Genomic DNA, 59552 nt, shown 5'->3' with positions numbered 1-59552 from the left:
CGTATGGCTTACAGTGAATTTTCATCGTGGGCCTGTATGTAGTGTTTTAATATTATAAACATATTTTAAAAGCTACGTTTATTGTGTTACTATATAACGTAAAAACAGGGGAAAAGCAACATTAGTTTAAAATATTGATTACCGAAATCCTGCGCAGCGTCCGCGTCGCAGAGGCACGTGTAGAGAAGGATTAGTATCACAGACTAACTAATTTGCGAATAAAATAACGTCAATGTAGCCCCGTCGTTATTTGAAGTCGCTCCTTGGTAAAATAATGCGTTATTCCTTATTTACTTGCTTTAGACTGATATCGTCGGTGGAAGAAATGCATTTTAGTCAACTAATTGCACGTGGCACCGGGAAACGGGACGCGTCGCACTCAAAGACCAGACTAATTTATATAAAGACTGATGACTCCCCCCCTTTTTTAAAGGCCGGAAGTGACGTTCACTCTGCGCTGAAAGTACTTAGCTCCCGGCTGGGCGCGACCGGAAGCCGAATCCACCCGCCGAAATTTTTATCATAAATTTTTAAGGTCAAGTGGTATTTGTATTAAAATTTGTTGTATGTAATATTATTGTATATTGTAAAATGTCATAATGTTATTGGAATTGGCCCGAGATCGTATCCAGTACGGATAAACCTACTATAGACAATTCTCATTCTTTATTTCTGTATCTTGATTATTCTACTTTTCTATCTTCATTTAAGCACTATTGTCTATTATCATTTTTAAAAGTTAAAGTTCCTTCTTTTTTGATGCTGGTATTGCAAAGCACGTTTCCGGTTTTTGACTGGTGTCGCCAGAGTAAAAAATTGTTTTTCAGGGAAGTTGCAGAAGACTCGTTTCGAAGACCATTTTCCTATCCAACAGAAGGTTAAAGGTTCTTGGAGGGCTTGTATTAACACGACACACAATTATTGTTTTTTTAATGTTTTTTTGCAGATACTTTGTGGTACATTTTATGAACTTTATAAAATAAAAGAACATTGTTTTCAAGCACTTTTTTATTAGTACATTTTTTCTCCAACCGGTTTCGACAAGAATTTTGTCATCATCAGGGTTACACATGTACTAATTCTAAAACATTGAAATATTCATAGTTGGGCGAGTGGGCGGGCTTAAGGAATGGGTAATAAAGTTAGGTTTGGAGTGAGAGGGTGGGAGTTTTTTTGCTGTTATTTCAAAGAATAGGAATAGGAAAAATATTAAACATTGTTTTTAATAGATTTATATTATCCACTGACACTTGGTGATGGAATTGCATTTTTAATATATTATTAGATTAAAACCAATATTTTTAGCTTTTCCACTTTTTTTATTTGACCAGCGACCGGGTTTCGTCGTTACCGACATCATCAGACTGGTGAGAGGCTATACAAATTGTTATGTTATATATAAAACAAGGCAGGAGTTGATAACCATGATTTGATATGATATAATTTTATTGAGAAATTAATTTAATAAAATAAAATTATACTCAATAAAATTATATCAAATCATGGTTATCAACTCCTGCCTTGTTTTATATATATAACATAACAATTTGTATAGCCTCCCACCAGTCTGATGATGTCGGTAACGACGAAACTCGGTCGCTGGTCAAATAAAAAAGTGGAAAAGCTAAAAATATTGGTTTTAATCTAATAATATATTAAACATTGTACTTACATAAATTTAAATTATAATATTCACATTTTGTTTTATCGCTTATTTAATTTCTGAAATCTCTAAATTACTACTACTACTACCATCACGCCGTTTCCCTGCAGGGGTAGACAGAAAGGATGGAACGCCACACAATTCTGTCCTGACATACACTCCTCGCCTCTAAATTTAAATAATAAAAAATAAATCCCTTACCGCACCCCAATGGTGCATAGGGCAATGCCTCATATAAACGCAGTGTTATCTCGATCGATTACACATGAAGGAAAGGTGATCAGCCCTCCGCTTCAGGTACCAGTCCAGTGTAATATTGAATAAATATTAGAGTGAAAAAATCACTTATATTTATTAAACTCCCCTGGGAATCGAACCCGGGACCTCCAGAACGGTAGGCGAGCATGCTGACCATTACACTACGGAGGCGGACAAAATTATACTCTTTTTATATCTAAATTATACTTTTTTTGTATTGAAATCTAATAATTCAAAGCCATTTGCAGAATTAAATGAATGATTATTATTGAGTATATCGTAGTCGTACAGGAGAAAGTGACTAACTAACGAAACGTAAAATTTTCAGGAGGGCCATTTAAGTCACTTTTAATTGGCAAGAAAATAAACAACAATGCAGTTACGTCATTTTTAACAATTAAATACATTATACTTCCAAGTTTAAAATCCTTTGGGATTTTTTTCAGGGCAATATTAAGCTAGTAAGATATCAAATAGTAAATGATCACGTTTTTAATAAAAATGCACTCGGTCACTTTCTCCTGTATGACTACGATATGTTCAGCAAATTCGGAGAAATGATTATTATGTAGGCATCTCATGCACTATTTAAAGCGTGGAGCGTCCGACTGAAGTCGGATGCTCCAGGGTGAAGGTTAGCAATCATCATGAGAATTTTCGCTTTGCCTGCAGCCACTCGGTGCTACATAAAAACCGCGCTCTTAAGCCAGGATATTTATTAGGCCTTTTTACCTTGGATTTTATTTTGTAATATAATTTTTTTCATATATCGAATGATTTAATCTTCTTTGTGGATGCTTGGGTGAAAATGATCCCAGTGTTTCCAGCTTTCGACGTCATATGGAAGAGCTGAAAATATGTAGCATTGTACAATTCTCAGTTCGAAGTTTCTATAACTAAGGAGGTCATGAATTTTGAAGGAGTTTCTCTTCATTCTTGCTTCTATCTCTTGGGCACGGTTCCACTGGTTACTATGCCAACAGCCCAGCTAATTGATAAGCTCATTTCTAATACATATGTTCACATTCTAAGGGGCACAACTGGCAATTGTTTGTATTAACTAACATACATTTGATAAATAATTTAATAAATGTGAAATTATCTATCTAAATACATAAATTAATATTATTTTGAGAAATAAAAAGACTTCGTTTTTTGATACATCAACATTTTTACTAACCAACTAGTTTCGGCAACAACCTGTTGCCCTCTTCAGGGTTTATTTTATGACATCTTTATTTCAATTACAAATTATACATAATTATATATCTATATTATATTTAAAATGTAAATTATAGGATCACAAAAATTTATAGTTTTTTTATCATTCTAATCTAGTCATAAAATAACCCCTGAAGAGGGCAACAGGTTGTTGCCGAAACAACAGGTAGTTAATAAAAATGTGAGTGGATCAAAAAGTCCTTTCATTTCTCAAAGTAATATATCACTATGATCCACAAAGTCAATGCTTTCAATATACAAAATAACATAAATTAGTATTCACACATACTTCTAAGTTCAGGGGTAAATTCCAATTATATTCACTATTCTCAATCTTAAGACAGGATGTCGAGTCTTCAAAAGGACATTCGGCCTGACCTTTTGATTGTTTCTACAACTTCTCCGTCTTCCGCTTCCGCTCTTGCCTTTTACCTTCCCCAATATTGTGCTTTGTTTAGTTCGTGTCATGAATGTGTTTGCTTGTCACCAATAAAGTTCGTTTGTTCAATCTCATTATAAATTTTCTGTCTTGTTGACTCATTTCATCCTTCTTAGCACCTCATTTCAAACCCTTTAAATGAATTGTTATTCATCATATTGTTTTCACTTATGTATGTTTCACAAATAATATGTTTATGCGACTCTGAATACGACGAGCACTTAAACAGACGCTCTAAAAAAGAATAGCTTAGTCTTTACAAATAAACTTTTACATGGATACAGTTGTTAACGTTTATATTTTCAATGCATTTATTGTTTTGAGTTTTCACCAGCGTGGATTAAGATGTGCTTTTTTAAATACGATTTGTGTGTGCTTCTGAATTTGCATTCGGCGCACGAAAATGGTTTAGGGCGAGCATGAGTAATGAAATGCCTTCTTAGTTGATTTCGAAGCGAACACGTGTAATCGCATTCTGAACATGAAAACGGCTTCTTATTAGAATGCGAGAACAGGTGTAACCTTAATTGATATTTTCGCGCACAAGTATATTCACAGAGTGAACAAGAAAAAGGTTTTTCACCAGAATGTTTTAACATGTGCGATTGTAACTCGACTTGTTTTAAACATTTATATGGACATTCTGAACACGAAAAAGGTTTATCGGTATGGATTAACATGTGCGCATTCAGTAGTTTCTTCTGCGAGTATTTGCAATTACATACGGTACATGAAAACTTTTTCTCTTGCAAACTATTTGAAGGTTTTTCATCGTGCCTTAACAAATGTCTGTCCAGAAACCATTTTCTTGAACATGTATACTCGCAGTCGGCGCACGAATAAGGTTTTGCTTCAGGATGAACTCGTTTCATGTGGGATTTCAATTGTCCTTTTTGTGAACATTTAAATTCACATTCTGAGCAAGTGAGTAGGCTCGCTCTATGTTTTAACATATGCCTGTTCAAATAAATTTTTAATGAGCAAGTATAATTACATTCTGCGCACAAAAAAGATTTTTCTCCAGTATGAACAAACATGTGTTGTTTTAAATGCGCTTTTCTAGCACATTTATAATCACACTGAGAGCATGCGAACGGCTTTTCTCCATGTATTAAAATATGCATTCTTAAAACACTTTTTTCATTACAAGCGAATTTGCATTCCGGGCAGGAATATTTTTTTTCGCTTTTGTGAATCAACATGTGGGAATTTAGCCGTCCGTTCGTGTAACATTTATAAGAACATACCAAGCATGAATACGGTTTTTGCACATCATGTTGGATCTTACGAACATGGCTAAGCATATGTGGTTTCAACATTCCTTTACGCGAGCATCTGTAGTCGCACTCCGGACATGAAAAGGGTTTTTCACCCGAATGCCTCATCATATGGTTATTCAACGTGTTCTTTTTAACACATTTGAAGTCGCACTCCGAACATGCGAATGGTTTTTCGCCGGTGTGTTTCATCATGTGGGTTTTTAGCATTATTTTTCGCGAACATTTATACTGGCACTCGTTGCATGAAAACGGTTTTTCGCCAGTATGCGTCATCATATGAAATTTTAAACCGTATTTGTCAAAACATTTAAAATCACATTCTGTACACGAAATTATTATTTTTTCAGTATGTGTTTTAATGTGTGCTTTGAAATGGCTTTTTACAGCACTTTTGAAGTCACACTTTGAACATGTGAAAGTATTTTCACTGGTGTGAGTTAAAATGTGCGACTCAAGCTGTGCTTTTTGTGAACATTTATATTTACAAACCGCGCATTCGTACGGTTTAACGTCCGTGTGAGATATCAAGCTGTCATTTGATATCTCTTGAGAAGTTTCTTGTTTGATGTCAGAGTACGAAATATCTATTTCAGATGTGAAAATTTGGTTACCAAATTCTTGTTTGATGGGTCGTGTTGCACTGGTCCCCGATAGAGATGCCACTTCATTCATGTATTCCCCAGTACGGGAAGTATCACCATATCCAGGAACAGTCCCTGGTTCATCCTTGATGACAGGATCAACTAGGTAGATGATCTCATTCTTTACAGCGGAGTATGATGCATCTTCGCCAGAGTCTAAAATAGTACTAATAGCGCCAGATTCCGGTTCACTTTTGATTACGACGGGACATGGCACCTCCATTGTGTCTCGAAATCGAATATCCTCGACGAGCGCATCGCAAGTCTCTGATTCAACCTTGACAAAAACCGAAACAGGATCCATCTCTGTTTCAGTTTTCAAGATAGTTGTATATAAACTGTTCATACGTATATTTCTCTTGCATGTCAAATACCTGCAAGATTATAAGCGTTATTATCTTTATAAAAAAAAATCAAAATATATGACATACATCAAATTGTTTAAAAACATATTTTTCTCAACTTATTCATCCATTTTTCGTGTTTTTAGGATGTTTAAATTTTTTACAGCGTTCATTTACGGATCTTAATGGTGAGGACTGACCGGAGCATTTCGTCGTAACGTAACGTCGTAACATTGCTCGCGGCGACAATGTTACGTTACGACGTTACGGCATCGCTGACTGACCGCCATCAGTGCTCGTTTAGAACACAACTGCTCGCTTGTGCTCAGTATTGCCATATGCCAAACCAAAAAATCTGAATTACAGTCTAGAAATCTGCATTAAATTTGTATAGAATAAATAACCCAAAATCTGTATGAATCTTTGCAACTTTGCATTCGTAGTTAAAATGTCGGACGACGAAGATGTGATTCTTGGTTGTGATTTTATTAAATTACAGCTTACTCCAGATGAAGAAAAAACAGATTCCTCGCAGTTTGGGGAATTTCTCACAGATTGGCAACCCTGGTAATAACCTAAAATTGCATCCGACTTCGGATGGATCATTCGGAACGAGCGGCGAGCAGTTCGGCTCGCTGTACTGACTATACAAATGCTTGCATCGTAACGTGTTACGTTAAGACGAAATGGCTCCGGCCGGTCCCTAACATTAATTACGTTACGACAAGGTGACTCCGGCCAGTCCCCACCATGATGCTACGTCATCGAAACTATTATTAACACACTATTAAGTGACAGAAATACCTTGTTTTTCCTTTATCATGAGCGAAAATCCTTTAGTTGGTACAATAATACTTGTTACACGGGATGAACACTCGATCTAAGTTAAAATACTGATTATATGACATGACTCACCCGTCGCCATTTCACGAGAAAAGCATAGACAATAATATTAACCATAGACATTACACTTCTTTGAGAGTAGGATCCCAAAAAAATTCTTAGGTAGGTACCTCAAATAACGATATATTTTTTTGAATATTAGGTAAAAAAACTTCTGAAAAATATTAAAAAAAAATTCCTTTGGGTGGACTCTAGTACTTCGAGTCATATTTTTGTACGCAATGCACGAATAATGGTTTATTTCGAAGAAGTACATACAATAATAATTATATATGTACTACTATGTAATAAAAACAATACCAGACCAGTCTAACTAGTCTAATGATGTCGATAACAATGTAACCTGGTCACTGGTCAAATAAAATAAATGTGAGAAAAAGTTCATCGTTATTGTTTAACTCATAAAATAAAGTCCATCAAGAAATGTCAGTACGAAACTTAAATCTAAAAATATTAGCGTGTGCATTTTTTTATTTTTTTTTTTAAATATGAAACGTTTTACTTCAACCCTTGAAAACTTGGACTCGTGATACATTAAGCACGTGGTGCACTTTTTATTTTCTCCTCTCGGTCCAAGGAAAGAAGGAAGAATTTTCTGCATCAGGACCCAGGTTACTTCATTGTTTGGTCTCCCTGTACTGTGGAAATTGTTTTTTGCTCGCTTACCCTCAACTGTTTGCTTCCCAAATATACCCAAAGTAAGAAGGAACCCCTTTTTTCATGTCATGAATAATTTTTCAGTTACTGACAATTCCCAAGATATGGAGTCTAAGTTAGTAATTTAAAATGGCTGTTTTTTTCAATAACCCTAAACGGGTGTCAATTTAACCCTCTTGAAATCACAGGGCGATATGTTAAAAATCACTATATTTATGTTTTTTTTATTATAAACTTCTACAGGTCAGTTCAGGGTGTTGTATATACGTATACATGAGTGATTATATTACAAGCATTTGAATTCATATTTGTGCATTTATTTGCACCTACATATAGTCCACCTCCATAGTGTAATGGTCAGCACGCTAGGCGACCATGCTGGAGGTCCCGGGTTCGATTCCCAAGAGGGTCAAAATAAATATTAGTGATTTTTCGGTCTAATATTTATTTAATATGACCCTGGACTGGTACCTGAAGCGGAAGGCTGATAACATTCCTTCGTGTATTTAACGATCAAGATAACACTGCTTTTATAAGCTGCAGTGCCCTATGCACCATTGGGTGCGGATAAGGGTTAGAAGAAGAAGACATTTAGTAAAAAAAAATTGAGAAGGACGGGAGGGAAGATCAATCTCTTAAACTCTCCAAAAAACCAGGAACACCACGATATTAATGTCATTTGTATGAGAAAGTCCAGGTACCTGCTTATTTACTTTTCGCATGGATAAAAAATAAAGCATATATTTTTTAATTAAAATATTTTTTTTGGATAATTTTAAAACGTATTTTATTTGCATCATTAAATCATTATTTAACAAACATCCTTATGAATTATATGAAAATAGAATTAGATCGAAGGAGTAAAGAATAATATCCGCGATTGAACTCTTGGCCCAGATCTGATGTATGGTTTTGAAGAATTAACTACTTGTGTCTGTAACCCGTACGTCGATTTTTCCTTCTTAAAAGTTACCCTAGTTATTATCCATCGACATGAGTTAACAAATGTCGTATTAAGGAACGTTTCACTGAACACTTATACTGACAGTCGGAGCATGAGAATGGTTTTTCATTGGTATGAATTAACTTGTGTTTTCTCAAGTCACTTTTATTTGAGGACTTATATTGACACTCGGAACACGGAAATGGTTTGTCGTCAGAATGAGTTAAAACGTGCCTTTTTAATTGGCATCTCTTTAAACACTTGTATGGACACTCTGTGCAAGAAAATGGTTTTTCGCCAGAATGAGTTTTCATGTGTAAATTTAAATCACCAATCCGCGAACATTTATAGGGACACTCTGAGCAAGAAAATGGTTTCAAGCCATTATGAGTAAACATGTGTGATCTTAAGTCCCCTTTCCTTGCACACTTATACTGACACTCTGAACATGAGATAGGCTTCTCGCTAGAATGAGTGAACATATGTGACTTTAAATCTCCTTTCTGTGAACACCTAAACTCACACTCTGTACATGAGTATGGTTTCTCGCCGGTATGAGTAAGCATGTGCCTGTTAAGTCTACTTTTCTTGGAAGTCGTATACTGGCACTGTGAGCAAGATAATAATTTCTCACCAGCTTCTTCGCCAATCTTACGACGCATATGAGTTTTCATATGCATTGTAAGATTACATTTCTGCGAGCACTTGATGTGACAGTAAGGGCAAGAGTATGGTTTCTCGCCAGTATGAGTAATCATATGTAACTTTAAATGGAGTTTCCGTGAAAATTTAAAGTGACACTCTGAGCAAGAAAACGGTTCTTTAATATTTTTCTGCGAATCTGAAAGGAAGAAGAAAATGATATGATAAATTACTTTTCTTTGACTTGCACATATTCAGAGAAACAGTGTATCGTCATCCACTCTACGAGTATACAATCACATTGGAAATTAGGCAGTTTAAAGTAAGAAATAAAAGGTTCGATTTTTTAAAAGTTTTTTTTGTGTTTTTATTATTTACACAAATATTTCAATTTCACACTATTTCTGTAAGCCTAAACGGCTCATTTTTAGAAATAGGTATCAAATTGTGGTAGAGTGGGTTCGAACCGAAAAACTCTGACTTGGAGTCCGCCACACTAACCACGGGACCACAACCCGACACTTGATTAAATTATCAATGTCTACATTCATAAATACAGCCTTAAAGCAGACTAAACGGTCGTATATATAAGTAAAATAAAATCAGTTAAATGATATGAAAAATATAGAATGCCATTTAGATAATAAATTTTAAAACGGATAAATAATTTTATTTTTTGACATCTCATAAAAGATGAAGAATGTGGAAGTCTGGGCATTTAAGGGGTTGACGACCGTAATAGGCTGGTGTAAGTGATCACACACGTGTAACAATCACCATTTCTATCCATTATTGACAATCACACTAATCAAAATGCCCAGACTTCCATATTCTTCTTCATCCTTGATGAGATGTCATAAAAATAATATGAAAAACAACCCTATAATTAGAGATAATCCAGATTTGTGAACAAGTATTTGGACACATTCAAAATGTTGGATAAATAATATAAAAAAGTTATACTCACTAGAAACAGCTTTAGTTTTTCTTGAGGATTTTTGTATATCTGGATATTGTGCATCTATATTCATGTACATCATATTGCTAGATACTCCCTCGTAGTGCGGTTCAGCACTTGACTTCACTTCGACTAATTCATTTTCAGTGTGAAGATTATATTCATTATGACTTACTGCTTCCGTCTTGATAAATGTAGTTTCAGGAAGAATAGAGGATAATTCTTCTTCGTGATAACCGGTTTCTGGCTTCTTCTCGAGGAACGATGCCTCGTCTTCAGTGTGGAGAGTCTCATCGTCACTGTCTGGTACTTCGATCTTGATAATAGGAACATCCGGGTAGATAATCTCCTTTTTTACAGCTGAATATGACATATCCATATTACAGTGTGGAATATTACTAATAACCCCATCGGGCTCTGGCTCACTCTTTAGTATCACAGGACATGGTGCGTCCATAGAATTCCCAGTTAGAATAATCCGTTCCATATCGCCAGTCTCCGGTTCAGCCTTTACACGAGCTAAAGAGCGGTCCATTTGATCATCAAATATTACCTGCAAATATTACTATTGTGGAGATCATACAAATATGACTAGAAAGTCACTGTATGTTTAACAACTATTTGATTTAGTCCCATATAACTACTCTTTATTATTGTATTACTATAGTTTTACGGAGGGCTTTTTTTTAACAAAAAAGGTTCCGCAACTCACTTCATGTCAAGCTTTTTACAAAAACAAATTATATTCAAATATCATTTAAATAAAAATTAAAGCAACTTCTATCATTTTGATGAATTATATAAATATACGAGTGTTTGATAATGTCTTAATAAGACGAAGCGCGTCACATATCATATTTGTAAATAAAAGTATAATTCAATCCAATAACCGTGTTTAATTTTGGATATACACCCAACAATTCAATATGGAATTCTACCAACTGTCTGCAGTTATAATAAATATAAATATGTATATATTTATATATATATATATATATATATATATATATATATATATATATATATATATATATATATATATATATATATATATATATATATATATATATATATATATATATATATATATATATATATATATATATATATATATATATATATATATATATATATATATATATATATATATATATATATATATATATATATATTATTATTATAATTATTATAATTATTGCATTATTTTACCGATTCAACTAATATAACGAGTAGTAGACATGATTCAAACTATTAGTTATTGTCAATTTTATTTTGTATTAAAATAGGGTAAGTGTTTTTTTTGTATTATTAAAAGCATCTTTAACTTTGCGGTACGGTAATGTAACACTTTCCTTATCATTCATATTCAGTATCGTTTTACTCTACCTGATGAATGATTATTTCGAACCAGTAGTCATGAAGTAGTGTTGTTAAGTGATATTACACAAAGTAAACCATGTATGATAAGGAGAGTGTTAGAGCTAACGTTACCTGCGTCAGTAAATACTACACACGCATGTCAAATAATGAGCACGTACCAAATATTTAATGAAGTTTCCTATTTATATACGTACAGATAGAATACGTGTCGACAGTCATTAATGTCAAAAGAGATCGCACAGTAAAGAACATAGACTATATGCGCGGAGAGTTCATTTGTCTTCGCATTTCTATAAACAAAATAGGTGTTTAGTACCTACTTATGTCCATAGAAAATAAATATATGAGTTCGGCTGTCCAAACTCAAAACACAGTAAAAGACATTTTTTTGCAGTACGTTTTTTTGCATTTTTGAACTAAGTAGAATCTACTTAGTTCAAAAATGCAAAAAAAATGTCCCTTACTGTGTTTTAAGTTTGACAGCCGAGTACCGTCGTTGAAATACGATTTTATTCATTAATTTATACTGTTTTAATTTTTTGAAACTACATAAACTTCTTTTAAACGTACAATACAATTAAAAAGATATTTTGGTGAGTTATTTTATTTTATATTATTTTTTTACATCTCATCAAAGATGAAGAAGAATATGGGAGTCTGGGCATTTACGGGGCTGACGACCGTCATAGGCTGGTGTTTAAGTGATCACTTTACACACGTGTCACATTCATCAATTCTACCCATTATTGAAAACCACACTACTCAAACTCTTGGAAGTTCCATATATATTGACCAATTTTGAAACTTTATTCTTGAATTACTTAAACTTCACTAGAGACATCTATTGGTGAGATGAAAAGAAGCTTTTTATCGAGCAGAAACTCTTTTATTAGTATGTGAGGTCCGAATTCTGGATTATAATCACACACATGAGAAACGCCAGAAAATATCATTTTCATTTTTATTATTTAAGCTTAGAATTTGACCAGATAATTTATTTATAACATTTTGAGTGTGTCCAAATACTTTTTCACAAAATCTGAATTATCTCCAATTACAGCAGTTATTTTAACACCCATATATGGCTAAATGGTGTAGGAATAAAATACTAAATGTGTTAAAACATAACGATCTTTATTTTGATAATGATATAGTAATATAACATAACAATAAAACAATAAATAGTGAAACAGAACAGTAATTAATCAAAACATTGGAAAATAATGTGAAAATAATAGTAAAAAATTTATCTGGCCCATAACAGTTCTAAGCGATTGTTTTTAAAACAGTAACATAAAATACAACCCTTTTTATGTCTTCGAGCTATCATCGTACCTTTAATTTTTATAATTTTTTGTATTACAAATTAAAAAAGTCAAATAAATATCTATCATTTGCGCGAATAACAAAATCAACTGTTAAACTGGCGTTTTTTGTGACAAACTAACATGATTTAAGCATATATATATATATATATATATATATATATATATGTATATATATATATATATATATATATATATATATATATATATATATAATATATATACATATATATATATATATATATATATATATATATATATATATATTATTTATATATATATATATATATATATATATATATATATATATATATATATATATATATATATATATATATATATATATATATATATATATATATATATATATTTATATATATATATATATATATATATATATATATATATATATATATATATATATATATATATATATATATATATATATATATATATATATATATATATATATATATATATATATATATAAATAATATATTTCCTTCTGAAACACCTATCGCGTTAAACGAGATTTAAAAAGCCTGTTTTTTAAACGTTTAAAATCAACATTAGAAAAGAACATCTAATTAATTAAATTTTAAATAAATATTATGTCTTATCATATAAAATTAATTGTAGAAAAGTAATGTCTTATAATAAATACAATTTGAGTTTATTCAACTTCTCGACATATCCAAGGAATAATGTGGTATAAGCATTCTTACTTTGGGAAAAATTGTTGAATAAGGCGCAGGTGACGAATGTGATGGAATTGATCACTTTATGGAAAATGAAGTACAGGAGGAGTGGGAAGAGAGGAAAATTGGCTTACTTGGGTACTCAAAGACAACAAAACACAGAAACAGACAAATGACATTGCTACAAGCAATGAGGTTTTTTGAATAGTGATACACAGTTGGTAGTGCTAAGGAACACCAGGATAAGAGAAATATGCGAGATGGAAGATGTCATTAGGTGGGGAAGGCAACGAAGAAGGCAATGGTATGCGCGTGTGAGGAGAATGGAACCATCCAGACTCCCCCACATTACACTGCACGGCCAACCCAAGGTAGAGATGGATTGACAGCTGGGAATCCACATCGCAGGAGGCTAATTCCTGTTAAAAACAGGTCACAAGGCCTTCACAAAGAAAAAGAATGAAAAGATAATGCTGGTGGATAATTTTAGTTATAGTTGATAATGTTAGTAAAGATCGATACCACATTATTTATTGGACGTGTCGATTCGAGATCAATATAATAATATAAATTAAAGTGTTTACAATAAGTGGTCAGTAAAAATGTGTACAGTAAATAAGTAATTTCAATTTTATGTGACCAGCGATTTTTTACATGTACATCAGAATAAATATCTGGGCTGGCGGTTTGACAATCAATGGGACTATTCACAAGATATCAGTCAAGATAGAAATGGTTACAAACTGATTCTTCAAATTGAAAGAGCTTCTTAGTAATAGTTATAGCGACTTCAATCTCAACCTGAGCATCAGAATTATGTCGTACATCTCTTCAGTGCTTCTCTATGGCGTCCATCACCACTTATGGACTCTCACCCAAGCTACCGCAAAGAATATTGAAGTGTTCTAACATGGTGCGAAGAATGCCCAAAATGTCATGGATTATGAGAGTTTAAAAAGAAATGTTTTATGATCCATGGGATAAAAAGAGATATAAGTTAGGGACACTATCAAAAAGAGTACTTCTACCATATTATGTGGAGAAAGAAATAGTGATTACAAGGTGGCGAGGAAGATAAACGCAGCATAGGAAGAAGGCGTATATCCAGGCTCGGCAACTCCGCGTATATCCTGGATCCGCTGCAGCACTGGGGCGCTGCTCAGAGCCGCTGCAGACTGACACGATGATTGCCAACCTTCAGCGTGGAGTACTCGGGCCGTTGTATGAGGGGAGAGAAATAGCGAGTAATAGGTATTATATTACAAGGCGGCGTGGAAGGTAAACGCAGCGTAGGAAGAAGGCGTATATCCTGGCTCCGCTGCAGCACTGGGGCGCTGCTCAGAGCCGCTGCAGACTGACACGATGATTGCCAACCTTCAGCGTGGAGTACTCGGGACGTTGTATGAGGGGAGAGAAATAGCGAGTAATAGGTATTATATTACAAGGCGGCGTGGAAGGTAAACACAGCATAGGAAGAAGGCGTATATCCTGGCTTGGCAACTCGAGAGAGTGGTTCCACTGTAGCAATGAGTCGCTGTGCGGTGTAAAACTTTTTGACAGTATTTTTGTTGTTGGGTTTTTTGAATTCTTAAGAATTTGATTGTCTTATGACATATGATGTCTTTTTCAGCATCGTATTTGGTTTATGACTTGAATCAATTAGATTAGATGTCGAAATATGCAAATGTCTTTATGTCATACTCTTCCTGTTGTAATAATTCTCTTTATCTTGTCACTCTACCTTAGATACCCTTTCTTGGTCTTTCCAATTATACCTGTCTCAACTACATACATATTTCTCTCATTTCTCCATTCCTAACCCTGGCATACAGTTCTAGCTTTTAGTCACACATGCTATATAGAATCATATTCTCCACATGTCCAAACCACTTAAGATACCCTTTTCTGATCTTTCCAATTATACCTGTCTCAACAGCATACATATTTCTCTAATTTCTCCATTTCTTACCCTGGCATACTTCTAGTCGTACATAGTTCACTCCTTTCAAGGACGTCATAAATCAAGAAACTTGATTTTTCAGGAGAATATTTTAAAGTTTAAAAATATAATGCAATGTATTAAAAATAAACATCAAGCCACTTACTGAACTTTTTACTGTGCAACAGATCTTTTTAAGTGAAACCTGAAGGTTTTTTTTCCATTTGAAAAATATTTAGCATATTTAAAAAATTATTAAACAATACCTTTTCTTCAAAATGTAAAAATAACACTTTCTGCCCTGTAGCGGGTAAATATTAAGTTAAAAATATGCAGCTTTTGATGGGATATAGTACATTTTCTGGGCATTCCGAAAACATGCACTGTTGAAAATTGAAAATGTTTGATTTTTGACGTTCTTGAAGGGATTGAGCGACATATTTGTCTAATTTCTCCATTCCCTACCTTGGCATACTTCTAGTCATACATGTTATGTACTCTCTCGGTTCTTCTCTCCCATTTATTCCCTCCACATTGACAAAATAAAACAAAAACCCTTTCTTATCCTACCTAGGTATTCTATTTCTCACATACACTTGCTTCCAATATTCTCAGAAATTAATTTCTACAGGTTTCATGAATTGATTTGGCTTTATGGTGTTTATCCAAATCTCTATGATGTTTTACGAAGTCAAACTTAAATTTGGATAAGCGTCTTATCGCCATATGAGCCTTCGGATCCAGGGTGAGGTGACGAGCACGCTGTGGTATATGCCGGGCTGGTGGTCCTCGCCGCAGCCGAACCCGGCGCTCGTGATGCCCACCAGGTAGTAGCGGCCATCCTGCGGCACCACCAGCGGCCCCCCCGAGTCGCCTGCAACGGGGAACATCAAAGTCAAGTTAAATTACATTTCAATCAAATTCTTGGAAGTTTTTTATTTTATTTATTTATTTATTTCATAGATACATAGATACATAGATACATTCATGGATACATAGATACATATTTATTTCATAGATACATTTACTATATGTATTACGGCTCTTTAGGCATGGCCCGTGTTGAGCCGAAATAAAAATTTAAGTGATCACTTTACACACGTGTAACATTTACTAATTGTACCCATGATTTATATCACGCTTGGTACTCAAATTCTTGGAAGTTCTATACACATATATATGAACCAATTTTATTCAATTATTAAGTACCTATTTAAAGAATGTAAGGCTGAGATAAGCATTATCGATAAAATTAAGAAAGGTGTGTTGAGATGGTTTGGACATGTGGAGCGTATGAGTGAAGAAAGAACGATTAAACAAATTTATGGAGCGAATGTAGTTGGAAAAAGAAGCAGAGGACGACCGAGGAAAACTTGGCACAATCAAGTATGTCAAATACTTGAAAGCGGCCGGGTCAGGAGTCGTAATAATCGTCGGGCATGTATGAGGAGATGCATGAATGTAGAAGAGGCAAAGAATGTTTGCAAAGACAGAGTGGTGTGGCGTTCGATTCTCTCTGCCTACCCCTGCGGGGAAGCGGCGTGATGGTTAGTTAGTTAGTTAGTTAGTATTTAATATTAAATTTGGTTATTTTTTTAAAATTAATTTTCTAGACTTTACAATCTTAAAATTAGTTATGTTTTCTTACAATGTTTTCTCGATCAGCTTCCAATTAATGATGTGTATTTTGCTAGCTAGCTTATACATTGTCGCGCAAAGCCAGACTGGGTATAAAAGTAGTTGAACGGAATACACCAGGGTGCAGAATTTGTTCCTCATTAAAATTTCAAGGCGCATTAAAATTTTGTGATTTCTTTTGAAATACGGTATTCTTCTTATTTGTGGGTTACAATCTTTGTGATGATTGGTTTGCTTTTTTCATGGTCAGTTTTCACCCGTCTCTATCTTCGTTTAAAAAAGTAAATTACGTTTCAATCAAATTCTTGGAAGTTTATGTGATCATTCACCAATTGTACCCAAGATTGACAACCACACTACTCAAATTCTTGGAACTTCTATATATATATATATATATATATATATATATATATATATATATATATATATATATATATATATATATATATATATATATATATGTAATAAAATAACTAGGTACCTACCTATACATTTTATTAAGTACTTACAAAAAGTACCTACATAAAACAGTTCTACCACCAGATGCCGCATGCGTCGCACAGAATTAAACAAAAGAGATCCGATAGGAAAAAATAACTGTCAGAATCAGATAGATAGATAGATAGATAGATATAAAAATTATTATAAAGATAAATTAAGAATAAACTTTAATTACAAAGCAACACATTGTTTATTTTATTATTATACACCCACTTTACATATTATTTACACTTAATTTTCAAAAGGAAAATATTACCACGTTATAAAACGACAATTTTGTTAATTGGAAATGGATTATGAAACATTAGATGTATTAAAACAATTACTACAATATGTTCGGAGTGAGAGAGAAAAATTAGAAGATGATCAAAGAAAACGATTAGAAGATAGTCAAAGAAGACGTGGAAATTTAAGAACTAGTGATAAAATTAAAAATAAAAATCATGTGAAAAAAATTTCTACAAAATATAAAATAAAATATACTCCAGAAAAGAAGAATTTCGAAGCAGATTGTGTGAGCAGGAATCCAGTATTAGAATCGAAGGAAAATGCAAATGAACAATTAAAAGTTGTAAATTTGGTTAAATTAGAAGATATTTTAAAAGATCAGAATAAAAATGAAGACTTAAAAATAACACAGAGACAATGCTTGAAAAATGAAAATAAAAATAAAGTAGAAAAAACTTCTATGAAAGATAAAATAAAATATACTACAGGAAAGAAGAATTTAGAAGTAGATTGTCTAAGCAGGAATCCAGTATTAAAATCGAATGAAAATGCAGATGAACAATTAAAAGTTGTTAATTTGGTTAAATTAGAAGATATTTTAAAAGATCAGAATAAAAATGAAGACATGCAAATAACACAGAAACAGTGCTTGAAGAATGAAAATAAAAATAAAGTAGAAAAAAATACTACAAAATATAAAACAAAATATACTCCAGGAAAGAAGAATTTAGAAGTTGATTGTCTAAGCAGGAATCCAGTTTTAGAATCGAATGAAAATGCAGATGAACAATTAAAAGTTGTACATTTGGTTATATTAGAAGATACTTTAAGAGATCTGAATAAAAATGAAGGAATTCAAAAGAAAAAAACAAATGGATTGAAAAAAACTGTGTCTACTTTAAAAGGGTCAAGAAAAAAAAATACAAAAAAAAGAAAGAAAGAAAAAAGAACGAAAAAAAAAAGAAAGAAAGAAAAAAAAACAAGAAAGAAAAAAAAGAAAGAAAGAAAAAAGAACGAAAAAAAAAAGAAAGAAAGAAAAAAAAACAAGAAAGAAAAAAAAAAAGAAAAAAAAGAAGGAAAAAAAAGAATGAAAAAAAAAAAAAAAAAAAAAAACTTTATTATTTCACTAAACTTATACCAGTCCCTTCACTACAAGAAGATGATCCGGAGGACGAGTGAAAATTTTACAATGAATTTTCATCCCCAAGGGGGGAGATGTAATAAAATAACTAGGTACCTACCTATACATTTTATTAAGTACTTACAAAAAGTACCTACATAAAACAGTTCTACCACCAGATGCCGCATGCGTCGCACAGAATTAAACAAAAGAGATCCGATAGGAAAAAATAACTGTCAGAATCAGATAGATAGATAGATAGATAGATATAAAAATTATTATAAAGATAAATTAAGAATAAACTTTAATTACAAAGCAACACATTGTTTATTTTATTATTATACACCCACTTTACATATTATTTACACTTAATTTTCAAAAGGAAAATATTACCACGTTATATATATATATATATATATATAAATACATATATATATATATATACATATATATATATATATATATATATATATATATATATATATATATATATATATATATATATATATATATATATATATATATATGATCCAATTTCAAAACATTGTGCTTAAATCACTAGAATTTCACCAGAGACATCTATTATTATATAGATATATAGAAATTCCAAGAATTCGAGTAGTGTAGTTGTTGATTATGGGTAGATTTGGTGAATGTTATACGTGTGTAAAGTGATCACTTATGACGGTTGTAGGCCCCGTAAATGCCCAGACTTCCATATTCTTCTTCATCTATGATGAGATGTCAAAAAATAATATGAAAAATAACTCCTATAATCGGAGATAATCCAGATTTATGAACAAGTATTTGAATATACTCAAAGTATTGTAGATTGAAAGATATAGAAAGGAGAGTGAATATGATTTCTTCCTTCGTGTTGACATATCAAAAAATGTTTTTGATGGACACGTACCTAGGCAGGCATCTTGGTGGCCATCAGAGTGACCTGCGCAAATCATTTCTGAGTGTATTTCAACGGAGATCTGCTTACTGCGATGCCATCTGATGCATTCCTCCGTACCTAGAAACCAATGATCTTTAATTTAGTTGAGGATCCCAATTACTTCATCTGTGCGTGTCATGTCAGCTTCCTTAGACCTTGTCTCAGACAGCTCTAAACAGTCTTGATCCAATCTTGTATATTCCGCAGCCACAGAAATGTTTTTCTATTGGTTTTATTAACGATTTTTTAAATAATAAAAAATAAATAAATCCCTTACCGCACCCCAATGGTGCATAGGGCACTGCTTCATATAAACGCAGTGTTATCTCGATCGATTACACATGAAGGAAAGGTGATCAGCCCTCCACTTCAGGTACCAGTCCAGTGTTATATTGAATAAATATTAGAGTGAAAAAATCACTTATATTTATTAAACCCCCCTGGGAATCGAACCCGGGACCTCCAGAACGGTAGGCGAGCATGCTGACCATTACACTACGGAGGCGGACATTATTTTTTAAGACAAGATTTTTTAGCAAATTATTTATTTCCTTCGCTGCATAATACTATGCTGTCATGTGAAATATAATTACAATATGAAGGAATACAAAAATTCTGCGCCCGCATATATTATACAGTGAAACCTCGGTATACGTCCTTAATCCGTTCTATCCTTCAAAATCACGTAAAATTCACAGTTAATGTAGGGTAGCAATTGCGATACTTACACGCAAATGCACTTTTAATGAACAAGTTCTTGCACCACGCAAGTCGTATTCCAAACCAAGTTCGTATACCAAGCTAAATGTTTTGCGTCCAAACATGATGTTAACCAAGTAGGACTTATTCCAAAGCAGGCATATACCGAGGTTCCACTGTGTTTTATATTGATATTCTCATTTTAACCTGTCCGGGAGTGAGTTTCTGCCGACAAAACTGTATCTGGGGAGTGAGTTTTTTTTTCATGTTTTTTTTTACTTTTTATAATTTTATATCATTGTCAATGCTATAAGCAACATATTTTCTTGAATAAAAATAATAAATTATACCAGTAAATATGATTTATATCAAAATTATCGATGTTTTATTTCATGGGTTGTCAACCATCGGTTTTACAAGCCCAAATAATATTTCTGAAAATAATAAAATAAACTTTACTTACCACCATCTGTGTTTTATGGTAAATGAAGATACAGGAATGTTTATTATTCAATTATATTCTACACTCAGGTCTTTTTTTAGCAAAATGTAATTTTTTTATATTTTAAGGGAAGAATGTTTATTTTGCACAATCTGATACACTTACCACTAACTATTGTTTACTATTCTACACAAAATAATAAAACGTTATTTACAGTTGTTTTTTCTATGCTTAAAAGACGAGTTGTAGCAAATATGTATCACCGGGAGGGGAAGGTTGATTTACTGTATAGGGACGAGGGCGGAACAGAGAAAGTGTGTTTCTTATTCTGTTTCCAATTCAAATCCTTCTTTCCCACTCATGGCATAAAAGTACGGGGCCAAGATCAGTCCCTTGCGGAGCACCGATGGAAGATAAGTACCAAGATGATTGCAGACTTACTGAGTATGGGGACGAGCGCGGAGCGGAGGTGGTGTGTTCCCCTCGGCGCCCCCCCCCTGCCCGTGCTTCCCCACCCCGCCACCAGAGCCGTCTGCCCGGCGAGATCATCTCTCCACTCCTGGAAATGCCATTTTACAATCTTCATAAAAAAAAATCATTAATCTATTTGACAATATTCTAACACAGGATTTTTGTTGAAGTCTTTATAATGTATGGGTGTACATCGCTCACTCCTTTCAAGAACGTCATAAATTAAAAAAACTTGATTTTTCAGGAGAACGTCTTTAAATTTTAAAAATATAATACAATGTATTAAAAATAAATATCAAGCCACTTATTGAACTTTTTATTGTGCAACAGATCTTTTTAGGTTAAACCTTAATGTTTTTTCTCCATTTGAAAAGTATTAAGTATATTTAAAAAAAAATAATTAAACAATACCTTTTCTTCAAAATGCAAAAACAACACTTTCTGCCCTGTATCGGGTAAATATTAAGTTAAAAATATGCTTTTGCTGGGATATGGTACATTTTTTGGGCATTCCGAAAAACATGCACAACTTGTGCCAACTCCTAACCATGCACAACTCCTTTCAAGAACATTCGTTCTTGAAAGGAGTGAGCGATATGTGCGTATGTGTATGTATGTGTCATCTATTGGTGAGATGAAATAAGCTTTTTATTGAGCAGAAACTCTTTCATTTGTACGTGAAGTCCGAATCTTGGATTATAATTGAACTTGTCAGCATTTTCTCATTGCTGGGAGGAAACGTTGCACTCCTCAGGAGAAGCCGGACTGCTGACTGTCAACAGGCCTTCCGTTCCACTAGAAGAGGGTTGGGTATTTTGTGTCCTAGCTTGGTTTATGGTACCAATGTCCCTTACTTATTTTATCATGTATGATACCATCTCTTGTGAAAGATCCTTATGAACTATCACAGATCCAATGTCGGAGAGGTATGGTATATAGTGAAACCTCTATCTATCGTTTTTAAAGGGACCTATTGAAATAAACTAATGCGGGAAAACAATGAATGCGGGATAAAGAAGTCAATACACAAGGAGATACGATCGAGTAAAAATACCGTCCCCCCAATCTGCATAACCATTGGAAGGTTGAAATTTTAAGAATACAAGTTTTAGGTGTAAATAAATGTATTAATTAAAAAAAAAATACAAATCTGAACAGGACCCAAAGATCTTCAGACTTCTTCTGCTGTATCCATCACACAAGCTTTTGATAGTCTGTATCCCACACATAGGAATATTGTCGTCAAATGTAACAAAATTGAGAAAATTTGAAAGAATGTAAAAAAAAACAGACAAATTAAATAAAATATCGCTCACTCCTTTCAAGAACGTCATAAATCAAAAATCGTCAATTTTCAGTTGTGCATGTTTTCAGAATGCCCAGAAAATGTACTATATCCCAGCAATAGAGGCATTTTTTTAACTTAATATTTACCCGCTACAGTGCACAAAGTGTTGTTTTTGCATTTTGAAGAAAATGTATTGTTTAATTTTCTTTTAAATAAACTAGTTATTTTTCAAATGGAGAAAAAAACCTTCAGGTTTAACCTAAAAAGATATGATGCACAGTAAAAAGTTCAATAAGTGGCTTGATATTTATTTTTAATAAATTGTATTATTTTTTTAAACTTTAAAAACGTTCTCCTGAAAAATCAAGTTTTTGGATTTATGACGCTCTTGAAAAGAGTGAGTGATATGTAGCGTAATTCAAACGATGAATGCGGTAAAAAGGTGGATAGAAACGATCGATGCGATCTATTTTTGTATGAAATTAATTTGGGGTAGAAGAAATAAACGATACATCCGGGAAAACGATTATTCGAGGAACGATAGATAGAGGTTTCACTGTATATGTTATTTATGTTAGATGGTACCTTTCCCAGTAGACCATCAGCAGGAGGAAGACAGACTGGCAGGATCTGAGGAGTCAGCTCCGCAGGACGAGACAGTCGAAGAAGGGCAAGGTCAAATCGGTCCGGCTGGGTCACCCGGTAGCGAAATAACGGGTGAACCAACTTTTGAGACACTCTGAAAACAAGTTTTGAATAATTTATTGTAACTACAGACAGTTGGTAGAATTTCATTTTAAATTGTTGAGTAATATATCCAAAATTAAACACGGTTATTGGATTGGATTCTACTTTTATTTAGATATATCGCTAACTCCTTTCAAGAACGTCATAAATCAAAAGTCGTACATGTTTTCGCAATGCCCAGAAAATGTACTAATATATCCCAGCAAAAGAGGCATATTTTTAACTTCATATTTACCCGCAACAGGGCAGAATGTGTTGTTTTTGCATTTTGAATAAAAGGTATTGTTTAATTATTTTTTTGAATAAACTTAATATTTTTCAAATGGAGAAAAAACCTTCAGGTTTTACCTAAAAAAATCTGTTGCACAGTAAAAAGTTCAATAAGTGGCTTGATATTTAATACATTGTATTATATTTTTAAACATTCTTGAAAGGAGTGAGCGATATATGATAGTATGTAAAGCAGTTCGTCTTAAAAAGACATAATGTCTTCAAATTTATTAAAAAAAAACAGATCTTAATTCCTTTTTATTTTAAACATATAACTCATCCAGTACATATTTGCTACTTTTTTTCATTTTCATCTTTTTGATTGTTTTGTTTTCAGTCAAAATCAAATATTTGAAGCACTTATTAGCACTTTTAATCTAATTTTATTTCTGATATCTGTTGTATTCTTGCCAGTGCCCTTTACTATAACCTAAAATGTAATGTATACCCAAACACAGGCCATGCCTTTGTGGGATCTTTTTTCATATTAATGTTATGTATTTTTATGTACTTGTAATTATTTTTGTAATTATTATTGAATTTACAATAAAGAAAAAAAAACACTTTAATTTTGAGAAAGATGAAAGGGAAAGGTGTTAGACAAGGATGCATACTGACCTATATAACATAACCAACTTACTCTAATAAAAATAAATATCTCCCCTGACCTGTTTAACATAACCAACTAACTAACTAACTAACTATCACACCGCTTCTCAGCAGGGGTAGGCAGAGAGAATAGAACGCCACAACACTCTGTCTTCGACTCTTCCACGTTCATGCATCTCCTCATACATACCCTGTTTAACATCTATGGGGAATACGAATGGAATAAAGGTATATATATCCATTGGTGGCGTAAACCTGTCCAATTTACGATATGCGAACGACACAACACTTTTGGCCAAATAAAATATTGTAATTATATTGTGAAATGCAGAAGAATTTCAAATAAAGAAAAAACATAAAATTATGAAAATTATTTTTTGACATCTCATCAAAGATGAAGAAGAATATGGAAGTCTGGGCATTTGATAATTCAAGAACAAATATTTTGGAGATAATCCAGATTTTGTGAACAAGTATTTGGACACACTCAAAATGTTGTAAATAAACTATCTGGTCAAATTATAAGCTTAATAATAAAAATGAGAATGGTATTTTCTGGCGTTTCTCATGTGTGTGAATATAATCCAGGATTCGGACCTCACATACTAATACAAGAGTTTCAGCTTAATAAAAAAGCTTCTTTACATCTCACCAATAGATGTCTCTAGTGAAGTTCTAGTGATTCAAGAACAAAGTTTCTGAATTGGTTCATACATGTAGAACTTCCAAGAATTTGAGAAGTGTGGTTGTCAATAATGGGTAGAATTGGTGAATGTTACACGTGTGTAAAGTGATCACTTAAACCAGCCTATGACGGTCGTCAGCCCCGTAAATGCCCAGACCTCCATATTCTTCTTCATCTTTGATGAGATGTCAAAAAATAATATGAAAATAACTCCTGTAATTGGAGATAATCCAGATTTTGTGAACAAGTATTTGGACACACTCAAAATGTTGTAAAATTATAAGTTTTTTATTGTTGTTTCTTGTAATGGTACTGGAACGCTTGTGATGAGGGAGACGGAAACACGCAAATGAAGACAATTATTTATTTATAAGAAATTACAAAGTGAAAAGAACAAAGCGATACCTATATGTCGAAAATTATAACACTTATTAGGGCGAGAAGAACAAAGCGACACCATTATAAAAAGAGCGAGCGCAAGGTATGCACGTATGAATTTTAATCTAATCTGAGCACAAAAATATTGGTCCTCCACCCCTTATATAGGATTTTAAATGAGTTGCATATGGTGGGGACAGTATTGTGAACATTTTAAACTTAATGAACTGCGTCTCTTTGTTCTTCTCGAATACATTTATGCCTACAATTTTAATAAACAATTTTTTTTTTTAAAAATACACAATTTTTGGCATAAACACTGGTATTTTATTTATTGTTTCGGCATTAACTTTGTGGTAAGACATGTTACAATGATTAAAGAAAACACTTCGTTTTGCTTTCATTGCTTTCCATTTTTCCTTTGTTTTCAAACTCCGTTCCTTGACTAACCCCTTCCCCTTACTTTCCTCTCCCCTTTTTTATAGAACAATTTTATATTTTATATTTTATATTTTAGTTATTATACAGACCTGAATGATGGAAGTTTAACTTCTGAAACATGTAGTCTATAATAAAACTCAAGTGGTAAAAAACAAAGTGTTTTCTTTAATCATAAACAATGGTGTTGTAAGATTTGAGTTACCTGTGTCTATCGGTCGGTGGGGGTCTAGCCCGGGTGTCCAGAGCTCCCAGCCACACGGCTATGTCCCTCGCGCGAGCTCTCTGGACGCAGTGCGCGGCTGTAGCCACGAACCAGCGGGACACTGCAGCGCAAACGGAGACATTTTGGGCACATATAATTGAAAAAATCCTCACAAAGATTAGTCACAACACTTTACGAAATATTCTAGGACTATCTAATTGAGAGAAATGAGAGAGAATCCTTTCAATAATTGATTCGGTAGTCACTTTGTGGTAAAATCTATGTATTTTTAATTAATATTTTACTCCGTAAATAACACTATTTCTTAAAATCTACTGCGTCACGTGTTTCGATACATACCGCATCATTTTTAAACACAGAATGGTGTTTGAAAATGATGTGAAATGCATTGAAACAAATGTCACAGAAGGTTTTAAGAAATAGTGGTATTTACTAAGTAAAACATTAATTAAAAATGAGAAAATCCTCACAAAGATCAGCCACAACACATTAGGAAACATTTTAGGATCATATCAATGAGGAAAACCTCATAACGATCAGCCACAATAATGTAGAAAACATTTTATGACCATGCAAATGAGGAAATCCTGGCAAAGATCAGCCACAACACATTGAGAAACATTTTAGGATCATATCAATGAGGAAAACCTCATAACGATCAGCCACAATAATGTAGAAAACATTTTATGACCATAAAAATAAGGAAATCCTCACAAAGATCAGCCACAGTTCTTTGAAAAATATTTGAGTTCCATGCAATTGAGAAAATACTAAGAAGTCTGTAAATACCCAGGGTGTTTAGAGTAAAAAATATCGAGAAACTCAGATTTGTGAACAAGTACTTCGACACAACCGAAATTTTGTGAATAAAATTTCTTAAGGTGGAGACTGACCGGAGCATTTCGTTGTAACATAACGTCTGAATGCTCGCATTGTAACATGCTACGTTACGACCAAATGTGGAGGTCAGTCTCCACCTTTACGAATCGATTGACTATGGAGATTATATGGTAAAAGTTTGCTGATCATTGGGCTAGGCCATGTGGAAACATGCCTCCCTAAGCAGCCATCAAGCTTGACTCTTCTGCAAGGCATCTGTGGCTTGGATGACCCAGGACTGTCGCCAGGAAGACCCGACATGGTAGGACAACGGAAGACCCTGAGGGCAGCTCATGGATCTGGTCCAGTGGTTGCTGAGTTATGTGAGGAAATTGATATATCACTCACTCCTTTCAAGAACGTCATAAATCAAAAAACTTGATTTTTCAAGAGAACGTTTTTAAAGTTTAAAAATATAATACAATGTATCAAAAAATAATTATCAAGCCACTTATTGAACTTTTTACTGTGCAACAGATCTTTTGAGGTAAAACCTGAATTTTTTTCCATTTGTAAAAATATTTAGTATATTTAAAAAAATTATTAAATAATACCTTTTCTTCAAAATGCAAAAACAACACATTCTGCCCTGTAGCGGTTAAATAGTAAGTTAAAAATATGCCGCTTTTGCTGGGATACAGTACATTTTCTGGGCGTTCCGAAAACATGCACAACTGAAAATTGACAATTTTTGATTTATGACGTTCTTGAAAGGAGTGAGCGATATGTACCTAGAACCCCCCCGCACTGGTAGTCTCCTATCCTTATATGAGCTTGCCACGGCAGTTCCGCAACCTGGGCAGCTCTTCCACCAATTATCCTCTTCTGCAGCCTGTTGGAGTTCCCTGATCCTAATCCAGCTACTCCGCAATCCGATTCCTGGAAAATTACAACATTCTAATGAGAAAATTTTCTCTCTAAGCTCTCCTTTAATGTTCCTTTAATACCTTTTCTTCATACTCCTCTTGTTTTTGCTAATTATGGACTGAATTCTTATTTATGGAGAACTTTGAACAATTTTAATGCAATCTCGAAAACCTTCTACGTAGACTTGTTCCAAAATAATCACATTAGTGTGGAGCGCTTGCTCTCCTATTAATGGTTAATTGTGCATACATATGTGTATGTACTTGTGTGGGTGCGTGTGTGTATATGTGTGTAGTGTGTCCATGTGAGTGTATGTTTTTATATGTGTAGTGTGTCCATGTGAGCGTATGTGTGTTTGTTTGCAAATGAACGTTTGTTATATAGCATGTATCTATTTGTGAAGACATGCAATTGGCTTTGTGTTAATTGTTTTGTTTACTGTTGTGTATTTGTATCTGTTGGTTTTCCATAAAATTAAATAAAATAAAATAAATAAAATCACATCTCGAACGACGTGGTACTACGATTAATCGAAGAAAGAAGGCGCCTGCAAGTGACTATCTCCAAGAGACTCTTGGCTTCGAGCAACAACCGAATGCAAGACCTGGAAGGATATGGAAGAAGCCTATGTCCAGTAGTGGATAACAGAAGGCTGAAGAAGATGTAGACAAATTAAAGGTATGAGATCGATAATCCTGAAATTATCCAGAACATTGGTCTGTATGTTCCCGATAGTTAGCTAAGACAGCGTCGACATAGATTGTCTCCCATTCCTATACACAGGACCAACCTGCCGATGGTTATGCCTGTAGGAAGAGCTACCGCTATGGTGAACAATATCCCATTGGATATTATTGATCTATTCCGTGTGTCTGAAGGAGTTTTCCGAAATTGGATTCTTCTACACCTTTAGCAAAAGTATTCTTGCTTATTTTCTATTTTTGTTAATGTATACGATTTAAATTTAAGTTTGAAATGTGTATATTATCTTTAAATAAATTAATTGAATTCAATTGAATTGAACAAAAAGATAATTGTGGTTTTATACTACTATTACCATCACGCCGTTTCACCACAGGGGTAGGCAGAAAGGATGGAATGCCACACCCTTCTGTCCTGATATACACTCCTCGCCTCCTTCACATCCATACATCTAGTCATACATGCCCTCCGATTACGCAGACTTTTGACACCGCCATATTTTAGGTTCTGATTGATCTAATCGTGACAAGTCTTTTTCGGTCGTCCTCGTTCTGTTTTCCCGCTCACATTCGCCACATATATTTTCTTAGTTATTCTCTCGTTATACATTTGCTCCACATGTCCATACCACCGTAAAGAACTGGTTTTATTTTCATATAAAATCCATCAAAGAGAAAAAAGGTGCACTTTTGGTGTGGAGATTATTAGCTATTCCAGTGCAGGAATTTCAAGAACGTCATAAATAAAAAAAACTTGATTTTCAGGAGAACGTTTTTAAAGTTTAAAAATATAATGCAATGCATTAAATCAGGCCACTTATTAATTTTTTACTGTGCAACAGATATTTTTAGGTAAAACCTGAAGGTTTTTTCTCCATTTGAAAAATATTTAATATATTTGAAAAAATAATTAAACTATACCTTTTCTTCAAAATGCAAAAACAAAACTTTGTGCCCTGTAGCGGGTAAATATTGAGTTAAAAATATGCCTCTTTTGCTGGGACATAGTTCAGTTTCTGGGCATTCCAAAAACGTGCACAACTGAAAATTGACGATTTTTGATTTATGACGTTCTTGAAAGGAGTGAGCGATATGTAAAATATAGTGTGTCTTATAAACGTTAGCACATCTATAGACATATTCTTTTAGACACTGGATTATTCCCTGTTAGATAATTGTCCAGAATACCTTCTGAATATATTGACAAATAAATAATTGTGTAATGTTTTATTTTCTCAAAAATCATGGTTGATCTCAGCCATGCCAACACCGTCTGGGAGTTAAAAGGTAAGTACCTCGTCATGGTCATCGTCAATTCTTCTCCTGAAGATTGAGCTGGAGGGAGTCCTTCTCCACGGCGCCCCCTCGGGAGGATCTTCCTTGAACAAGGCCACTTGTGGTGGGCTGCAACACAAACACCGCATCAATCAGGTTGGAGAATTTATGCCAGAGACATGTGGATCGAGAACCGACCCTACCCGAAACTTTCATGCCATCCTTCAGTATTTCTATTATTTTAACAGAATGCATTAAAGGTCCTTAACTCAATGCATACCTTAACTCTTACCACTCTGTAGGCCAGACATTCTGGCCCGTATGATTCTAGTAGGCAGCTCCGTGGGCCACAATGTCTGGCCCGGCGCAGATATAACTTTAATCACTGATTTCTCTATCACCCAAGTATATTCTACCAACAAATATTTCAGATAAATACAGTTAATCTTAATTAACATGGTCATACGAATTGCCAGACAGAGTGTCCCAAAATTAGGGAACCAAAATATTTATTTTAATGGTAGAAAAACGTAGCATTTTTTTGATCAGAGTAGCTGATCAGTTATGAGAAAAAATGGTCAGAGTGGAAAGGGTTAAGTCACTGTTTGGTGTGCTTTATAGGCAGGTGGAATCATTGGTCCATATTTAAACTAAAAAAAAACGATGACGGCTAAAATGTTACGGTCAATGGAGAGCGCTACAGAATCATGACTACTTAGTACCTCAGTTAGATGGCATTGATGTGACAGAGCTGTTTTTTCAACGAGATGGCGCAACATGCCACACGGCGGGTGCCATCATCCATTTAGTTGCGGGAAATTTGAATTTGTATACCGAAAAAACACCCTATATGAACTCTATCGGCTGCATAGAGTTACATTTAAAAAATATAAGGTATACAAACTCTATGCAGATTTATAAGGGGGAAGAGGATATATCTTTTTAGGGCCTATTTAAATTTAAAAAAATCAGTACTTTCAAAACTTATGAACAAAAATAATTAGTTAAAACTCGTAAGTAAACTACTACTTTGTTTTACTAATAAAAAGTAGCATTAAAAAAATAAAGAGATGATATCTGAACTGACAAATACAAAAGAACTCTTCACTTGCAAAGTAATGGTCGACACAACATTGAAAGCTGCCCCACAGCATACTCAGATCTGATACAGAAGCATCTAGGCTTCCTGACAGACCCTCTCTTCCAAAGCAATGGTCAACACAACATTGAAAGCTGCCCCACAGCATACCCAGATCTGATACAGAAGCATCTAGGCTTCCTGACAGACCTTCTCTTTCAAAGCAATGGTCAAAACAACATTGAAAGCTGCCCCACAGCATACCCAGATCTGATACAGAAGCATCTAGGCTTCCTGAGAGACCTTCTCTTTCAAAGCAATGGTCAACACAACATTGAAAGCTGTCCCACCCCATTCCCAGATCTGATACAGAAGCATCTAGGCTTCCTGACAGACCTTCTCTTTCAAAGCAATGGTCAACACAACATTGAAAGCTGTCCCACCCCATTCCCAGATCTGATACAGAAGCATCTAGGCTTACTGACAGACATTCAGCATAGGTGGTTCGTCTCGTCTGAGACTCCTGTATGATAATTGGGATTTACTTATGAATGAAGTTGTCCTCCTCGGGCGGGTCGCAGCAGCTGAGCAGCCAGGCGGGCCCGCAGGCGCGGGACGCCCGTGGGGCGCCACCGCGCGCCCAGCAGGCCAGCGAGACGCCGCACGGCGCCCCACCGCACGCCGGCTGGCCGGGCTCCGGCTGGCCGAGCTCCGGCTCCCACCACGCCGCGCCCAGGGAGCGCACCAGGCGGGACAGGATACCTGCAACGGTCGGGGAACTCTACAGTCAGGATTCTAGATCAGTCGGGATTCTAGAATATTTGGGGTTCTACAGCGTTCTAGAGCAATCAGGGTTCTAGAACATTCGGGATTCTACAGTATTCGGGATTGAAGAGCAGTTAAAATTCTAGAACAATCTAAATCCTAAAGCATTGGGGATTCAAAGATTTTTGAGATGTTAGTGCAACCAGGATTCTAGGGTAATCAGGATTCTAGTAAATTCGGGATTCTAGAGTATTTGGGATACTAGAGTTTTTGGGACTAGCCAACGAACCATCGCGCCGCTTCCCCATAGGGGTAGGCAGAGAGAATCGAACGCCACACCACTCTGTCTTTGCAAACATTCTTCGCCTCTTCTACATTCATGCATCTCCTCATACATACCCGATGATTATTACGACTCCTGACCCGGCCGCTTTCAAGTATTTGACACACCTGATTGTGCCTCGTTTTCCTCGGTCTTCCTCTGTATTTCTGAGTATTTGGGATTCTACAGTATTTGGGATCCTAGAGTATTTGGGATCCTAGAGTGTTTGGGATCCTAGAATATTTGGGATTCTAGAGTATTTTAGATTCTAGAGTGTTTGGGAGTCTACAGTGTTCTAGAGCAATCATAATTTAATATGTAGTTTTCAGGATTCTAGAGCAGTTAGATTCTAGCGCATTCTGGATTCTGGAGTATTCGGGAATCTAAAGCATTCGGGATTCAAAAGCATTTAGCATTCTGTCGGACACTGGATTGTTCACCATAGACAATATTACAGTAAATATTATATAAATAAATGACATGATTGACAACGACCTTACTCGAAATTCGGAATATATTGTAAGTGATAACACACACAAAGACAGACAAAAACAGTTGTGTCCCACATTAACTTTGAGTTAATAGATTTATATTATCCACTGACACTTCGTGATGGAATTGCATTTTAATATATTATTAGATTAAAACCAATATTTTTAGCTTTTCCACTTTATTTTTATTTGACCAGCTATTAACTTTGAGTTGCTGCTCTCTCTCGTTTTAAAAATCCATTATTTTATAGGGAATTTTAATTTGTCTCCAGCTAAGCTAATATTTATTCTAGGACCATATTATATACACAAGGCTGTAAACAGATTAAATTTATTTGGGCAAAATAACTCCTATGTGTTGAAAATGAAGCATTTCTGCACAAAAATTTGGACGAACTAGAAATATTAGAACTCCTGGAAGAACGGTAACTGAATGGGTTAATCTACCAGTAAATGGTCTACGAGTTATTCATGATATTTCATTTCCTGTTGTACACAACACAATACAATTACATGCAGTGTCTTCTGTGAGAACTTCCCACGGTACGTTTCTCCATAATTTGTATTGTATTTATAGAGAAAGATAGATTATAGATGCCGAAGAAGTATTAAAAAAAATTGTATGGCAGTTAGAGCAAATCATTTGATTTCACGGATGGGTAGATGGGAGGGAGGAGTGGCAGCACTTGCCAGGGAGGCCCATAGTGGATAGATAATACTGTCGGCTGAGATACAATACGAGTATGAGGACGTCCGGATGGGTAGAGGAGACTCCCGGAGCAGTAGGAAGGTCGCGGACTGGAGAGAGTGGCAGCACTTGCCAGGGAGGCCCATAGTGGATAGATAATACTGTCGGCTGAGATACAATACGAGTATGAGGACGTCCGGATGGGTAGAGGAGACTCCCGGAGCAGTAGGAAGGTCGCGGACTGGAGAGAGTGGCAGCACTTGCCAGGGAGGCCCATAGTGGATAGATAATACTGTCGGCTGAGATACAATACGAGTATGAGGACGTCCGGATGGGTAGAGGAGACTCCCGGAGCAGTAGGAAGGTGACAGATAACTTCGGAGAATAGAACCGTTGACTAACCAGTATAAAGAAGACAAGGACTTACCATCAGCAGTAGAATGGTGTACCAGGAGAGTTAGTATGATCACGATATGGATGGACTTGTGACCAAACTGTTTCCTCTTCAACTCTCTTGCTACCATCTTGACTTCTCCTCATCAGAACATTGTTCTTCCTTATGGAAACTCGGCCATAAAGAACACCCTCACGGCACTTTTTTTCCACTCTTAAATGTCACTCAGTCCATCATATGCCAATACCGTATTACAGCCAGCAGTTCTTGCAGAAACACATTGGTAAAGCTTCTCTTCTCTTTAAGCTTCCGAGTGGTGCATATAGCACCGCAAGAAATTGACGCTTTGTTAACTTGAAAACTTAAAAATATCGAATTTCTTTTATTCTCTTTCTGACCCTTATCCGCACCTAATGGTGCATAAAGCACTGCGTCATAAGATGTGCTATAAGATCTTTAATAACGTAAAAGTAAGGTGATCGGCCCTGCGCTTCGGGTATCAGTCCAGGGTGACATAACTTAAATATTTCAGTGAAATTCACTCCTGACCCCCCTGTGAATCGAACCCGGGACAGTAGCCGAACTCACTAACCGTTAGACTGTAGAGGCGAAATTTGATTTGATTATATATATATATATATAAATATATATATATATATATATATATATATATATATATATATATATATATATATATATATATATATATATATATTTATATATTTATATATATATATACATATATATATATATATATATATATATATATATATATATATATATATATATATATATCTATATATATCTATATATATATATATATATATTTATATATATATATATATATATATATATATATATATATATATATATATATATATATATATATATATATATATATATATATATATATATATATATATATATATATATATATATATATATGAGACAATACTATTTATCATTAGAATCCTAGCTGTCCATCAAACCTCCTCCCTCTACTTCCTTCCTCAAACTCCCCTTTTCCTTTGCCCTCCTTATTATAAGGTATTAAGCTTGAGAATTATTATTATTAATAAGAAAATATGAAATGGAATTAAATGAAAAAAAATCAGATACGAAAATTAGTTGGGAAATTACCTGAACAAGTATATGAAAAATAAAATGTAAAATTAAAAACGAATTTAAGAAGTTAGAGTTGAATTTGACACAAAATCCGTCCACCAAAAGAAATGAAAGTGGGCATCGAAACATTGGTATCACGTTTAGAATACTATACATATATATTCACTTCCAACTAGCGTATACTTCAGAAATTTCACTTAAAAACCACTTGAAACTGCGTAAAATTGAACTAGAATACACCAAACTATGAAACTGTACATTAGGTCGTGTGTTTACATCGTTTTTAGTTCGATACAATTCGTTTGAGGCCGATAAATACGTTGTACGGAATAGACATCAACGCGCGTGAGACAGGCGCGAAACCTGTTGGCCACTCGCCAGCTGGGTACTGCCGTGTACGCCGTATGCCGCTCTTCGACGGACCAAGCAGATATATCAAAATAGACTTTCCATCCCATAAAATGAAGAGACTAAGTCAAAAAACACCGCTCAGAAAACATAGTGTAGCGCAAACACAAAGACGATCATTTTTCATGGCTTCTAACTAACTAACTAACTAACCATCACGCCGCTTCCCCGCAGGGGTAGGCAGAGAGAATAGAGCGCCACACCACTCTGTCCTTGCAAACATTCTTCGCCTCTTCCACGTTCATGCATCTCCTCATACATACCCGCCGATTGTTACGACTCCTAACATGACCACTTTCAAGTATTTGGCATACCTGATCGTGCCATGTTTTTCTCGGTCTTCCTCTGCTTCTTTTCCCGCTAACATTCGCCTCATAAATTTGTTTTACTGTTCTTTCCTCATTCATTTGTTCTACATGTCCAAACCATCTCAACACACCTTTCTTAATTTTATCGATAATGCTTATCTCAACTTTGCATTCCTTCCTTATTTCACTATTCGTACATCTATCATACATCATTTTGTCGGGCATCCAAAAATGTTAAATTCATTCCACAAAGACTATATGTTAGATATTAATTACCAAAGTTTGTTTCGATTCAAAATTTTGCTTTTATTACTTATTAAAAAAAACAGATCTTATTTACTTTTTTCTTTTGAACGTATAACTCATATAATACATACTTGCTAACTAATTTCATTTTCATCTTTTTGATTTTTTTTCCTTCAGTTAAAATCAAATATTTGTAGTTTATATAAGTTTTTTTCTGTCCGCCTCCGTAGTGTAATGGTCAGGATGCTCGCCTACCGTTCTGGAGGTCCCGGGTTCGATTCCCAGGGGGGTTTAATAAATATAAGTGATTTTTTCACTCTAACATTTATTCAATATTACACTGGACTGGTACCTGAAGCGGAGGGCTGATCACCTTTCCTTCATGTGTAATCGATCGAGATAACACTGCGTTTATATGAAGCAGTGCCCTATGCACCATTGGGGTGCGGTAAGGATTTATATATTATTATGTAAGTTTTTTTAATTTAGTTTAATTTCTGATAATTTCTGTTGACTTTTTCCAGTGCCTTAAACCATGCCATGCCTTTGTGGGACCTTTTTGTATTTATATCATACATTTTTTGTGCTTGTATTTTTATTATATTGTGAAAAGGAAAAGAATTTAAAATAAAAAAAAAACAGATTGACCCTTTTTGCCAAGCCTCGTTTGGACAAGTAAAATCGATTCTCCGGACGACTTTCTTGGGTCGAATGGTGAATTTTAGTCGAAAGGGAATGAGCATTTTCGACAATTGTTCGACGAGGACCTGTGAATGATTGTATTTTTTTACGCATTTGCCGAAACACTTTCAAATTGTTTAGTCTTTGGGTGATAGTGAAAATGTCTGAATACATATCGCTCACTCCTTTCAACAACGTCAAATATAAAAAAAAATATTTTTCAGGAGATTTTTAATGTTTTAAAATATAATGAAATGTTCTAGTGAAGTTCTAGTGATTCATGAACAAGGTTTCTAAATTGGTTCATATATATAGAACATCCAAGAATTTGAGTTGTGTGGTTGTCAATAATGGGTAGAATTGGTGAATGTTACACGTGTGTAAAGTGATCGCTTAAACCAGCCTATGACGGTCGTAAGCCCCGTAAATGCCCAGACTTCCATATTCTTCTTCATCTTTGATGAGATGTCAAAAAATAATATAGTGAAATGTGTTAAAAATAAATATCAAGCCACTTATTGAACTTTCTACTGTGCAACAGATCTTTTTAGGTAAAACCTGAAGGTTTTTTTCTCCATTTGAAAAATTTATAGTATATTTAATAAAATAATTAAACAATACCTTTTCTTCAAAATGCAAAAACAACACTTTCTGCCCTGTAGCGGGTAAATATTATGTTAAAAATATGCCGCTTTTGCTGAGATATAGTACATTTTCTGGGCATTCCGAAAACACGCACAACTGAAAATTTACGATTTTTGATATATGACGTTGTTGAAAGGAGTGAGCGATATGTCACCTTTTCATATAAAAAAAGTGTTATGAAGTAATTGAACGATTTAAAAATGAAGTGAGATTTTTTTTACATCCAACAAAGATGAAGCAGAATATGGAAGTCTAAGCATTTACGAGGCTTACGACCGTCATAGACTGGTTCACTTCACACACGTGTAACATTCGCTAATTGATGATTGACAACCACACTTCTTAGATTATGGAACTTCTATATTGTGCTTGAATCACTAGGATTTCACTAGAGACATCTATTGGTGAGATGAAAAGAAGCTTTTTTATTGAGTTGTAACTCTTACATTTGTATGTGAGGTCCCAATCCTGGATTATAATCACACACATGTGAAACGCCAGAAAATATCATTTTCATTGTAGCTTATAATTTGACCAGTTAATTTATTAAAAATTTCTAAAATATAATACATATATATGTATTAGATTGAAACCTATCAGCGGAAGCTAATCTGGCAGTGCACAACGGAGTCCTGGTTCCAACTCTAATGTATGAAAGTGAAACATGGAGCTGGCAAAGGAATGATGAAAGTAGACTGAATGCAGTCGAAATGCGATCTCTCAGAAGAATGTGCGACAAAACGATGTATGATAGATGTGCGAATAGTGAAATAAGGAAGGAATGCAGAGCTGAGATACATTATCGATACAATTAAGAAAGGTGTGTTGAGATGGTTTGGATATGTAGAACGAATGAGTGAGGAAAGAACGGTAAAACAAATTTATGAGGTGAATGTTAGTGGAAAAAATAGCAGAGGAAGACTGAGAAAAACATGGCACGATCAGGTATGCCAAATACTTGAAAGTGGTCAGGTTAGGAGTCGTAACAATCGGCGGGTATGTGTGAAGAGATGCATGAATGTGGAAGAGGCGAAGAATGTTTGCAAGGACAGAGTGGTGTGGCGCTCTATTCCCTCTGCCTACCCCTGCGGGGAAGCGGCGTGATGGTTAGTTAGTTAGATAGTTACAAAAAATATCCCACAAAGACATGGCCCGTGTGTGGGTATACATTGTATTTTAGGTTATAGTAACGGGCACTGGCAAGATACAATAGATGTTATCAGAAATAAAATTAGATCAAGAGGACTATGGAGGTCTGGGTGTTTGCAGGGCTCAGTGTGCGGCGTTCTATGCTCTCTGCCTACCCCTGCGAGGAGGCGGCGTGATGGTTAGTTAGTCAGCGGCCGACGATTGAAAACGCCGCAGTGACGTCGCGAATGCTAAATGAAAGTGTGGCGAGCTGCTTGCAAGTAGGGCGCCGGAACAAAATACACACTAAGATTACTGTAAGCTCTAATTTGGGCAGTGCCGGACTAAAATTCATACTGAATAAAATGCTATGAAAAATACCTCCCAATTGGATATAATCCAGATTTGTGAACGAGTATTTGGACACACTCAAAACGTTGTAACCCATCCACATATCAGTTTTTAAAAAAAAGTATACGAATATTCAATTCAACTTTATCCTCACCCCAATGGTGCATAGGGCACTGCATTATATAAACACAGTGTAATCTTGATTGTTAGCACACGAAGTAAAGGAAAGGATTAGCCCTTCGCTTCACGTACCAGTCGAGGATAATATTACATAAATATTAGAGCGAAAAAATCACTCATAATTATTTGACCCCCCTGGGAATCGAACCCGGGACCTCCAGAACGGTAGCCGAGCTTGCTGGCCATTACACTACGGAGGCGGATACAAATATAATTTAATTAAAATATGACTTTGTTTAAAAATAACTATAAATATTTTATTATAACTTAATTATAATGTCTACCGGTTTCCAAGCTAACCGCTTCTTTATCAAGACTGATTAATATTTAAAATACAAAATATTTAGACGGCTAGGCAAAGCAGCTTGGGTAGATCTCAAGTGGCTTTATTTTTTGTGTTCATTAGCAGTCAGAGTCGAAAGGGATCAGGGATGTTGAGTGATTGGAAACATATTTATAACGGACTTTTAGAAAAATTGTTTACTTGTGTAATTAGCAGTAAATTATATTATTTTTGACATCTCATCAAAGATGAAGAAGAATATGGAAGTCTGGGCATTTACGGGGCTGACGACCGTCATAGGCTGGTTTAAGTGATCACTTTACACACGTGTAACATTCACCAATTTTACCCATTATTGGCAACCACATCACTCAAATTCTTGGAATTTCTATATATATGTATATGAACCAATTTAGAAACCTTGTTCTTGAATCACTAGAACTTTACTAGAGACATCTATTGGTGAGATGTAAAGAAGCTTTTTACTAAGCAGAAACTCTTATATTAGTATGTGAGGTCCAAACCAAATAAATTAAATAAATTATCTGGTCAAATTATAAGCTTAATAATAAAAATGAAAATGATATTTTCTGGCGTTTCTCATGTGTGTGATTATAATCCAGGGTTTAGACCTCACATACTAATATAAGAGTTTCTGATGAGATCGTCTTTGATGAGATGTCAAAAATAATATGAAGATAACTCCTGTAATTGGAGATAATCCAGATTTTGTGAACAAGTATTTGGACACACTCAAAATGTTGTAAGCAGTATATTATATATGTTATTTGCTTTTTTCATTTCTAAAATTTGTTAGTAATCTACTTAAAGTCCTCTGTTGCATGTGTGTAATATATAAAGACCTTTATTTTAACACCCATTTTGACTGCTTTGAAACTTGTATGCATTCTTCTTCCGTGGTCTTATTCTTGTGGATTGGTTTGCAGCGACAGTTCAAGATCCAAAGCACAGAAACACATCAAACGCAATGTAACAAATCTCTTTTAGCCAAAGAAACTTTGAATATTACTCAACACGGTTGTACAACCTGCTCGCATTTTCTATATATATATTTTTTTATTCTTCTGGCTAAAAAATATTTATTGTAATCTGTGTTGGAAACAGTAAAGATAATCTAGGTGTGGCCAATCAAGACCTTGTTAGCATTTGCTCATTGCTGGGAGGAAATCACGTTACACTCCTCAGGAGAAGGTGGACTGCTGACTGTCCTCAACAGGCCTTCCGTTCCACTAGAAGAGGGTTTGGCATTTTGTGTCCTAGCGTAGTTTATGATACCAATGTCCTTTATTATTTTTAACATGTATAAACACGACTACCTCTCGTGAAAGTTCCTTATAAACTATCATGGATCCGATGTCAGATAAGTCCTCACCCAGGCTCCTGCAACGCGCCTCCAGGTGTTGTCTTTGAATATCATAGATTTAGAGGTTTACTAACTTAGATGTGTTAAAATGTGCGGGAAAAGAGAGAGATGTTATAAACACAATTACTGGAAGAGAACAATGGTACTTTGGCTATTAAGAGGAGAGATATACAAAGAAATACGAGATAAAATAGAAGGTAAACGCAGCAGAAGGCGTATATCCAGCTTGACAGCTAGTCGGCTGTCCAAATTTAAAACACAGTAAGGCACATTTTTTTGTAGTATGTTTTTTTTTGCATTTATGGACTAAGTAGACTCTACTTAGTCCAAAAATGCAAAAAAAAACCTACTACAAAAATGTCCCTTACTGTGTTTTAAATTTGGACAGCCGTAGTGTCATTCCAATTATAAAACTGATATTATTAAAACAATTTAACCCTTACTGGTCCAATGTTGAATCTCATTCGACATCGATTTGCTCTTAGGTCCCATGTCGGATGTTATCCGACATTTTTCCATAATTAGTAGGTATTATTTATTTGAATTCCAAGCTTACATTTTTGTCACACGTATCTATTACAACAGTATGTGGAATATAACTGTCTACCTAGATTTTTTTTAAATTTTGGGGGACTGAAAAGGATTAAGGATATGAGAAAATAACGAAATAACGAAAGAAAAGAAGGGTTTTAGTTAGTTAGGAGATATCGCTTCTTGGCAAAAGGCCTACCAAAGTACAAGGAGTTTCATATATAAATAATATATATATATATATATATATATATATATATATATATATATATATATATATATATATATATATATATATATATATATATATATATATATATATATATATATATATATATATATATATATATATATATATATATATATATATATATAATAATATATATATAAATAATAATATAAAAAAAATTAGTAGAGGCCCAAGATGAGTCCCTTGAGGGATGCCAGATGGAAGTATTAATAAAAAACAAAGAAAGCATTTTTAAATTTATTTTCCTAAAATATAATATTTAAATACGAAAATAATATCATTTTTACCTTTATTCATTTTTTAAATAAATAAATATGGCTTAGCAATAAATAATATTTACAAAAAAAACAAAACAAAAGAACAATCTTTTATCCCCAGTGGCGTAGTCGAGTTGAAGTTTTAAATAAAATAAAATAAAACGTTCACCACAAATCGCCACTGGTTAAAATAGTAAAAAACAACATATAATAATACACCATAAATAAGATAATTAAAAAATACTAAAATATTAATTCGTTCCTTATACTATATAAGCATTATTTACGTAAAATAAATTTTTCATAAAACTATTTATTTCGATAATATTTTTTCGTTTTCTGTTTCCACTCTAAAACATAAATTTTTGACTTACTTTCTATTGATATTCATTTTATTTTTAATAAATATTTAAAAATAATTTAATTAATATAAGAGTTTATTATGTAATTAAATGTTTGTATTTAGTACGAAACTATGGATATATTTATATATATATATATATATATATATATATATATATATATATATATATATATATATATACATATTTATATATATATATATATAAATATATATATATATATATATATATATATATATATATATATATATATATATTTAAATATATATATAAAAATATATATATATATATATATATATATATATATATATATATATATATATAATATATATATATAAATATATACATATATATATATATATATATATATATATATATATATATATATTTATATATATATATATATATATATATATATATATATATATATATATATATATATATATATACATATATATATATAAATATATATATATATATATATATATATATATATATATATATATATATATATATATATATATATATATATATATATATATATATATATATATATATATATATATATATATATATATATATATATATATATATATATATATATATATGTATATATATATTTATACTAATCCTTAAGCCGCTTCTCCGCAGGGGTAGGCAGAGAGTATAGTACGCTACCTGTCTTTGCAAAACAATCTTGGCCTCTTCTACATTCATGCATCTCCTCATACATACCCGCCGATTATTCCAACTCCAGACCTGATCACGCCCAAGTACTTGAAGTACGTGAAATATAAAAAAAAATACAGATGACATAGTTGTAACCTAAATTGATAACTAACGGCCAATTAAAAATAATAAAAATAAATTAATAAAAAATACTAAATATAACGTCTATATATTACACAGTGAAATTTATAAAATAATTCATTTAAAAAATATATTTTATTTAAAAATATTTCATTTCAATTTTTTTGAAAAATCGATCTTATAAATAATTTTAAAACTGACAAATTAACTAACATAACAGAACGCCACTCCAATCTGTCCTTGCAAGCAATATTCGCCTCTACCACATTCATGCATCTCCACACACATACCCGCCGATTATTCCGACTCTTGACCACCTTCGAGTAATCGAAATACTTGATCAAGGTCGAGTTTTCATCGGTCTTCCTCTGTTCCTATTACCTACCACATTCGCCATATAAATTTAAATATTATTTAAAGATGATGCCGGTCAGAATGTTACGGTCAATGGAGAGCGCTACAGAAACATGATTACTGACTACTCCGTATGGCATCGATGTGACAGAGCTGTGGTTTCAACAAGATGGCGCAACATGCCACCATCAATTTATTAATGGTGGCATGTTGCGCAAACTAAAAATTGTTTACCCCTTAAACAAAACAACATATGTATCGACGGCCCCTACGTAAAGTACTCTATCTGCAAATCTGTTACTTTACAGGAGAGAGCTTGGAAGATTTTTTCAACGTATTCTTTTTTATTAATAAACGGTGTTATCTGAAATTTTAAACTAGTATTACACATTAAAAACACGATAAAATAATGTATCAAATCGTTTTAAGACTTTATGCTTTATCAAAATCAAGTAGTTAGCGTTTTAGGAGTTCAGTTTATTTCGAAAATTCCACGTAGATAGCGTCTCATACGCCTGAAAACTAGGCGTAATTTATTTTATATATATTTTTTGTTTATTTATATTTGTAGATAACTTCAAACCCTTATCCGCACCCCAATGGTGCATAGGGCACTGCATTATATAAACGCAGTGTTATCTTGGTCGTTAACACATGAAGGAAAGGTGATCAGCCTTCCGCTTCAGGTACCAGTCCAGGGTAATATTGAATAAATACTAGAGTGAAAAAATCACTTATATTTATTTTAAACTAAATTAAATTTTTAATTTGTAGATAACGGTTAGTTGATAACATACACCATATATCTCAAAATTGACAAAAACGTAGTTAGAGCACTTTATGTAGGGCACGTCGATATGACAGAACGTGATCTGATCCCTACAGTCTACTCTAGGCAATTAGAAACATCTCAAATACGAGTGCTTAGATGGTCAGCTGGAGTGTAGGCCTGGCTGTAACAGGCGTCAATAGTAAGGTAGGGGAAAGGCAATTGGAGATGGTATGGGCACATAGGACGCAGAGAACCTGATCATATTGTGAACCAGGCAATCGCCATGGATCTTCCTCGAAAGACATCTAGAGTAAGATAAAAAAATCATGGATGCTTCAGAAAGATAACATGATTCAAAGACATGACCTAGATGACGTTGTATATGATAGAAGGACCTACAACCTGAGGACGAGGAGAGCTGGCCTTGACGATAAGTTAAGAAGAAGAAGATGAGGGTGTTAAAATCAGAAACAGATGTTCATCGTCAGGGTATGTTTGATTTCCTCTCATTTTGAATAGCTGGGTGATGATCAGATTCTTGACGTTGTTGGTGGACGTTGACTGGGTACTGTGTGACTTGGATCAAGCCTGTTTTTTTAGAATTGCAGGATTTGGTTGATCCAGTCTCTGAACTCGGATATCCTTGTATATACGCCAGGTTGGTTAGGCTCGGCGCACCCAATGCCCCATGATATGATTCCAGCCAGCAGGAATCGTTTGTCTTCTCTCTGGAGAACCATGGGTCCACCGGAGTCACCTGGAAAATAAAAATAATTAACGCTGTACTGCATATTTTTTTTGAAAATCGAGACTCGCGCAAAGGCAATCATTTTTCATGCCCCCTAAACTGTTTAATTCATTCCACAAAGACTAATAATATTAGACATCAATTCTCTAAATTTTTTTCGGTCTAAAAGATTGCTTGAATTATTTATTAAAAAAACAGATCTAAGTTCCTTTAAGGCAGTTCTCGTCAGAACTTCGGGACGCGGATCTGACTTGGGAGGATGCAAGGGAGCTGGTAGCCGACAGAAAAGCCTGGAGACAGTTTGTGGACTCCATATGCTCCACCTAGGGAGCGGATATGGTTATTATTAAGTTCCTTTATATTGAGATAGATTGAGAAATGCCAAGATCAGGGAAATATGCGAGATCGAAGATGTCGTTAGGTGGGGAAGGCAACGAAGAAGACAATGGTATGCGCATGTGAGGAGAATGGAACCATCCAGACTCCTCCACATCGTATTGTACGGCCAACCCCATGGTACACGACTCCCGTCTCGTTTAATCTAATTTTATTTCTGATAATATACAATATATTGTATTCTTGCCAGTGCCCTTTACTATAACCTAAAATATAATGTATACCCAAACACAGGCCATGCCTTTGTGGGATCTTTTTATTTTATTTATAGTTTAAAAGAAGAAGCATCTTAGATCTGTTTTTTAAACAGATCTAAGATGCTTCTTCTTTTTAACTTATAACTAGTATTGTACATACTTATTTATGAATTTTTTTCGACCCTGTCGGAACGTGTTATAATTTCTGCCCCGTCTAGACTTCCATTTTCTTCTTCATCTATGTTGAGATGTCAACAAATAATACAAGTATTACCTTCACAGCTGTCGAAGCCTCCCTTTCTCCACCCGGCGCAGATGAAGATGTGTGGTATGTGCTCTATGTACCCTGCGGACCTGTACATCTGCTCGCACGCTTGGTTCTCCAGCACCGGCACACTCACCTCTTGCAGGACGCTGGGAAGGGGGCCGTCTGGAAACAGTACACTCAGTACAAATCAGGAATTTATTCCTTACAGTGCTCATCGTGTCCCAGCAGGAAAAACGTCTAGGAATTTTAACATCCGATGTAAAGAACATACACGATGCATTGATAATAATAATTATTCTGAATTTGCCAATCACTTAATAAAAAATAATCACTCATTTGATAAAAATGAAGGTCTAAATATATTACACACATGCAATGAAGGACTTAAACTAGATTACTTAGAAATATCAGAAATTAAAAAGGCAATTTATAATAATTTTCAATTTTCAATTTCAATTTATTTTCAATTTCAATTTATTCAATAAAAAAATAATATATACATAACAAACAATATTCAAGGCGTATATATTAAAAGTAAAAGTAAGCAAGAAGACTTAAAGGTGTAGAAGAATCCCGCTTCGGAAAACTCCTTCGGACACATGGAACAGATCAATATCCAATGTGATATTGTTCAACATAGCGGTAGCTCTTCCTACAGGCATAACCATCGGCAGGTTGGTCCTGTGTATAGGAATGGGAAACAATCTATGCCGACGCTGTCTTAGGCAACTATCGGGAACGTACAGACCAATGCTCCGGATAATTTGAGGATTATCGATCATACCGCGCAACAATCTATAAAAATGCGTAATTAAATACACATTCCTTCTAGTCTCTAAACTATTGTAGCCAAGCATACCCTGGAGGAACTGGGTCGGGTAGAGCCGAGGATAATAGCCGTACTCTCTCATGTAGAGATACCTCAAAAACTTATTTTATAATTTACAACTAATAAATACACAAGTAAATGATTTTGCTAAAAGTCCGTTATTAAATATGTTTCCAATCACTCATCATCCCTGATCCCTTTTGACTGAGACTGCCAATCAACACAAAAATAAAGCCACTTGAGATCTACCCAAGCTTCTTTCCCTAACCGTCAAAATATTTTGAATATTGTTTAGTAGATAGAGTTTTAGTATTGATCAGTCTTGATAAAGAAGCGGTTCGCTTCGAATCCGGTAGACATTATAATTAAGTTATAATAAAATATTTATAGTGATTTTAAAACTAAGTTACATTTCAATTATAAAGTACACACTAGATATTTGAACAAGTATTTGAACACACTCAAAACGTTTTCAACAAATTGACTGGTCAAATTATCTAGTCTAATACTAATTCCTTTCACTGCCTACATCGGGGAACTTCTAGAAAATTTGGCAATGGATTTATAAACTTGTATTTATTTAGATTGCCAGTGACAGGGATATTGAAAGCTTTTGACCTGTTAACCGGGCGGGACGCATAAATACCTCAAACGTAAACAATATCGGGTACGGGTAGGACATATGAATACGTCCTTGAAATATATATATTTTTTTATTTTTTTATTATTAGATTAAAACCAATATTTTTAGCTTTTCCACTTTTTTATTTGACCAGCGACCGGGTTTCGTCGTTACCGACATCATCAGACTGATGATGTTTCGCAAATGACCGGGTTTCGTCGTTACCGACATCATCAGTCTGATGATGTCGGTAACGACGAAACCCGGTCGCTGGTCAAATAAAAAAGTGGAAAAGCTAAAAATATTGGTTTTAATCTAATAATAAATTAAAAATGCAATTCCATCACGAAGTGTCAGTGGATAATATAAATCTACTTGAAATATATGTTTATTATATTATATATATGGACTTATATTTATCGAACAACAAAGGTATTAGTCATCCATACATGTCTCGATATGAATTTAAGACACGGAGTGAATCAGTATTCGCCCCCGTTACAAGTTGCGGAATTGGACAGCGGACCGCCCGGTTAACAGGTTAAATGTATATTCACAGTAAAATCGGGAAACAATTTTGATTCACATTTATAATAAATTTTGCAAATTAGTTTAAGCACAAAACATTGCTCTGCAAGAGAAGGTTTGTCAGGAAGCCTAGATGCTTCTGTATCAGATCTGGGAATGCGGTGGGACAGCTTTCAATGGTCAAATTATCCCTTCATAACGTATGGGATCGAAAGCAGAGCGGACACCGTTGGCATAAAAAACGCGTTAAGAGTGTCAGAAATGAAGACCATAAGAAGTAAATCTGGCAGGAGTCTTCGAGACAGAATAAGATATACCAGGATAAGGGGAATATGCGAGATGGAAGATGTCGTTAGGTGGGGAAGAAGGCAATGAAGGTGGCAATCGTATGCGCGTGTGGGGAGAATGGAACCATCCGGACTCCCCCACATTACACTGTACGGCCGACTCCAAGGTACGACTCCCGGGCAGACCACGAAAGAAATGGATAGACGGCTGGGAATCAACGTCGCAGGAGGATAATCCCTCTTGGATCTCGCATATTTCTCTTATCCTGGTGTTTCTTCTGCTACCTCATAGACTTTTGCGAGATATGCTCCTTAGAGTCTGCATTTCTGACACTCTTAATGTGTTTTTCTATCTGTCAATCCTTAAAATCACAAAACTGTTATTGAAGCGAGTGATACCTTCGTACAGCCTCCCCCAGCCTGTGACGTACGCCGTCTTCCCTACGAAGCCTTCATCGTTAGCTGGAACACAGACTGGTAGAATGTTGGGCTGGAAAGTCACTGGTTCGTAAAACCTACAAAAAAAGAAGAAAAAAAACTAAATAAACATCACGAGAAAAGAACGCCACACCACTCTATCTTCGCAAATAATGTTTGCCTCTTCCACATGTATCTCTTCATACACACCCGCCGATTGTTCCGACTGCTTACTTGAACACTTTCAAGTACCTATTTGGAATTCTTGGTCGTGCAAGCTTCCCTCTTTTGCTTCTATCGCCAACTTCATACAACCTATAATTTTTTTCCTGTTCTTTCTTCACTCATTCCTTTCACATGTTTAAACCATCTCAATATGCCTTTCTTAATTTTTTCGATAACGCTTATCTCAGCCTTACATTTTTTCCTTTTAAAACCATTCAATGATCTATCAACCATTGTTTTCCCTCACTGAGAGATAGCATTTTGACTGCATCAGTCTACTTTCCTCTTTCTTTTGCTAACTTCATGCTTCGCTTCCATACATTATTCAAAATACGGATTGATTATTATGATGATAGAATGACGGACGATGTACAACACCTACTCTAGGCAATTAGAAACTTTGCAATCTGAAATGAGAATGCTTAGGTGGTCAGCTGGATTGTCCCTTGGAGACAAAATAAAGAATTCACGGATTCGTTGAAGCCTGGCTGTAACAGGCATCAATAGTAAGGTAGAGGAAAAATAATTGAGATGGTATGAACATTTAGAACGTAAAGAACCTGAACATATTGTAAACCAGACGATCATTATGGATCTTCCTCGAAAGACATCTAGAGTAATACCCAAAAAAATCATGGATGCTGCAGTAAGATACCATGTTTTGAAAGCATGACCTATGTGACGTTGTATATGATAGAACGACCTTCAACCTGAGGACGAGGAGAGCTGACCCCACAGTCTACAAAGACAATTAGTCGGAATGGAGCTAAGAAGAATACACGTCTATATTTGATATAATATGCGCTGGACAACTTAGCTCGACGGTTCGATGGTTGACCATATATGGTCTACAATAAAAGTAAGCTATTTCCAGTACACAATTCCATATATGACTACCCATTAATTATTTCAACAAATAAATTTTAGCGCTTAAAAACACATATAACACACTGTATAAGTTGGGATGGAGCCAGGAAGAAGAAGGATTTTCACCTTGTTATTTTATTTACATTTGTCATTATTATCTATAAAGTGTTTAGCTGAAAACATTTTTTGGTATATATTACCTGAGAAGTGCAAGATCGTACTCGAAGGTTCTGGAATCGAATTGCGGATGAGAGGCTACTATTTGTACTCGACGTTCTTGGAAACCATATGGTTCCTCTTCACTAGCCAAGTCGTGTTCTCCGAGGCGCAGGAGGAGGTCTGATGGAGGCACCCTGGAAAAAGAAACAAGATTTTAAATCATCTTGGTGTTGTTACTCACATCCGGTCTTTCCAGATTTTGTCTAGCTTAGACATAGCCCATATATGTCCGCTTCCGTAGGTCAGCACGCTCGGCTACCATTCTGGAGGTCCCAATTTCGATTCCCAGGGGAGTCAAATAAATATTAAATTGTCAAAGTGTAAGTGTAAATTTCAAAGTGATTTTTTCACTCTAATATTTATTCAATATTACCCTGGACTGAAGCGGAGGGCTGATCACCTTTCTTTCATGTGTTAACGATCAAGATAACACTGCGTTGAAATTTTATTGAATAGACATAGCACTGACGTCATAAGTCATGATAGGTCAAAAATAAATAACATAAATAAATTCCTACGTGTCGACGCAGTGGGCCGCTGTCACAGCCCAGTTCTCGCTTAGCAAGGCTGCTCCACACTTGTGAAGGTATGTGGAAGTTCTCCATTGCCTCAGAGACACCTGCCATGGCCACCGCCCAAAGTTGGCCCGCGATCCGCCGACCACGCGCGCCTCGGGCCACAGCCGCCGTCCGCAAACTGCAGCCAGCAGAGCGAGCGTTGAGTTCAGGGTGAGGAGCATTGTGGAAGGGAATAAATCAAGGAAGAAGGACGATGGGGTATAAGTAACAGTAGAAAAAATTAGAAAGAAGATGATGAATTCGTTTAATGTAAAAATAATTGGAGAAAATGCAAAATTAACGATGGTAGATGAATTTTAAAATTGTAAAAAAATATCAAACACACGATTTTTAAGTTAGTGATTTAAATATTTTTTAAATAAATAATTCATCAATCCAAAAAAAAATATTAATGCCTTTTATACGTGTTAATTGAAAAATAAAATACAAAAAATGATACAAATAAAAAAATTAAACCCTGAAGAGGGCAACAGGTTTTTGCCGAAACTAGTTGGTTAGTAAAAATGTGAGTGGATCAGAACACAAAGTCTTTTTATTTATCAAAATAATTTATCAACATGATCCATAAAGTCAATGCTTTCAATATTCAAAACAAATAAAAAAAAACTTACATCATTCATATGTATAAACAATAAACGATTAGTGTAAGTCCCTCTCCAAGCACAAGATCTAAGTCTCTTTATTGGAGAGGCATAGCGTAACTAGTATTAAGATAAGTTGAAAGTAGAAACTTCTAGAAAATAAATTAAATAAATAAAAAATAAAAATATTTGATTAAAATTTTGTACAAAGGGATAGATAATAATTAAATCCTTTAAATGTTGAAATTAGGTATATATCAATTAGAAATCAGAAAGAAGGGGAAATAGCGATTTTCAGGTAATTATTTAGGAATGATTCACTTTTAAAAGTACACATGTTAAGCACAATGATATCACGGTTTTTTGTATAAATTAGTTCACAGTTGATTTGTATTCTAAAAGACGTTCTTTGGCACTGTTTTTAGGATAACCTCTGATAGTCCTTCATACCCTAGTAATAAAAAAGTCCTTTGTTTTGATAAAAGATGTTTCATTTGTAATGTGGGTGTATTGTTGATCTCGCGGCAGACGGATTTTTTAAATAATTATTTAGAACCCAGAATATTAGTCAGATCATAAAAAAATACCATGTAATTCTGTTTGTACAATAGTTATAAGACATAGGAACACAGATAATATTGTACTCTAATTTATTGCATAGTTTCACGAGTAACCTGCTCCGCGCGTATTCACTGTATTGTAGTATTTAACGTTAGAAAAAGGTCCCTGTTTTAGAGTGAAATTGGAGGACTTTAAATGATTATAATTCTGTTTCTACAATAGTTATAAGACATAGGAACACAGATAATATTGTACTCTAATTTATTGCATAGTTTCACGAGTAACTTGCTCCGCGCGTATTCACTGTATTGTAGTATTTAACGTTAGAAAAAAGTCCCTATTTTAGAGTGAAATTGGAGGACTTTAAATGATTAAAATTCTGTTTCTACAATAGTTATAAGACATAGGAACACAGATAATATTGATCTCTAATTTATTGCATAGTTTCACGAGTAACCTGCTCCGCGCGTATTCACTGTATTGTAGTATTTAACGTTAGAAAAAGGTCCCTATTTTAGAGTGAAATCGGAGGACTTTAAATGATTATAATTCTGTTTCTACAATAGTTATAAGACATAAGAACACAGATAATATTGTACTCTAATATATTGCATAGTTATCGTTTAAAAATGTACTAAGACGGACCCCACTGAAGAAGTATTCAAGAACTTACTCAGGACAGTCAAAAAACTATACCATAGACATCAACAAATAGAGCCGCCAATAATAAAGCAATGTTACCAATATTAAAATAACTCCATCGTTTTTGTGACGTCATTCATTGCCAACTTACGAAAATAACGTTTTTTCGAAGGCAAATTTTCCAAAAGAAAATGATGAATGAAAATATTGATTATATCGGCTGCTATAAACACTTCACGAGTCTAATACAATCACCAATCAGACCAAAAATCGCATGTGTTAGACATTTTGTTTAGTTTTGAGTGTGTAAATGGTGCTATGGTGGGGAAGGGTAGTATTGTTTGCATGCCGTAGTAGTGATTGTCCTGACGAAGAGACCGGTAGACGTAAAAAACCGGTAGACGTAAAAATCTCGGTGAGTGGTTATATACTAATTTTATTAACATTTTTGTAAAAAAATAAATAAGTTAAAATGACTAACTAATATTTATGATATTGACAATACTAATACAATCCTTTAAAGGTTGAGTTAGTTGAATTAGATATTCCTCCCGTCTGACAAAGGTCTATTTTCTTGCATTATAATTTTTTGTATAAATCTTGTGAAATGTCAACGAGGGCACATTATTGTATATTGTTTTTTTTTTATTTCATCATTTACATAATTATGTATGTGATGAAATTAATAAATAAATCACAGTGAAGCGCCCTTGAGGTAGTATTTTTTTTACATTTTTTTGACATCTCAATACACATGAAAAAGTATACCTTCTCTAATAATTTTTAAGAAACGTCTGAGACATTACTATCTATCATTAGTATCCTAACTGTCCATCAAACCTCCTCCCTCTACCTCCTTCCCTAAACTCCCTTCTTCCTTTGCCCTCCTTATTATCATCTTTTGTAATTTATGTTTTTTTTTTATGTTCTAGTATTACCCTCTGATTGCAAACAGCTATATATGGTATCAAACGTTTTGATCAATATCACTAGTCTGTTTTTAGTTGGTTGCAAGATATTGCTTTTTAGCAATAAGCCCGCCAATGTACTTATTTATTTTCTGTACATGAAGTTTAAATAAATAAATAAAAATAATATGGAAGTCTGTTCATTTACAGGGTTTACGACCGTCATATGCTGTTTTAAGTGATCACTTTCTTCTTCATAACCCTTATTCTCACCCAATGGTGCATAGGGTACTGTTTCGTATTGACGCAGTGTCATCTTTGTTACATGAAGGCAAGGTGATCACTCCTGCGCTTCAGGGATCAGTGCAGGGTAATATTAAATTAATATTACAGTGAAAAATCACTTATATTTATTTTCACCCCCCCCCCTCTGGGAATCGATCCTGGGACCTCCAGCATGGTAGCTACATACGCTAACTATTACACCACGGAGGGGGATCACTTTACACACGTGTCACAATTCTACCCATGATTGTATACGTATGTACATTGGTGAATGTTACACGTGTCTTTAAACTTTTAATCACTTAAACCAGCCTATGATGGTCGCAAGCCCTGTAAATGCCCAGACCTCCATATTATTCTTCATCAATTTTGAGATGTTAAAAAATAATAAAAAAAATAAATCCCATATTTGTAAACATGTACAGTATCGAACAGATTAATTGAAACAAAGCTTTTTTTCGTACTTTCAACACCCTCCAAAATGTTTTGGGGAGTGTTCCTCGTATTATAGACCAGGCTGCTTCTTTAAGTGACTGAGATGATGAACAGCGAGAAGTATCACCCAATTCTACTGGAAAAAATACTACCAGAGATACAAAAACGAACGTCAAATGGAATATTTCAGCAGGATTTGATCCCTTACCACAAATTTAAAAAAATGATGAATCTTCACAAAAAAACAATGAACTGTGTTGGACTGGTGAAGTATTTTGCCAGACATAAACGTAATTGAAAATCTATCGGCAATCTGTAAGAATCGGCTCTCCAAATTGATTGCACTACGGTGGAAAAGCTCATTTTGTCCATAATTCAGGTATGGTTTCCAGACGAAAAAATGGCATCCACGTGTCAAAACCTTATATAACAGATGCCAAGAAGAGTGAAATCTTTGATTCAGCCGAAATATGATCATATTAAATATTAATTTCTGATATAACTAATACTGAAAGTCCGCCTCCGTAGTGTAATGGTCAGCACGCTCGGCTACCGTTCAGGAGGTCCCGGGTTTGATTACCAGAGGGGGGTCAAATAAATATAAGTGATTTTTTCACTGTAATATTTATTCAATATTACCCTGGACTGGTACCTGAAGCGGAGGGCTGATCACCTTCCCTTCATGTGTAAACGATCAAGATAACACTGCGTTTATATGAAGCAGTGCCCTATGCACCATTGGGGTGCGGATAAGGGTTTTATTATTATTATTATTAATATTATTTTACAAAAAGATTTTACGAAAATGCAACAAATATTTTTTGTTGTGAAATAATAAATATCCAAAATTAAACACGATTTATTCCGTTGAATTATATATTTATTTATGTATATTTTAATACGTGACGCGTTTCGTCTTCGAGTGTTTGATAATGTCCTAAGAAGACGAAACGCGCCACGTATTAAAATATACATAAATAAATGTAGAATTCAACCAAATAAACCGTGTTTAATTTTGGATATATTACCCAACAATTCAATATAGAATTCTACCAACTGTCTGCAGTTACAATAAAAAAGTTTTGTTTCAATTAATTTGTTCGATACTGTATCTGTACACACTGCAAATGTTAGTATTTTTTTATTAGCGCTTTAAAAATTATCCAAATTAATTATTATTATTTCTTTAATTTTCACATCACTATTTTTATCGACAACAATTCGCGGTCACTGTTTGAAAGCTGTATTTTACGACGAAAAAATCAGGATCAGGTGTTGGCTTCGAACGTTTAGTTTTTTTGTTTGTTTAATTCACTTTAAAAAGATCTGGTCAATTCTGTTGGTGTCTGCGTTAGATCTCAGAGGTAACGAACGGAAGACTAATAAGTTTTGAGAACAATAGAAGTCTCATTCTGTCAAAAGCGAAGGACAGGGGTCGTCAACCAAGCCTAAACCAAGCTTTATTACTGTATATTCATTCATTCGAACCCTCATCCGCACCCCAATGGTGCATAGGGCACTGCATCATATAAACGCAGTGTTATCTTGATCGTTAAAACACGAAGGAAAGGTGATCAGCCCTCCGCCTCAGGTACCAGTCCAGGGTAATATTGAATAAATATTGCAGTGAAAAAATCACTTATATTTATTTTACCCCCCCTGGGAATCGAACCCGGGACCTCCAGAACGGTAGCCGAGCGTGCTGACCATTACACTACGGAGGCGGACGAAATTAGTGTATATAACTACTACTAACCATCACGCCGCTTCCCCGCAGGGGTAGGAAGAGAGAATAGAACGCCACACCACTCTGTCTTTGCAAATATTCTTCGCTTCTTCCACGTTCATGCATCTCCTCATACTCCGCCGATTGTTACGACTCCTAACTTGACCACTTTCAAGTATTTGGCATACCTGATCATGCCATGTTTTCCTTGGTCCTCTTCTGCTCCTTTTTCCAATTATATTAGCCTCATATTTTTTTACCGTTCTTTCCTCACTCATTCGTTCTACATGTCCAAACCATCTCATCACACCTTTCTTAATTTTATCGATAATGCTTATCTCAGCTTTGCATTCCTTCCTTATTTCACTATTCGAACATCTATCATACATCGTTTTGTCGCACATTCTTCTGAGAGATCACATTTGACTGCATTCAGTCTGCTTTTATCCTTCTTTTGCCAAACATTAGTGTATATTATTTCTATAAAATAAAAAAAACTTTCCCTTACGGTCCCAAAAACTTTTTCAAAACTTTTATTCGCCTAGTTATGGCATTTTCGTTTGAAAATGCCATAACTAGGCGAAAAATTGTCACAATATTAATTTTTATGTGTTTTTATCAATAAAATAAAACTTAGTAGACTCCATAAATCCGTGTTTAATTTAAAAATAATGCATTAATTAAAATGAAGTTCTACAAATTAAATAAATTTTAAACAAACCTTTCGTTCACTAACCAAAATCTTAAATGTGACCAAATTAAAGTTAAGTTTAAAAGAACACAAGAATAGGTATTGTGAAAGGTTGACGATCTCTGTTACCAGTATTCAATGTCATATTTGTTTTTTTTTTTCTTTCATGTTGATATTATCTGCCAAGACTCGTTTATATGCGAGGCTCGTCCAAAACGTTGTGCGAAATTTAAAAAAATTAAAAAATTAACATTTCTGTAGTATATTTAAGGCCCAGCATTCGGTAACGTTAAGGTCGCAGCTTGTTTTTCACTAAATCCGGGTAACATTTTACGTTTTTGATTTTTTTCTTTTAAACACCGTGTTTGCATTGAAAAAAAAGTCTTGGATTGAAATAATTATATGGTTTTGAAAATAAAACAGTTGTTGATTTTTTGTAATGTATACAAAATAACACAAAAGTGGATTGAATACACTTTTATTTTAATACATATATCGTAGTCGTACAGGAGAAAACGACCAACTAACAAAACGTAAAATGTTCAGGGGGGCCATTTAAGTCACTTTTGCTTGGCAACAAAATAAACATCAATGCACTTAGTCATTTTTACCAAGTCAATATATTATACTTCCAAGTTTAAAATCCTTTGGGATGTTTTCAGGGCAATTTTAAGCTAGTAAGATATCAAAAAGTCAATAAACACGCTTTTGTAAAAAAATGCACTTGGTCACTTTCTCCTGCATAACTACGATATATATACATACAATCATATATAATGTGACGCGTTTCGTCTTATGAAGACATTATCATACCCAGACTTTCATATTCTTCTTCAACTATGTCAAAAATTAAATGATAGTTAAAATGAGAATATAAGAACTGAAATCAAAATGTGAATATTAAACTTAAGTGATTTAAATGATAAAGTGGTATTTCACAAAGTGAACGATGAATGATAAGGAGAGTGAAATGATCAATTTAATATCAGAACTAAATTGGCCATGTCAGTTAATGAGAATACCAAAACTAAAACGACCATTTTAACGAGAACAACGAATCTAAAACCATCCTTTTAGAGAGAATTACCGATTGAATCGACCGTACTAATGTGAATAACGAATTTGAAACGATCATACTTAACGTGACCATTTATTTTTGTCCTCAAAACGGGACATCTACCAATTTTTAAGTAATAGTATGTATATTCAAGAAAACACGTTTTTTCGTAGTTTTTATGGATAAATAAAAAGAAAAAGTATGTTGATACAGAAAAAAAAGGAATAAATAATATAAATTTGAAAAACATATGTTGTTTTATATTGGGACAGGCTATCTAAAAACGGGACGGTCCCGTTCAAAACGGGACGTATGGTCACTTTAATCATACTTATGAGAATAACGAATCTGAAACCATCATGTTAGTGAGTTCAACAAAACTAAAACGACCTTATTAATGAGAATGACTAAACTGAAACCATTATATTAATGAGAATAATAAACTGAAACGTCCATATTAATGAGAAAAACAGATCTGAAACAATCATTCAGAAAACAAAAACAAAAAAGTAGCCGAATTTATTAAAACATAATTTACATAAAGCCACTACATTAATGAGATGAATTTAAAAAAAATACTGAGAAAAGTGTGCAAGTTTCGTCCAGATGAACAATTTATTTAAAATTATTTATTTTATGCAAATGATTGCAAAATAAATCGTGAGAATTTCGAACGATCCTCGTGAAAAGGACGGATATCCGATTTACCCATGTGTGGAAGAGAGATACATCATTCGTTAATACAGGTTTTTCACATCGAATGGGACGTTTTACAAAAAAAAAATGGACGCTATATTGTATTTTATAAAAAAAAAATAGATTTTTTAAAAATATATTCATAGTTGTACTCGTGATTCAAAGCAGTTTTGAAAATATCTTGTCTGAAAACTTGAGTACACATCGCGCGCACAGACTACGACAGCGCGCCGCACAGGCTTGCCAACTTGACGACTAATGCACTTCCTAGTCATAGGAATGAAAGCTGTGGGCAGGTGTTCACACTGACGGTATATGTAGTACTCATATGAATATATTTATAAATATTCCAACTTTTTTTGGATGTATGGGCATTTACGGGGCTGGTGACCGTCATAGGCTGGTTTAAGTGATCACGTTACACACGTGTAACATTCACCAATTCTACCCATTATTGACAACCACACTACTCAAATTCTTGGAAGTTCTTTATATATATGAACCAATTTAGAAACATTTTTCTTGAATCACTAAAACTTCACTAGAGACATCTATTGCTGAGATGAAAAGGCGCTTTTTATTGAGCAGAAACTCTTTTATTAGCATGTGAGGTCCGAATCCTGGATTACAATCACATACATGAGAAATGCCAGAAAATATCTTTTTCATTTTTGTTATTTTAGCTTATAATTTGACCAGTTAATTTATGAAATCGATTGTTCTTTTGAAAATGCGAATTTCCTGAACACAACACATCGTGTAAAATCCACGCTAGAACAATGCTCGCATTGACCTCGACCCGAGCTCTTTATGACGAAGGCCTCTTATGGTCTTAACCCTTTGTATTGCGTTGTCGACGCAACGGCGACATAGAAAATATTCTCCGGACTCCGTAAGGATGGCGTCAAAGCGGCGACATACACAATGGGTGTATATTCATAAAGAAAATCGCTGAAATTGTGATTGAATTTTTTTGGGGATGGAGATATGCTATTCCATTAACAAATTGTATATAAATTTATTTTCAAAAAATTACAACTTTTTTAGTAGGTCCAAATATTTGTTCGCAAATCTGGATTATCTCCAATTACAGAAGTTATTTTCAAATTATTTTTTCATTAAATAACTCCTGTAATTGGAGATAATCCATATCTTTGTGATCAAGTATTTGGACACACTCAAAGCGTTGAAAATAAATTAAATTCTTCATTGTTAATATACTCTTGTATACGAGTATTACAATTATTACGTCGCCTGTATTTATTTACTGTATTGTAGTATTTAATGTTAGAAAAAGGTCCCTATTTTAGAGTGAAATTGGAGGACTTTAAATGATTATAATTCTGTTTCTACAATAGTTATAAGACATAGAAACACAGATAATATTGTACTCTAATTTATTGCATAGTTTCACGAGTAACCTGCTCCGCGCGTATTCACTGTATTGTAGTATTTAACGTTAGAAAAAGGTCCCTATTTTAGAGTGAAATTGGAGGACTTTAAATGATTATAATTCTGTTTCTACAATAGTTATAAGACATAGGAACACAGATAATATTGTACTCTAATTTATTGCATAGTTTCACGAGTAACCTGCTCCGCGCGTATTCACTGTATTGTAGTATTTAACGTTAGAAAAAGGACCCCCTATTTAACAATACAATAGTTATAAGACATAGGAACACAGATAATATTGTACTCTAATTTATTGCATAGTTTCACGAGTAACCTGCTCCGCGCGTATTCACTGTATTGTAGTATTTAACGTTAGAATAAGGTCCCTATTTTAGAGTGAAATTGGAGGACTTTAAATGATTATAATTCTGTTTCTACAACAGTTATAAGACATAGGAACACAGATAATATTGTACTCTAATTTATTGCATAGTTTCACGAGTAACCTGCTCCGCGCGTATTCACTGTATTGTAGTATTTAACGTTAGAAAAAGGACCCCCTATTTAACAATACAATAGTTATAAGACATAGGAACACAGATAATATTGTACTCTAATTTATTGCATAGTTTCACGAGTAACCTGCTCCGCGCGTATTCACTGTATTGTAGTATTTAACGTTAGAATAAGGTCCCTATTTTAGAGTGAAATTGGAGGACTTTAAATGATTATAATTCTGTTTCTACAACAGTTATAAGACATAGGAACACAGATAATATTGTACTCTAATTTATTGCATAGTTTCACGAGTAACCTGCTCCGCGCGTATTCACTGTATTGTAGTATTTAACGTTAGAATAAGGTCCCTATTTAAGAGTGAAATTG

The 59552-nt window shown here is 34.1% G+C and overlaps 2 protein-coding genes and 2 long non-coding RNA genes across 7 annotated transcripts in view; all 4 read right to left on the bottom strand.

Annotated features, from left to right (window-relative positions):
* Positions 1 to 3348: 3348 nt before the first annotated feature.
* LOC148306584 (uncharacterized) lies at positions 3349 to 6791 on the bottom strand. Its single transcript, XR_015837975.1, has 2 exons — positions 6651 to 6791; positions 3349 to 5876 (listed from the first exon to the last, which is right to left on the bottom strand). It is a non-coding gene; the product is annotated as an uncharacterized LOC148306584 (long non-coding RNA).
* Positions 6792 to 8165: 1374 nt separating this feature from the next.
* LOC148306583 (uncharacterized) lies at positions 8166 to 11579 on the bottom strand. The gene is made up of 3 exons (XR_015837976.1): positions 11488 to 11579; positions 9959 to 10502; positions 8166 to 9190 (listed from the first exon to the last, which is right to left on the bottom strand). It is a non-coding gene; the product is annotated as an uncharacterized LOC148306583 (long non-coding RNA).
* Positions 11580 to 13334: 1755 nt separating this feature from the next.
* On the bottom strand, positions 13335 to 34949 carry LOC148306582 (kallikrein-1). 4 transcript variants are annotated; one of them, XM_088264720.1, is made up of 10 exons: positions 34575 to 34949; positions 33468 to 33795; positions 31320 to 31536; positions 29717 to 29825; positions 27585 to 27732; positions 25954 to 26074; positions 23207 to 23360; positions 21304 to 21421; positions 19692 to 19799; positions 13335 to 16165 (listed from the first exon to the last, which is right to left on the bottom strand). In XM_088264720.1, exons 2-10 carry the CDS (start codon positions 33562 to 33564, stop codon positions 16008 to 16010), a joined length of 1230 nt encoding a protein of 409 aa, XP_088120846.1. In that variant the 5' UTR covers positions 33565 to 33795; positions 34575 to 34949; the 3' UTR covers positions 13335 to 16007. The 4 variants fall into 4 exon arrangements, with proteins under 4 accessions (XP_088120846.1, XP_088120847.1, XP_088120849.1 ...); XM_088264721.1 differs by having other exon boundaries at positions 34714 to 34927; XM_088264723.1 differs by having other exon boundaries at positions 34836 to 34925.
* Positions 34950 to 43284: 8335 nt separating this feature from the next.
* Positions 43285 to 59552, bottom strand: part of Np (serine protease notopleural) — a 57781-nt gene continuing 41513 nt past the window's right edge. Inside the window, exons 7-11 of the mRNA XM_088264718.1 lie at positions 49631 to 49808; positions 49094 to 49246; positions 47784 to 47899; positions 45125 to 45280; positions 43285 to 44266 (exon numbers count right to left, since the gene is read on the bottom strand). Of these exons, the coding sequence (XP_088120844.1) occupies positions 44106 to 44266; positions 45125 to 45280; positions 47784 to 47899; positions 49094 to 49246; positions 49631 to 49808 (764 nt within the window). The 3' untranslated portion in view covers positions 43285 to 44105. The remainder of the gene's footprint in view (positions 44267 to 45124; positions 45281 to 47783; positions 47900 to 49093; positions 49247 to 49630; positions 49809 to 59552) is intronic.

The sequence above is a fragment of the Brachycentrus maculatus genome, unplaced genomic scaffold (genome assembly GCF_059751285.1).
Source record: "Brachycentrus maculatus isolate JH-2025_06_01 unplaced genomic scaffold, ASM5975128v1 h1tg000236l, whole genome shotgun sequence".
In the NCBI taxonomy this organism is placed as follows: domain Eukaryota; kingdom Metazoa; phylum Arthropoda; class Insecta; order Trichoptera; family Brachycentridae; genus Brachycentrus; species Brachycentrus maculatus.
Note: the sequence above shows the minus strand (reverse complement) of the source record. Positions and strands in the feature narration are given on the sequence as shown.

Excerpts from the sequence above, each read along its gene's own strand:
- LOC148306582 (XM_088264720.1), bottom strand. The coding sequence starts at position 33,564 with ATGGTAGCAAGAGAGTTGAAGAGGAAACAGTTTGGTCACAAGTCCATC. Across the intron at positions 27,733-29,716 it reads TTGACGATGACCATGACGAG|GAATCGGATTGCGGAGTAGC; the intron begins GTACTTACCTTT and ends GTAATTTTCCAG. Across the intron at positions 21,422-23,206 it reads CTGATGGTCTACTGGGAAAG|GAGTGGAGAGATGATCTCGC; the intron begins GTACCATCTAAC and ends TGGCATTTCCAG.